Source organism: Anabrus simplex, chromosome 5 (genome assembly GCF_040414725.1).
Source record: "Anabrus simplex isolate iqAnaSimp1 chromosome 5, ASM4041472v1, whole genome shotgun sequence".
Classification (NCBI taxonomy): Eukaryota; Metazoa; Arthropoda; class Insecta; order Orthoptera; family Tettigoniidae; genus Anabrus; species Anabrus simplex.
In genome coordinates, this window is record NC_090269.1 from 452,901,143 (window position 1) to 452,973,231 (window position 72,089).

The window sequence follows — 72,089 nt, forward strand, 5'->3', positions numbered from 1 at the left end:
AGAAACTGGGGTGTAAGATAACTTTCTTCTTTAGCATGCAATTGGTCTGGTTCATACATTTTCTGATATATCTTGTACGTAATACACTGGTTCATCATAGCATTCGAGCTATTCAATCCCTACTCTGAGGCACTGGCTGGAATGAGTAGTGTGCATATTTAACGGAATAATGACAGAGGAGTGTTCATGGCAGTCTGCGACCTGGTTATTGCAGCTCTGGAACTTTGGGCTCTTAGATCGGCACCGTAGTACTGTTCGTTGAAAGTGAGAAAGTGTGCAGTTTTTCATTTGATTGAGTATTTTATATGATAACATTGCTTTCAATCGCTACATTCCTACTGACGTTTTTGTAATGACCCATGTTGAATTCAGTTAGGAAAACCACCAAGCCAGTCTTCCTGAGAATCCCGTAGCGAAGCACGGGTACATTGCTTTCAATCGCTACATTCCTACTGACGTTTTTTGTAATGACCCATGTTGAATTCAGTTAGGAAAACCACCAAGCCAGTCTTCCTGAGAATCCCGTAGCGAAGCACGGGTACATTGCTTTCAATCGCTACATTTCTACTGACATTTTTGTAATGACCCATGTTGAATTCAGTTAGGAAAACCACCAAGCCAGTCTTCCTGAGAATCCCGTAGCGAAGCACAGGTACATCAGCTAGTAAGTAAATAAATAAATAAATAAATAAATAAATAAATAAATAAATAAATAAATAAATAAATGAATGAATGAATGAATGAATGAATGAAGGGTCTCCCTCTCGGTGCCAACATTTGGTAGTGATGAGTGGAACACTATAAAACTGCACAGAAGGAAAACAGATCACCAGTATAGGCTGAGTAAATGAAACTGTCATGGATTTTGAATATCATCAGCAGTAATGGAACAGGCAGTACTCTTCCATGGTGTTGAAATCTGTTGACAAAATGAAATGAATCTTTTAAAACAGATTCTCACTACAAATTTCACACTCCATTCTGATAAACAGTGCCGGTGTATCTGTCACAGAATTGTCAGTCCAAGATAAAGCTCATACTGAGCTACATTTAATAACATTTAACGCTCAGCCAAACCACAAAGCGAATGTAAATGAGGGCACTGGGAATAAGGTTTTGTGCTCTACGAATGAGAGCTTGGGATTGGTAGGAGGTCAGCATTTTTGTCTTTGGCAATGAATTGTCCTTGAACCAGCCCCAGTTTTAGGTAATAAAATACTTCAACTTGCTGGGAATCAAACCAGGCCCATGCTTTATCTCAGTTATTTTGGCAGTTCAAGCTATCCCTAGGAAAAACTGTGTGAATAAAATGCTTCAATATCAACAACTGCTCTCAATTTTCAACAACACTGCATGACATCTAGGATGGGCATTGACAGTGACATTTTTCTTGTGAAATATTACATTGAATCCAATCAATACGGAATATGAAACTTATAAATAATAGTGACATGTTAAAACGTACAAGAGATCAGCCACACTACCACCCAGATATGTCGTGCAATGGAAGGTGAAAACAATGAAATACCTGTAGAAGTACCGTTTACAAGTTGGAGAGTTTGTTTCTTATTCTGAATCACCTAGAATAACCCTGAATGTTCACTAATTAAAAGAGTAGGATATTAAAAGATTTATTGTTAACACAGAATTGTGAACACGAATTAAATTCCAGTCACTATAAATTAATCCGAAGTGATACTTACGAATGATGTACTTGCTTTTTCTTCAAGCCAGACCGGTTCTTCCTTGAACTCGACTTTCTGGTCCATTTCACAGAGCAACTTCCACTGACTTTCCTCTGAAACACCACCATATCATCATTGTTAGGGATGTAAGTTCATTGACTAATCAAGAAAGGAAAGAAGCCTGTAGTTATGCATGACTGTCAATTTCTTCATCACAGCCACACAACCTCCAGTCATGCAAGGAACCCAAATCACACAGGTACATGGCTTTTATTTCAAACATAGTACATGTATTGGCTGGGACTGAATCATGGTGAGAAACCACTGACAATGCTAATATATTACCAGTGACCATACAAGTCTGAAGACTGGTTTGATACAGGTGTCCATGTGATCACCTCCTCAATTTCTTCTACACCCAATATAATGTGTACCAATGCCCTACTTAATCCCCACCCCACATACTTCTCTGAAGTCAGCTGTACGACTCCTGGGTTCCTTAGCATGCATCCTACCAATCTCCTTTTTCTTCTTACAAGCTGCTTTATGTCGCACTGACACACATAGATCTTATGTCGACAATGGGATAGAGAAGGGCTAGGAGTGTGAAGGAAGCTGCTGTGGCCTTAATTAAGGTACAGCTTACTCTGAAAATAGGAACCATGGAAAACATCCTCAGAGCTGCCAACAGTAGGGTTCAAACCCACCATCTCCCTAATGTAAGCTAACAGCTGCACGCCCCTAACCGCACACTTAACTTGCTTGGTACCAATTTATTTTAAGGATTTATTGCTGATATTTCTCATCTTACGAACAATACTTATTATCAACTTATTTGGCACATTTCAGAGGTTTCTTTTATCGTTCTCTCTGTATCAGTTGCTTACCATGTTTATTCCCATACAGCAAATGATGCACAATAATGTGTTCAAAACATCTTTACGAGTATCTGCATTTGAGGAGAACAAAGGTTTTATACTATTACTAGCTGATGTTCCGGTGCTTCGCTACGGGATTCTCAGGAAGACTGGCTTGGTGGTTTTCCTAACTGAATTCAACATGGGTCATTACAAAAACGTCAGTAGGAATGTAGCGATTGAAAGCAATGTACCCGTGCTTCGCTACGGGATTCTCAGGAAGACTGGCTTGGTGGTTTTCCTAACTGAATTCAACATGGGTCATTACATAAAACGTCAGTAGGAATGTAGCAATTGAAAGCAATTTACCCGTGCTTCGCTACGGGATTCTCAGGAAGACTGGCTTGGTGGTTTTCCTAACTGAATTCAACATGGGTCATTACAAAAACGTCAGTAGGAATGTAGCGATTGAAAGCAATGTTATCATATAAAATACTCAATCAAATGAAAAACTGCACACTTTCTCACTTTCAACGAACAGTACTACGGTGCCGATCTAAGAGTCCAAAGTTCCAGAGCTGGAAAAACCAGGTCGCAGACTGCCATGAACACTCCTCTGTCATTATTCCGTTAAATATGCACACTACTCATTCCAACCAGTGCCTCAGAGTAGGGATTGAATAGCTCGAATGCTATGATGAACCAGTGTATTACGTACAAGATATATCAGAAAATGTATGAACCAGACCAATTGCATGCTAAAGAAGAAAGTTATCTTACACCCCAGTTTCTTCCCACCAATATACAGGCAGGCTGTTACACTCGGTACGACCAGGCGAGTTGGCCGAGTGGTTAGAGGCGCGCAGCTGTGAGCTGGCATCCGGGAGTTAGTGGATTCGAACCCCACCGCCGGCATCCCTGAAGATGGTATTCCGTGGTTTCCCATTTCACACAAGTCACACCAGACTGTACCTTAATAAAAGCCTAGGCCGCTTCCTTCACACCCCTATTCCTTTCCTATCCCATCGTCGCCATAGGACCTACCTGTGTCGGTGCGACGTAAATCAAATTTTAAAAACCTCGGTACGCTGCAGTAATCCTATCTATCGGGAATGAGTGGAAATAGAAGACAAAAAGCACATCACAACAAACAATGGTCAATGTAATGTTATTGTTGATAAAGTTTATGAGCTTTCTATATTGCAGGCCTTCACATTACTTTTCTTTCGACTCTGTGATATTAGGGCGTTTAACAAAATTATTTATATCGTAGACTGTAGTTACTTATTCTCAGACTTTACATACCTATTTTCACTAAATTCTGTTTACCCATTTTCTCGTGACTCGGTGCTGATATGACTTAGTAACAAAAATATAAATTCATTAAATATCTCTGTGATTATATGCGGTACGGTAACAATGTATAAGACATAAGTGATCGGAAATTTAATAACTTCTTACATAACTACTACTAAATTACGACATAACTAAAATTATGTTGGTTACGTAGTATTTATCAATACCTTCCTACCAGGTATCCCTTGAGAACCTTATTTGAGAAATAAATAAATAACTTATTTGAGAATTACATTTCAGGCCTTCCCCTAAACTACCATTTCACTCAGCGTGAATAAAATAACTTATAGCCTAGATTGTAGTGGTTCATCGCCCGCCTTTACATACAGATTTTCGCTAAATTCTCTTCAGCCGTTTTCTCGTGATGCGTGTACATACACACAGACGGATAGACAGACAGACAGATATTACGGAAAAATAAAAATGCATTTCCTTGTTACTGTGGACATGACAGATACAGAAATACCATTCTTTTCAAATTCTGAGCAATGTACAGACAAAACTCTTATTTTATATATATAGATTTATCACAAGTATGGGATATTCAGGTTTTAGCCAGTGAGTATCAGCATTAGTTCTTCGTTATGAACAGTGTTGTAAGACAGTTGGTGTATTTATTTGATCAGAACGAGGCTCATGATGTCGCACCCTTGTGCTCTCACCCTCAATATGGAAAAAGGAAGCAACAAAGAAATGCATGAAGGATGTATACCACAGAAACAAAGGAACAGAGTCACTGGACTCCTGTACATTAGTTTGTAATCCCATCAGTGTACCATATGGTAGAGCATAACCATGGAATGAGAGTTTCTGTACAAGTGGTTATGTGACGAGGTCCACACAGAGATGCCTTTCCTAAGAGATTGCACGGAGTTGGTCTATACTTGTATAGGTATCATTTGTAAGTCTGCCTGCCAAGTGCAGAAATGATGTGAATTTCCAAGATGTTAGAATGACTGTAAGGAATGTAAAGTGAAGATGCTATGCTATCGAAGGTGTTCAGGTAAAGGGAGTTAAGTGATAAAAATGTGTTTTGAGAAAAATTAAGATCAAATTTCACCCTTCCACTGCAAATCAGAGAATGCTTTTTCAAACTATAAAACATATTAAATGCTAACAATGTTAATGTTTTTCACACAATGCATGTTCATACGAAGAATTAGTTGAGTTTGGACAATAATAAATTCAAAATAAACAGAAGGTACTGTCTTAACCCCTTTTAATCAAGTAGCAGTAAAGACAGATACCCTTTTGCACCTTCAAAATTTTATTTAAATATTGCAATACACTAAAATGTACAGTGTATAGAAACAAAAAAATAGAAAGAAAACACTTCATTGGTGAGAGAAAATCACAACTTAAACATACACTAGGGAAGCTGACCCACACTAACGTTTTTGTAGTGAACGTGCCCCACAGGCATGATTTGAGTAGAGACTCGTGTGTGAACATTGAAGTGGACAAGGTCAATACAGATATTGTTAAAATTTGTAAACATTTTCGGAATACTCAGGTTATTGAATGCAGCAGTTTTGAGAGATACTGTTATACAAAACATGGCCTCCATCTAAACAATTCAGGTTAACGAAAGATAGCAAATATTGTTCTAGATTTTATTAATCTTAAGATATGTACTGTAAAACAGGCAACTCCCTTGAGTTATAATACTGACCAGGAAAACTAGTAGAAAGAGCCAGCTGTACTTCAAGCTGGCTCAGTCAACTAGACAAAGAAACTCAGGATAGTAAGGAATTTCAAGTTACCCAATTGCAACAGTCAAGTTTTAGGGAGGAAGGGGGTCTGAGATTGCTCTTGGTAAACTGTCAAAGTGTAGTAAATAAACAATTAAAATTCGGTACATTGATGGAATCTTATGAGACTGATGTGGTGATAGGAGTGGAATCGTGGTTGAAAGAAGGGGTGGGTAATAGAGAAGTATTTCCAGAAGGGTACACAGTCTATCGTAGAGACCGAGGAGATAAAAAGGGAGGGGGGGGTGTTTATTCTGGTGAAGGAAACTTACTGTTCACATGAATGGTTTACCGATGAAAGGGATGAAATATTAGGGATAAAATTAGTTTGTGATAATATGAAGGAGGTGGGAATTATAGGAACATACAGGCCTGGAAGACAGGAAAGAGACATGGATATCTTTGAAAAAATAATAGATTATACTAGTAAAAACAATAATAATGATATGGTAATAATTGGGGGAGATCTAAATTTGCCTGAAGTTGAATGGAAAGGAGCTGCAAGTGAAGCCCATGAACAGAAACTGGCAAATAAGTTAATTTGGGAAGGAGGATTTACACAAGTAGTACAAAAACCGACTCGTCTCAATAACTTACTAGATGTATTCTTGGTTAAACCATGGGAAATTGTTGATAAAACTGAGGTAATTGAAGGAATAGGAGACCATAAGGCTGTAATAATGGATGTAGGACTAGTACCAAAAAGGCTTAATAAGAGGGTTACACAAGACAAGAAATTGTACAGAAAAACTAAAGTTGATGAATTTGGGACTTACCTTAAATCACAATTCAGTTGTTGGACAAGTGAAGGGAGTAACGCGGATATACTTTGCGCTAAATTTAAAGGAATTATTTGGGAAGGAGAGAAGAGATTTGTACCTGTTAAGAAGGGTAGAATGACCTCAGACCCTGTTTATTATACAAGGGAAATAAGAAAATTAAAAAGAAAATGTTGAATAGTAAACAGGAAAATCAAAGAGGGTAGGGAGAGTAGAGAAACTAGAAAACAGCTAATGAGGGAACTGAATAGAGTGAAAAAGGAAGCAAAAGAGAATTATATGAATGGCATACTTCAAGAGGGTAATGACCACAAAGGGAAATGGAAAAAGCTGTATTCATATATCTGGAATCAAAAAGGAAAAGGAATCCAAATTCCTACAATGGTGGGAGAAGGGGGTGAACACTATTTAACAGATACTGAGAAAGCAAACCTACTTAGTAGGGAATTTAGAGATTCAGTAGATGATTGTCAAGAGTTGGAAACCAAAACAGAAGACAGAGAGGGAGAGAGACAGAGGGAAACAAGAAGCTTCTCATTCACAAACGAAGATATTTTCAGAGAAATCCAACTGCATCAGCAAGGAAAAGCAGCAGGAAGTGATCAAATTACTGGGGAGGTATTAAAGACAATGGGGTGGTACATAGTGCCTTATTTAAAATTTCTCTTTGACTATGTCATAAATAATAGTGTAATACCAAAGGAATGGAAGGAATCTATAATAATACCAACTTATAAAGGAAAGGGTGATAAAAGGAAACCAGAGAACTACAGACCAATCAGCCTGACCAGTATAGTTTGTAAAATTCTGGAGAGTTTAATATCGAAGTACATCAGAGGGATATGTGATGATAAAAATTGGTTCTTGAGGAGCCAGTATGGATTTAGAAAGAAATTTTCTTGTGAGGCACAACTGGTGGGATTTCAGCAGGACATATCAGATCAGTTGGATTCAGGAGGTCAGTTAGATTGCATAGCCATAGACCTTTCCAAAGCCTTTGATAGAGTGGAACATGGAATATTATTAAAGAAATTGGAGGGAATAGGATTGGACATAAGGGTTACACGTTGGATAAAAGCATTTCTAAATTCAAGGGTTCAGAAAGTCAAAGTAGGAAATAATGTATCTCAGGAAGAGAAAGTTTGGAAGGGAATTGCACAGGGTAGTATAATCGGTCCGTTACTTTTCTTAATATACGCAAATGATTTAGGGAACAATATAACATCAAAAATAAGATTGTATGCAGATGACATAATTGTTTATAGAGAAATAACATTGAGGATTGTTCAGAATTACAAAGGGACCTTAAAAGTATCCAACAATGGGTTGAAGAAAATAATATGAAGGTTAATGGAGGCAAATCAACTGTTACAACTTTTACAAACAGGAGCTTTAAAACTGAATTTGAATATACTTTGGATGAGGTAGTTATGCCAAAAGATGGCAAGTGCAAATACTTAGGTGTGAGATTTGAAAGTAATTTGCACTGGAAGGGTCATATTGATGACATTGTTGGGAAAGCATACAGATCATTACATGTCATAATGAGGCTACTTAAAGGATGCAACAAAGAATTAAAAGAAAAAAGTTACTTGAGTATGGTTCGTCCATTATTGGAATATGCAAACAGTGTTTGGGATCCTCACCAAGAATACCTAATAAAAGAAATAGATAGTGTGCAGAGGAAAGCAGCAAGATTTGTAACAGGGGATTTCAGGAGAAAGAGTAGTGTATCAGAAATGTTAAAGGAACTTGGGTGGGAAACTTTAAGTAAGAGAAGGGAGAAAACTAGACTTATAGGATTATATAGAGCCTATACAGGAGAAGTAGCATGGGGAGATATCCGTGAGAGGCTTCAGTTGGAAAATAATTATATCGGCAGGACTGACCACAAATATAAAATTAGAAGGAATTTTAGCAGAAGCGATTGGGGTAAATTTTCATTCATTGGGAAGAGTGTGAAGGAGTGGAACAGTTTACCAGGGGTAGTGTTTGATCCGTTTTCCAAAATCTGTACAGATATTCAAGAAGAGAATAAACAGCAACAGAGAAAATAAATGAAGTGTTAGAGGGCATTCGACCAGTGCAGGTTATTGTAAATAAAAAAAATGTGTGTGAATAAATTAATTCCATCCCCTGGTCTAACGAGTTTGGACAGCCAAAGTAGGGGACTGCCTGTAGGGGTGAAGTACAGTGGGGACTTCAAGGGCCCTGGGACCGCTACGGTAGCTGTGAAGGCCCTTCAGGAACTCTGAAAAGTGGTGGCAAAAGGGGCTCTGGTTAAGACGCAGCGAGTCGTTATGCTACTTAGGATCCAGAACGGGTAAAAAAAAAAAAGTAAATATTAATGTTATACCAGTTGTATAGTATCATTTGAAGTAATTCCACATACTGTATATCAGTTGACTATATTTGTAAGTAGTACAGGAGATATTATAAGTAGAATTTTGTAAACAATATAAATTTATTAAGGATGAGCTGTGTGTTTAATAGAAAACATTGTTAGCGTAAATTGTATAATATTGTATTATAGGAAAAATTTTCTTCTCTTGTTAATTTAATATTTAGTGCTTGACAATAATGTATTTTAGTGTACCATTTGCCACCAAGGTAGACACCTCATTTGCAAATAAAGAGATTTTGATTTGATTTGAAATGAATTTCCAAAATTATCAGAGGAAATCAACTTTTTCTCATTTTACAAGAATACTGAATACTAGAGATATAAACATTTTTTTTTAATTTAGTAATGAAACAATCACAAACAATGCCTTTGTTACATTTTAATATCCTCATAACCACAAGTTTTGTCTATCTATTAATAAAGCTCATCATCACATTCCTCATCACTGCGGCTACAGTATCAGGAAGAATATTGGGAGTTATGTTGATTGGAAATGCCTTATAGAAGTTGTGAAATACTTTAGGCGTTAAAGGGAGCTGAGAAAGAAGATCTTGTTTCTTCAGCACTAAAGTCACAACAGGTCCCCTGTAAGACTACTGAGGTAACAGCAAATAGCTTAATATGATAATAGTGGAAACTCCTGCGAGAAACTGGCAACACCGCTTCTGCGTGCCATCTAGAGGTTCGAGAGGCTAACAACTCTTGCTACGGCTGTCAGCTGTGTACGCCAGAAGTTTCTTATTTGTACTTCAGATAGTTTTGTGCTTGTTATGTATCACGATTTTGGAAATGGCAGGAAGAGGAGTTATTTGTGCTGTGTATGGGTGTTTTCATTACAGAAGACAAAGTGATCGCAAGCCATTTTACAGATTTCCTAACAACAAAGTGCTGTGAGTATAGGCCTACCTGTTAATGTTTAACGTCCTGGTATTTTTTTTTTTCCTATTTATGAGAACATACTTTCTTTAAAATATTGTTATGATTAAACCTATGAATTTAATAGATTTTTAGGTGTACTCAGTGGGTGAAGAACAGAAGGGCAGATTTAGATGAAAGGTATGAGGGTATGTTTAGCCACCAGGGTCCTCAGCCATTCTGTAGCTTCTGGAATGCTAGTTCATGTGTCATTCAATTCTTTGCAATCAAGTGCTGCAAACACTGCAGAGTTTATAGAAATGTGTGATACTTTGTCTGATATTTTTAATTCTTGAAGTCTCAGTAGCCCGAAAGAGTGCAGGAGACCCTTAAACAATGACTCAGGGCATATGAAAAAGCTGGATGAAATTTGAGATTGTCTAAAACAACTCAAAGTTTTGAATAACCGCAAAGGCAACCCTCTCTGTATTCAGGGTTGGATAGATAATATTTCTACACTGAAACTATTGTGGTCTGATTAATATAGTGATTATGGTTTTCATTATTTGCTAACAAGGAGGCTCACACAGAACTGCATTGAAAACATTTTTTCCATCATCAGAGCAAGAGGAGGTAACAATGTAACTTCAGATGCAACAACATTTCGCAGTGCCATTAGGGGTGTTATGATAAATCAATTGCTCTGTGCTTCTGATGACAGCGATTGTGAATCTGATGTTGCGGACTTTCTACTGACTCATAGTGATGTGATGAAGTGCAATTTTGATGCTAATGTCACTCGACAGTGTGAGTTAAGTGATCAGGTAACTGATTATGACCATGATATAATACAGGAAAATGCAGACAATTATGTCATAGGCTGGGCATGTAGCAAATTTCCCCATGCTGAGTGTAGGGATGTATTGTCATCTTAATATAATGATTATAGCACGGGAAACTTGCACATAGAAATGAAAAAGTATGACAGTTCTAAAATTATGTTTCCGAATATTTGTGAGGGAAAGTTAGATGCTAAAATATCAAGAAAATTTGACGATAGTTTTTTTAGTTTTTGTTAAAAAGCAAAGATGGGATCAGAAGAAAATTAAATGACAGGTTTTTGTCACTGAATGAATGTAGTGTAGGCTTATATAACAGCTGTGTAAAATTACTGACTGACAAGTATTTCAAAGTCCTTATAAAGGCATATGTGAATAGAACCTATGATTCAACAGTGAAAAATATTGCCTGTAAAAATACTAAGTTTAAAAAGATATTGCATGTGTGATTTGCTCTTGAAGACTGTAGGCCCTAGTCATAACATGACGATCTAATGTTTTAATTTGATAATACATTTGTTTTATTCTTATCACTGGTTCATTCAGATCAACATCCACTTTTTTCCTTCCCTATATTATGTTACAAGAACGACGCAAACGTCTTAAAACCTGTATTTCGTTGGGTTGGAAGTCGAAATGTGTAGTGTTTGAATGGCGCGTTATGTTAGTGTACCCTGCGAGCCGCTAGATGGCAGCACTATGTGCTGTCGCCGCTACTCTGTGTGCTAAGTGAGGAGAGTTTCCACTATTATCATATTAAGCTATTTGGTTATAGTCAATTATTACCTCGACCTCGTCTAGATAGAGAAATTTTCTGAAGATTGTAGACTCATTCAACATGTCTTTTTCTCATATCTAAGCCACTTTACATCCTTCAATTAAACCTTTCCCCATCATCATTGTTCTTCTTCATTTTTGTAGAAATCAGAGTACTCTAAGAAGTGTTCCTTACTCATAGGGTATACTTTGAAAGGATGAGTCTTTCCACCGGAGCGAACAAGCTGCATCCAATCATATGGATGAAGTTTTATTCTTCTTCCTCTCAATAAGGGCATGGTCAGTATCACATGCTAAGTGTGTGTGACCAGGGATCAAGAACTTGCGGTCTATTATGTCTACAGTGGGATCATTTGTTAATGCAGACATGCACATTGCCACCATATTTTTATTTTTGTTTTGTCCTCCACGTGTATCCGAGTACATTATTGCTCTTTTGACATGAGAAGGGACACCTGTAAGATGCCGAGCCACAGAAGATGCAATCTGATTGGAGCCTCTCCACCATCTGCTTCACTGCACACGTAAAAGTGGGCCTGATTAGTTGTGCAGTCATGTACAGCGAGGTTGAAAGTCCACAGCAATCTCTTACAAAAGGCAACAGAACTATCGATGTTGGGCACTGCTGCATGTCAAAAGCCAAGACAACAATCTGAATGGGATAGTTTCTTATCATTTGATTTTGCTAAATATGGCTCATCAGCTAACCTGCACTGATCTTCTTCTCCCAAACTTATCTTCAATGCGTACTTGTCACAGTTGTGACAGGTATCCTTCTTCTGTGTTCGTGAAACAATCGCTCATAAACAGTTCGACTAACGAGCCTATTGCCACTGCAAGCTCTTTTATATTCATCATACATTTCATATAAAGTGTAATGATCTCGCCTTGAATAGTGCCTCTCATACACAGGTATGGAGAGTATATGATTCTTAGCTTCCTCGATCACTTCATCTTTTAATTTGTTTGTAGGAATGTGGTGTCCCCTACAGTCAACAGGTGTTATCCAAGTGAGTGATTTCTAGGACTTCATAATGACATTACCTACAAACTTATTCGTTTCATCAAATTTGTAAAGGAAACATTTTTTGGATATTATTTCCAGTTCTCCATTAATTCTCAGATGGTATGTGTGCATTACAGATCTGCTTAATACTTTCTCATCAGGACATTATTCTTTGAAAATTACTCTCCTATCTTCTTCCAGAAATCTATGTTTATAGTTCAACCTACAGTCTGGCAAAGATTTAGCCTTCTTTCCGAAAATAACTTTCCCTGTTTCAGTCGTATATTCTAGACCTCTGTTTCTTTTCTCCTTATGATCGCTACGAATTCTTTGGGTACGCCTTTTAATTTGTTTCCTTATATTGACTTTCCCAGCTTTCTCCGCATTTTCAGAAGCAAAGTCATTATTATTATATTTTTTTTTATTCCCTACCTCCGTTTGATTCCCAAGTTCATGCATCTGGTCTACATCACCCTCCCTAGTTTTGAACACTGGATCTTCTTCATAAAATCCCAGTGGCTGCAATGTAGTTACTTTCCTGTCATTCATGTCTTCTTTAGTGAATGAACGTCTGATGAAACAGGTGAACAGCTGCCTTCTCCATCTGGCGGATAAAGGGGGTCATCATCAGAATCTAGGTGGTCCATCAGCTGAGGATCATATCTGGCGCAGAGCTGGAATCTGAAGAGATTAAGGTAACTGAACAAATAACTGAGAAATAGTCATGTAAAGATTCTCGCAAACCAGTCTTTTTACCCATAGAATTTTCAAACTTCCTTACCTCCTGAATCATTGCTGAGATTCTTCCGCAAACAGCCATTATTGCCTTTGTTCATGAACTAAACATGATGATATGTAATGACTTGCAGATAGGAATAGGACACACTTCACAAATTTAATTCATATAACATCCTTCCTATCACAGTGGCCTATAACAGAATCTATCTCTCAGGCATTTATGTACCAATAATGCATTCATGACAGCCAGCCTACTGTAGACAGCAGATAACATTATTGTTGTCAACTTGTCTTTTATATCATCTTAACGACTGAACTTGAATTTCCTGGTTTTCAGTTCAAAACTCCTGGGTGGTTCAATATTGCCACCAAAAACTTGATAAGAATAACTTAATGATCCCTTGTTTGAACAGTACACTGGGCAAGAAGGTTTAAGTTATATGTGGTGCATAAAAGGAGATAAGCGACTTAATCCCTTTCTACTTACCGAGAGCATAGCACGCAAAAGTGGATAAGTTGACATAGACCCTTTTACCCGAACATGTATCGATCTTTTTTGATTTCAACACCTATTACACATTTACATAGCGGAGATACAACTTAGCTCCTTTTACCCAGTGTAGAATTTATCTTCTAGTCTATTCTGAGCAACTTAACTGCATTTTCACAAAAAAAATGACTTAACCCCTTTACCCGAACACCATCGATATGCACTTATGAAAGGGAATAGATATTCATGTTGAAGTAGTTCGATGAGCACTTTAGTAAGTGGTAATACAAACAAGGCAGATCTTTTTTTGGAAAAACACATTTATGTTATGACAAATGGTACTTTTAAAAAGTGGTACAATGCTGAAACGAAACAGGGACAATCATCCTGGCCTACTTCTATCCTTTGTGCCACAATAATAACAGGAACATCACAGTTATCACTTATATTTTCTAGTTACGATATTTACTTACTGCTAGTAGCATACTGTCTTCATGGAATTGAAGCTGTGGTGGTGAGTGAGTCTGGTTTGGCTACTGAACATCTGCTGAGCAAAGAGAGGAAAAGACTTCTCTTGCTATAGCAAAACCCCGATCACATACAGAGGACTTGATACTGCAAGAGCAAAAATTAAACAATTTGTCATGCGTATCACACAAGAATACAAACATGGACAGTTCACACAATGGATATTAATTACATGTATAAACACATGAATTAATTCCTTCAAGAAAACATTGCTTTAAACACAACAAATTAGTGATAAATCCACTCAGATAATAATATTTAAAATATCCGTTTTATTATTATTCTTTTCTTTTTCTTTATTTTGCTTCTTTCAAGCAGCAAAGTTATGGCTCCCAGCTGTGGGGCACTGAAACAGTAAGATCTTGGTGGCAGTAAAGTGTTGTTGATAATTTGTGCTTTAGCGTATGATCTTGTTGGTGAGGCTGAGTGACCAGCAGCGTGGAAATTGTTAGCCACTGGTATGGTTTAGCAAGAGACGGGAGCTTGGTAATGGCCGTACGGGAAAGGACAGCAGAGTAACCAGAGGGGAAGTTCTTACATCAAATACTTATTTCTATAACAATTAATGTAAATTGGGGCAGAAGGCCACTTAAAAAAATATAACATTCACATTGTTGCAAAAACATAGATGGCTAAGTTAACAATGACACTACACAGGTTTCACCTGGGACAGGTGAACCCTAAAGATCCTCTCGGTGGCTGGATCGCTCACTAATAATGTAACAGGAGTTAGGAAATCTACAATGATGTATGGTCCATGAAATCTGGAGGTAAGCTCGCCCGCGGGAACAAAACTTTTAACCATGACTTGATCTCCTACCTTTAAATTGATGGGCCTCCGTCCACGATCATATCCTTCCCTAACCTTTTCATGAGAAACTTTAAGATTGGCATTAGCCTTCTTCCAAAGATCACTAATATTATCTGGATCTATGGTCTCTGGTAGAATATTACTAAGAGACCAAAGGTTAGAGAGCGGCGTGTTGGGTACAAACTTAAACATCAACGAAGATGGAGTGAACTTATGAGATGCATGAACCGCCGAATTCAAAGCGAAGATCAACCAATGCAGGGATGTGTCCCACCTAGAATGATCATCATGATGATATGCAATAAGCGCCGATCTCAGATTACGATTGACCCGCACAGCCAGCGATGGTTGAGGATAATACGCAGAAGTAGTTACATGAGATATGGACAGATCAAAACAGAATTTACGGAAGAGATTCGAGGTAAAGGCTTTAGCATTATCAGAAACCAAGTATTGGCACGGACCAAAAGAGGCAAAGATGGTATTTAAACAAGAAATGGTGGACTGAGCGGTAGCCAGCTTAGTCAGACATAACCAGGAAACTCTAGTGAAGCCATCTACACACACAAGAATGAATTTGTTGGCAATCACCTTTGATTGGGGGAAGGGTCCTATGTAGTCGATATAGAGGTGTTCCATTGGGGCGCGACGCTTGATGAGAAGACAATAATAGCCCTTGCTTAGTGGACATGGTAGGTTTACTAAGCCAACAAGATTTACAGGCTTTTACCAATTCACAAATTTCACCGTCCATACCTTTCCAAATGAACATCTCTCGAATCTTTTCTCGGGTTTTGAAAATGCCTAAATGCCCCCCTGATGGGGTCTCATGGTAGTACTTGAAGATCATAGTTACAAGAATAGCTGGAACTACAACTTTCATCTTCTGATCATGCCCTGACGGGCAACATAAAACCCCATTCCTCAACACATAACGGACAACATGTTCCCCAGAAGAAAGGGTTTCCATAATAGGAGCCAGCACTGGATCTTCACGTTGATATTTTTCAATATCCCTAAACAACATGGGAGCATCCATTAGAATGGCATTTATACCAGGAGATATGGACTCGGGAAGTGAAGAACTGTCTTTCTGTTCAAAGGGATCGACATCATGGGAAAACATACGGCTTAGTCCGTCCGCCACAACATTTTCAGACCCTCTTATATGCCTAACATCAAACTGAAAGGCAGAAATCCTGATGGCCCACCGGGCTATTCGACCAGTACGACGTGGCCTAGCTAAGACCCAACTTAAGGCTTGGTTATCTGTCTCCAAGTCAAACTTGACATGTTCCAGATATAGCTCTTACTATTTTGTCTGAGAGGACACCAATGGAATAAGGATAAATAATTTGAAGAATTTGAGAGGAAGAGAGGGAAAACACCAGAGCATGATCTTGAAATTCAACTAAAAACCTTAGGAATGCAATGACATCATTAGTAGAGCAACATTGCTAAAGGATGGGGCAAACTGCTGAAGCCGGGTGGCATAACGGGTAAAGGCCTAGCGGGCGGAGAAGCTATTTCAGAGACTGCATTATTCAAAACGAATGGAGGGATGGATGTACAATGACCGGAACTCGGTTTCTAATGGGGCAGATGTTTGTTGGATTCATACTAATTTCCTACATTTTTCCCCCTTGGAGGAATCCTCCTGACTTACAATATTTAGAACCGTGGGCTGGTCGGTTTTAGGAATAGCAGATCCAGATAACAATTGGCTAACCTTACTAGACATTTTAGAAAGGTGTTCAACCAGAGCACTAGCCTCCTTACCCTCAACGTCACTTAACTTGAGAGACAATAGGTCCCTACCTCTGTGGTAATAATGAAACAGTCTAGCTTGCACACGTTTAAGCTGATTTGGAGAACGATCACTCACTTCAAAAAACTAACTACAGATGCTAGCTCAGTAGTGTTGTCAGTGATCGTGGAGAGAGCGTCATCAATATCCTTCTCTCCCAAAGTTGGGATACAAATAGGTAACTCTAATGACTCCTTCAGTTTGTTGGTATATACCGCAACCGTGCCTCCAGATTGAACATTTCTAATGGTTAATTCATAAATTAATTCCTCCTTGCACAAATAGCCAGGATGGAGGACTTCGCAAGGGCCGGACATGGCAGAAACTTTATAAATTTTAGAAAATTAGAAAAATTCCAGCGACTGAGAATATTGTTAGAGTTCAAAACAAAAGCAATGTTTAGCCGTCAAAACGGGTTTAAATGAGACCCATTCAACCACGCTCTGCTACCACTTGTTACGGGGTTACCCGTGGAATGCAGAGGTGAAAGAAGGTGCGGGCTGGAATGGGTCTATCCACAATATGAAACTAAACTTATAATTTAACTGAAGATAATATTTTCAATAGACAACAAGATTTAACAAATTTTGACTAGGTGAAATAACAATGGAAGATCAGGTACAAGGTATAATTTTACAAACAAGAGCACGAAAGCACAAGTTTAGGGGTCATTACAAGTTCTGGGTTTTGAGCCCCAATTTGTTTTACAATCCTTGAGCTACTAGCCCAACTTTACCAAGGCACACATTTGTTCAAAGGGCAGAAAAACCCCTTCATTCAAGGAGCATTAGCTCCAAAAACCATATCAGGCCTCCTAGAGGCACTTTTACCACGCATAAAAGAGCTGACCCGCTCTCAATTTTTCATACCTATTACAAGGCCATACCAAATTTTACACTTAATTGCCCACAAGGCACAACTTACAACAAATGAAACGGGGGTATCTCGTACCCAACCTACTGGGCCTTAGTCAAAAAATAATAGGTTAAGTAAATGGCCCAAACTGCAAAATGAATGGAGGCGTGAATTCGCACTCCTAAAAACACATTTTAAAACCTAAAAGGCACTAGGCTGAAGAAACGGGCTATTCCCAAACTTTGGAGGTGACTCGTATAAGAAAAATTTAAGACATTACAGAAGGGAAGAAAACAGTTACCAAAACGTAGTCACCTCAAACCAAAAATGAAGGGGAGCTTGAGAGGATAAGGCACTCTCTATCCCCGGTTTACAATTAAAGATATTTGAAGTTTTAGAAAAACGAGAGAAGATTACGTGCTTGAAAGATAGGTTACATCATAAAGATTTCGGAGCTTCCCCGTGGGTTGAACTGCTGAGCTAGTAAGAAATAAAGATGTTAAATGGCCATTACCTTATTGAAGGGCTGCTGACTGATGAAAGAGGCGCTTCCTGCCTCCTGCTACATGTCCATATACTAAGCTAGATGTTGATGAAGTGGCGAAGAGCTGTGAAAATCAGCCATTTTTAAACCCTCGGGGAAAGTTCGAGACCCTTCATGAATAAAACAGCCACACCCACTCAATTTTATTGGGTAGCTTTACAGTTACAAATCAAAATCGAAGAAGAAAGACATGACTGGTGAAAAATTAATTAAAGAAATTCTGGATTGGCTAAGTTCAAAACTGGCAGAAAGAAAGATTAATATTGCCAACCCACAAATGACAGAACGAAATTTAGTAAAGACAAAACTTATGAGTACAAAATTTCTTCAAGAAATTTCCTTCACTTCGCACCAGGGTGCATGATCATAGTTTTTTGTAGAGACATCTATCAAAGAATGTCCACACTTATGATCAATAGAAAACAAAACAAGTTGAAATCCACACAGTACTGACAACTTCATAATCACAAAATTTACAGTAGCGACATCTTCTGAGAAAACTTATGAGTTGATACAGTTTTTAAAGTTCAGAGTTTCTCCTGTAGAGGAGGATTTATTGGCGCAAGATTTAAAATTGCAGTGTAGGGGTGTACCGCACGGTAGAGTTTCGCAGGGAACTGTGCCCTGCGTCCTCAGAAGAAATCTCAACTGTCCATGAGAAAGGCTTCCTAAACGATGACCGTTTAAAATTTAGAGGTTATAATAGAAGTGGAAATGGTACGTTCATTTGCCACCAGATGACTCCCAGGACATGGCACAACGCTAGCGTTCGCAGCAGAAGCTGACGGAACCATCAGACTAAGCGGTTCACATAACGTGCATACCTAACATAATATGAACTTGACAGGTGTATGATGTAGACACAAGCCGGGAATGAAAAATATGGTGCCGAGGAACGTACGAATTTGGAAAACACCGAGATGAAATAACAATAGTGAAAGGACAGGACCTATGTAAATTCTTAATGGCTGGCAACCAGGTATTACTTAATTGATAGCAGGTGTCCCTGTTGAAATTGTTAGGATATCTATGTATTTCCACAGCTTCCCATATAATCCTGGACCTGTAGTGTCTAGTGTGGGTAAGAGCTCGAGCAACTTGGAACATGACAACAAGCGCCGACGATAGTAACCAAAGATGGCGACTTCTCATATTCAGGTGTCGGTAGTTCTCCGAGTATTACTTGTGTTCTCGATAGTTAAGTATGCCTACGGTCCGGTTCGTTTGTACCGATGTGATTACAGTACTCTTAAGATTGACAGTGCGTGAGATACAGTTTGGGAAAGAGTCCTGGTGATTAATAAATGCAGTTTATCTGGCCTCGTGGCTTCTCTCAATGGCTCGAGATACTTGTTGTCGCAACACCGAAGTGAAAGGTGCGCCCGCGGCCAAGGGAGGACGGCTCGTCCGCAGGTATCCAGCAATGTGCTAGTCGTCCTAATGCTAGCGCTCTCCGGAGATGTTCAACTGAACCCAGGACACAACCAAAGCAATCAAGGTATGACATTTTTCTATCAAAATGTGAGGAGTATGCATAACTCGCTTGCTGACTTTAATGCGGACTAAGTAAAGGGAACTATGACTGTATTTGTATCAGCGAAAGTTGGGTTAATTAAACTGTAGTTCATACTGAAATATTAACGGACAGTTACATTGTATTTCGTAAGGACAAAAATTCCATGAACACTTCAAAACTGGATGATGGAGGTGTTTTACTAGCTGTGAAGCCTGACCTTGGACCAGTGCCGAAGCCTGAGCTTGCTGGAATTGGAAGTGTCAAGTAGTGAAAATCAACCCTCAACCCGGTCGTGCTGTCTTCATTGTGTGTTGCTACCTGCCTCCAGGGAATAATGTGGATACACTTTGGGCTAAATTTAAAGGAATAATTTGGGAAGGAGAGAAGAGATTTGTACCTGTTAAGAAGGGTAAAATGACCTCAGACCCTGTTTATTACACAAGGGAAATAAGAAAATTAAAAAGAAAATGTAGAATAGTAAACAGGAAAATCAAAGAAGGTAGGGAGAATAGAGAAACTAGAAAACAACTAATGAGGGAACTGAATAGAGTGAAAAAGGAAGCAAAAGAGAATTATATGAATGGCATTCTTCAAGAGGGTAATGACCACAAAGGGAAATGGAGAAAGCTGTATTCATATATTAGGAATCAAAAAGGAAAAGGAATCCAAATTCCTACAATGGTGGGAGAAGGGGGTGAACACTATTTAACAGATACTGAGAAAGCAAACCTCTTTAGTAGGGAATTCCGAGATTCAGTAGAAGATTGTCAGGACTTGGAAACCGTAACAGAAGATAGAGAGGGAGAGACACAGAGGGAAACAAGAAGCTTCTCATTCACAAATGAAGATATTTTCAGAGAAATCCAACTGCTTCAGCAAGGAAAAGCAGCAGGAAGTGATCAAATTACTGGGGAGGTATTAAAGACAATGGGGTGGTATATAGTGCCTTATTTAAAATTTCTCTTTGACTATGTCATAAATAATAGTGTGATACCAAAGGAATGGAAGGAATCTATAATAATACCAATTTATAAAGGAAAGGGTGATAAAAGGAAACCAGAGAACTACAGACCAATCAGCCTGACCAGTATAGTTTGTAAAATACTGGAGAGTTTAATAGCAAAGTACATCAGAGGGATATGTGATGATAAAAATTGGTTCATGAGGAGCCAGTATGGATTTAGAAAGAAATTTTCTTGCGAGGCACAACTGGTGGGATTTCAGCAGGACATATCAGATCAGTTAGATTCAGGAGGCCAGTTAGATTGCATAGCCATAGATCTTTCCAAAGCCTTTGATAGAGTGGAACATGGAATATTATTAAAGAAATTGGAGGGAATAGGATTGGACATAAGGGTTATACGTTGGATAAGAACATTTCTAAATTCAAGGGTTCAGAAAGTCAAAGTAGGAAATAATATATCACAGGAAGAGAAAGTCTGGAAGGGAATTGCACAGGGTAGTATAATCGGTCCGTTACTTTTCTTAATATACGCAAATGACTTAGGGAACAATATAACATCGAAAATAAGATTGTATGCAGATGACATAATTGTTTATAGGGAAATAACATTGAGGATTGTTCAGAATTACAAAGGGACCTTAAAAGTATCCAACAATGGGTTGAAGAAAATAATATGAAGGTTAATGGAGGCAAATCAACTGTTACAACTTTTACAAACAGGAGCTTTAAAACTGAATTTGAATATACTTTGGATGAGGTAGTTATGCCAAAAGATGGCAAGTGCAAATACTTAGGTGTGAGATTTGAAAGTAATTTGCACTGGAAGGGTCATGTTGATGACGTTGTTGGGAAAGCATACAGATCGTTACATGTCATAATGAGGCTACTTAAAGGATGCAACAAAGAATTAAAAGAAAAATGTTACTTGAGTATGGTTCGTCCATTATTGGAATATGCAAACAGTGTTTGGGATCCTCACCAAGAATACCTAATAAAAGAACTAGATGGTGTGCAGAGGAAAGCAGCAAGGTTTGTAACAGGGGATTTCAGGAGAAAGAGTAGTGTATCAGAAATGTTAAAGGAACTTGGGTGGGAAACTTTAAGTAAGAGAAGGGAGAAAAGTAGACTTATAGGATTATATAGAGCCTATACAGGAGAAGAAGCATGGGGAGATATCCGTGAGAGGCTTCGGTTGGAAAATAATTATATTGGTAGAACTGACCACAAGTACAAAATTAGAAGGAATTTTAGCAGAAGCGATTGGGGTAAATTTTCTTTCATTGGGAAGGGCGTGAAGGAGTGGAACAGTTTACCAGGGGTAGTGTTTGATCCTTTTCCAAAATCTGTACAGATATTCAAGAAGAGAATAAACAACAACAGAGATAATAAATTAAATGTTAGAGGGCATTCGACCAGTGCAGGATATTGTAAATAATAAATGTGTGTGATTAAATTAATTCCATCCCCTGGTCTAAGGAGTTTGGACAGCCCAAGTAGGGGACTGCCTGTAGGGGTGAAGTACAGTGGGGACTTCGAGGGCCCTGGGACCGCTACGGTAGCTGTGAAGGCCCTTCAGGAACTCTGAAAAGTGGTGGCAAAAGGGGCTCTGGTTAAGACGCAGCAGGTCGTTATGCTACTTATGTTCCAAAATGGGTAAAATATAAATATGTAAATAAATGCTATGTAAATTTTAATCTTATACCAGTTGTATAGTATTATTAGAAGTAATTTCACATACCGTACTGTATATGAGTTGACTATGTTTGTAAGATATTATAAGTAGAATTTTGTAAACAATATAAATTTATTAAGGATGATGTGTGTGTTTAATAGAAAAAATTATTAGCGTAAATTGTATAATATTGTATTCTAGGAAAATTTTATTCGTCTCCTGTTAATTTAAAATTTAGTGCTTGACAATAATGTATTTTAGTGTACCATTTGCCACCGAGGTAGACACCTCATTCGCAAATAAAGAGATTTTGATTTGATTTTGAAGTGAACGACTGACTTAGCGACCTGCGTCAAACATTGGGAAACATTACATCTGTTCTCAACTCACGGGACACTGTTGTTGTGTGCGGCGATTTTAACTTGAGCCAATTAGCTTGGAAAACTGATGAGTCATCGAAAGTACAACACATTATCAAACAGAGAAGCGAGGAGATACTTTTATTTCCAGAAATTATTAATGAATTTGATCTAAGTCAGATTTGTGATTTCCCTACTAGGAATGATAATTTTCTAGACTTAATTTTAGTCTCAAATGAATTACTTTGGAGTGGAGAATGCGTCAAAACTGAAAATGTAATTCACTCTGATCACCAAGCTATCGAAATCTTCCTGTCTATGCCAAGGACATTTTGCTTCAAAGCGCAAAACAGTCATATTTGCATGGAATAAAGCTGATTTTTCTTTAATGAGGGATCTTTTATCCCTGTGCCCCTGGGATATGATTAGAGAGTCCCACTCCCTGGATGAAGCTATGAGCACTTTTTATGACTTACTATATGCGGTCATAAAAGACAGCGTACCATTTCGAAAGATTAACATCAGAAAATATCCTTCTTGGTACGACTAAGAACTAATCCGGAAACTGAAGGAAAAAGAAAGGGTGAGAAGGAAATACAAAAGATCAGGTCAAGAGTGCGAATATTGCAGTTTTCCACATTACGAAGTGAATGTAAAAAACTGCAGCGTGCTAAGTACAGGGACTACGTTAAGTCAGTAGAAGATGACATCACACGCCCTAAGCGCTTTTGGAATTTCATTAATAATAAAAGAAAATCTTCCCGTCTGCCTCCCACTATGCTAATAAACGGAAATGAAATCCATGAAAAAGATAAAATTCTAAACACATTTGCGCAAACTTTCGCGAAGAACCATTCTCCTTCCGAGCCCTGCAATGCAACTTTTTCTCCCCCATTTTCAATAGGTCCTGTGTCTATTCAAACTTCTGTGGTAGAAGTGACACAGATCCTGTCATCGGTGGATATCAACAAATCATGCGGGCCTGACGAGATACCTGGCATCGTCCTCCGTGAATGTGCTTCCCAACTGGCAATTCCACTATGTGAAATTATAAATAAATCATTTAAATGTGGGTGTTTCCCAGCTGAGTGGAAAAAGTGTTACGTAATCCCTATCATTAAGAAAGGTGATAAGTTGTTGTTCGATTATTATAAACCAGTAGTGTTGCTCTCACTTTTATCGAAGGTGGCGGAGAAAGTCGTATATAATCGCCTATATGACTCTTTTAGTCAGTACATAGACCCATCACAGCATGGATTTGTTAAAGGCATGTCACCTGTTACCAATTTGGCAGTTTATTTATCTTCAATTTCAGGTGCATTAGACAAAGGTAAACAGGTTGATGTGATATATACGGATTTCTACAAAGCCTTCGACTCTTTACAACACGAAGCCTTGTTGAGAAAGTTGTCAGCGTGGAGTGTCCGGGAGTATTTTTGAGTGGCTAAAGAGCTACTTGACAAAACGAATATGCTTTGTCAAGTCCGAGGGTATGATCTCTAACCCCTATCAACCTTCATCTGGCGTCGCACAGGGATCACTGTTAGGGCCTCCTCTGTTTGTTTTGTTTCTAAATGATATTAGTAGAGTCATTCAGAGCAGTGAATGTCTCTTGTGCGCTGATGACTTGAAACTATACAAAGTCATAGAAGAAGACAGTGATGGCCATTATCTACAGGAGGATCTGCGAGTGGTCAAGTGTGGTGTCATGTCATTTACTCGGAAATTAACACCTGTATTTTACAGATATAAAATCAGTGGAGAAAGTTTAAATCGTGTGGAGGAGTTTAATGATCTAGGTGTAATTCTTAGTAACAGGAATGGCTTATACTTTGAGAAACACATCGATGGTATTATAAGGAAATTTTTCAGACTACTGGGGTTTGCCAAAGGAATTGTAAAGCATTCAGTAATATTGCATGTGTCGAAAGGTCAGACCCTGTCTCGAGTATGGTTGTGATGTGTGGCTCCCGTATCAGAATGGCCAGATACACCATCTCGAGAGAGTACAGATAAGGTTCATGAAGTGGATTAGTTTCATATTCCTGTGCATGCCACTCTCTTTAAGCAGGTATGAAGAATTTGTAAACCTTCTTGGAATGAATACGCTGGCAACGCGCCGAAAATATGTGAACGCAATGTTAGTGATTAAATGCTTGAAGAGTAAAGTGGACTGTCCGGCTATACTGGGGTTGATCCCACTTAATGTTCTAAGCAGACGAACAAGGCAGATATGTACATTCCACCTGCCCAAATGTAGGATGGTTGCACTTGAAAATTCTTGGTTCATACAAGCCCTTAGGACCATAAATCAGCAGGAAGGGTCACTCGACACTTTTTACCACCCTTCTACTGCAGTTCGGAAAGTTCTCCTCAAGGGTGGAACGTGATAATTTTGTAAATTATGTAAATAATCTGCAGAAAACATGTGAAGATTTATATCTGTTTGTATATATATATATTGTAATGGTTATAGCGACCGCCATGCCAAGTCGCTTCGTGCCGAGCTAGTCACACATCGCCCCCACCCCCTTAGACACGAGCGCGCCAATCGCAAGCAACATTTACGTGCTGGGCGGGCCCTTCTCTCTTCCGTCCGTGGTTGCGCCGCATGGGACGACGAAAAATACTCAACGATTAATCTGGAGTCTTCCATCTCGCGAGGTTCCTGGATACATCTAGCATCCGGACTGTTCCAGAAGGGTCGGCGCAGCTATATAACAGAGGAATGACTTGCCTGCAAGGAGCGAGAATTGGTGAGTGAGAGTTAGTTAGAGAGTGAGCGAGCGGAGAGCGCAGTCAGTGGTAGCCTGGGCTGAGATGTCAGCCTGATCGAGTATCTGTTTGTCGGAGCCGAGGACGCGTTCCTGTTTTCCTGATGTCGTGTGTGTGTGTCCCTTGAGGCTGGCTGCTGAAGGAGAACCTGGAGTGTTCTGGAGTAGCGCGAAGGGAACACTGGGTACCGACGTGTGAAGACTGCGGAGTTCAACGGGTTGAGTGAACAGCGGATACTATCCCGACCTGCAACGCTGGCATGTAGGCTGTGGACTGTGACAGCGCTAACGAGTGTGACTAAGTGGCTGAGAGAGTGTACTGTACATAATCAGTGTATGTGTGTGTGTCATTGTAGATGGAACATAAGAGAAGCTAAGAGGGAGAGACCGCGAACCGTGTGAGTGAGTGTAAGTGTACTTGCCTAAGTTGTAATCTCGGCTACCGTCTGTGTGTGTGTAAATCTGTAATTGTAGTGCTTAGTTAATAAATCCTAGAAATAGGACGCTACCAGGTGCTGTACTTATTTATTTATTTATCTACCCTGCCAACACGTTACAACTGGCATCAGAAGTCGGATGGACAAGTGTGATAAACTAGTGGATAAACTCTTACGTAAAACTGGTGTCAGAATCGAGTACCTGGTAAGGAATTTTGTAGTCGACAGAAATATCTACTAGCGAAATGAATTCCGAACAGCTTTAGATTTTTCTAAGCAAGTTTAGTGAGCTTGAAAACAAAATCTTATCTTCCTATGGTGAACTCATTAGTGAACTGAGATCTGAGCGGAGGTCAAACCCGGACCAGCTGAAAACCGATTTGAGTGAAGGGAAGAGTGACCAGTTAAAGTCGGGAGATGAAGTGCGCTCTCTCGAAACCGAGGTTGACGATGACGATGTGCGGGATGTCAACGAACTGGACGAGAAGGGATCCGAAGAGATGCTCATGGTTGTGGAGTCCGGAGTTCGAGGCCCAGAGGTGGAAGCGAGTGCCCTGCGTGCGGAAACGATGGCTGTGGAGACGCAAATGAATCCTGCTAGCAGCGACGGCGGTTCCACCACCGTGAAGTTGGAAAACTTACGGGACGACAGAATTACTTCCAAGAGAACATGCCGGACCCAGTTCAAGACCGGATCGACGTCCAAGAAGAGTGCCAAATATCCAATCACCGGACTACGTGTACAACGCAGCCCCCAGCCATGTTTGACCTAAGAGGAGGTTATGGGAGTGCTCGACGTACGCTGCGGTGTCCACCAACAGAGAGCCACCTACCGAGTCCAGTCGCAGGAGAGGAGTCAGCGTACAGATATAATGCCGCAGATAATCGACGCCGACATCGAGCAACTAGGCGAAGTGACTGTGGAAGAGTTCTCGCGAGGTGACACCAAGCTCGAGGTGGCTGACGCCTGTGAGAAACTACGTGGCGCTGAGATCCGTCCAGGGAGGACGACCGGCAAGAAACAGGACTACGAAGAGGCTCTGATGATGGCGCATGAGACAGAGGCAGCGACTGCAATGGCACGGCTGGATGGACCCCCTACTAGGAGACGGAGCAGCAATGGAAGACGCCGATGAACAACGTACGAGGATGCCACCTGACTAGGACACTTGTTCTGGCACGAAGCTGCATGCCGGTACGAACATCAAATTCCGCACCCCGGAAGAAGAGGAAATCCAGCAGGGCTAAACCTGGGACGAGCAAACCAGTCCCAGACATCACACCAGAGGACTACAAAGGCGCTCAAGCCCTGAAAGTAGACGCGGGTGTGGACGAAAGGAAAACCACCGAAGTTCTGTCTGCCACGCGAGGACTTGCTGACCGTTATCACCGGAAACGAAGACACCGTCGACTGGACCCGGCGGATCCCCCATGGGAAGGTGGTGGCCAACCGAACCATCTTGCAGCGTATCGTGGAGCCGCTCGGGACAAGCAGCCTTAAGAAGGGGGCAATGTAATGGTTATAGCGATCGCCATGCCAAGTCGCTACATGTCGAGCTTGTCACCCATCGCCCCACCCCTTAGACTCGAGCGCGCCAATCGCAAGCAACATTTACGTGCTGGGCGGGCCCTTCTCTCTTCTGTCCGTGGGAAAATACTCAACGATTAATCTGGAGTCTTCCATCTCGCGAGGTTCCTGGATACATCTAGCATCCAGACTGTTCCAGAAGGGCTGGCGCAGCTATATAAGAGAGGAATGACTTGCCTGCAAGGAGCGAGAATTGGTGAGTGAGAGTTAGTTAGAAAGTGAGTGAGCGGAGAGCGCAGTCAGTGGTAGCCTGGGCTGAGATGTCAGCCTGATCGAGTATCTGTTTGTCAGAGGCGAGGACGCGTTCCTGTTTTCCTGATGTCGTATGTGTGTGTCCCTTGAGGCTGGCTGCTGGAGGAGAACATGGAGTGTTCTGGATTAGTGCGAAGGGAACACTGGGTACCGACGTGTGAAGACTGCGGAGTTCAACGCATTGAGTGAACAGCGGATACTATCCCGACCTGCGATGCTGACGTGTAGGCTGTGGACCGTGACAGCGATAATGAGTGTGACTGAGTGGCTAAGAGAGTGTACTGTAAGTAATCGGTGTGTGTGTGTGTGCGTGTCATTCTAGATGGAACATAAGAGAAACTAAGAGAGAGAGCGCGATCCATCTGAGTGAGTGTAAGTGTACTTGTATAAGTTGTAATCTCGGCTATCGTCTGCATGTGTAAATCTGTAATTGTAGTGCTTAGTTAATAAATCCTAGAAATGGGACGCTACCAGGTGCTGTACTTATTTATTTATTTATCTACCCCGCCAACACGTTACAATGTGTACATTTATATATATATTATTTTATTTAATTTTTTAATTAATTAAATTTTTAATTTAATTTTCTAATACATCATCTGTAATTGGGACATCCTGTAGGTGATAAATATATTCTATTCTATAGAGCGTGCTCAGCTATTGCCGATTTGTCTGGTTTGTTGAGACGAATATTACATTCGTGTTCTTTGATATGGGTACCAGTGGACCGGCATATTTGGCCGATGTACACCTTACCGCAAGTACTGGGAATTTTGTGTACCCCAGTATGTAAAAGTGGGGAAAATTTGTCCTTTTAGTGAGCAATTTTAGTGGCGGTGCCAAACACGGTTTTTATATTGTGTCTGTGGAGGACCTTGGTAATTCGATCTGAGGTGTTGTGAATGTAAGGCAAGTAGGCAGTTCCCTTCACTTCTTCCTTCTGTGAGCTTTGTTTGGTCGTTTCTCTGGAATGCAGGACTCTATGAATCTGCAAATCGCTGTAACCATTACCCTTGAGCGTGACTCTGAGCGTGTCCAACTCCACCTGGATATGTGATGGCTCACAAATTCGTCTCACCCTCTTGGCGAGTGTCGTGAGAATGCCTTGTATTTTGCTGGATGGTGGTGAGGATCTGCGTGAAGATAGCGATTTGTGAGGGTAGCCATACAATAGATGGTATGTCCTAAGGAGCCGTCCGAGTTATTTCTTACTAGAACATCCAAGGAAGGAAGGCATCCGCCCGACTTCATCTCCATAGTGAATTTTATTGATAGATGTTGCTGATTTCGGTGGTTTAGAAATAGATGATGTTTCTCAGGACCTTCTGTCCAGACCACAAATGCATCATCAACATACCTCCACCATATCATAGGTTTGACGCGCGCCGAAGCAATAGCGTCCTCCTCAAAATGTTCTATAAAGAAATTAGCCCCTACAGGTGAAAGAGGACTTCCCCTAGCCACTCCGTCCATCTGTTCGTAAAAATTCCCACCCCACAACAAATAGCGGGAAGTCATGCAGTGGTAAAATAGCTTAGTAATGTCCTCAGTGAACAGGTGTTCAATGAGAGACATGACTGAGTCTATCAGCACTTTAGTGAACAAGGACTCCACATCGAAACTCACCAAAAGTGCATTAGGTTGAAGGGTTATGTTTGACAGCTTGTTGACAAAATACCGAGAGTCCCTGACATATGATTCAGTATGTTCTGTGTGTGGCTGAAGCAATTTGCTTAGGTATTTAGCCAGAGCATATGTAGGAGAACCCATCGCACTAACAATAGGTCTGAGGGGAACATCTTTTTTTAATGGATATTAGGCAGTCCATACAATCCAGGTGGCAATGCATCTCCAGGGGACAGATTTTAGCCTCCTCTTTTGGAATTGACGATTGCCTTAAGAGCTTCACGGTGGCATTGGACACACGAGTGGTGGGGTCACGTGAGCTCAGTCTGTAAACAGGCTCTGACAATATAACGGAGACCTTATGCTTATACTCGTCAGTGTCCATAACCACTGTCACATTACCCATATCAGCTGAGAGAATGGTCAATTCATAATCATCTGAAAGTTCCTTCAGAGCTCTCCTTTCGCTTCTTGTCAAACTGGGCGCGGGTACAACAGCGGACCTTATGAGTCTCACACATTTCTGTCTTAACTCCTCAGCCTCATCCATAGGTGGCTGCCTCAACGGAAGTAATTAACTCCTCAGTGGGAATTTTAGAGGGAACGACAGCGAAATTAAGACCCGTAGCTAAAACTGCCGTTTGGTTCTTGTCCAAGGATTTCTTGGAAAGATTGACGACAGTTTTACTAGCATGCGGGTTCGTGCAAGAAACCGCCTGTTTCTGAGCTAGACGGAGGAACTTTGATCTGTCTGAATGACTCATGGTTAATTATTGTTCAGCCTGTATAACAGTAATGCGATCAAAAGTCAACCACAATTCCCGCGAGAGAGTGTTGCTTAACAGCAGCTGTAAACAAAACAACTCTTGGGAGACTGAATCCACTTCCCGACGAGTGTTATGCACTCTCTCGATCACAAGAGCCTTGCTAGCGCGTTGATGTATTCTCCTGGCCTTCGGTGTATTTAACGTGTGCTTCGGCTTCACACAATTGGAAATGATGTTACAATTATTTTCTTGACACAGCATAAGCCCAAAAGCCTGTACAGCATCACGTCTATAAGATTATATGCACTTAAGTGCACAGGACCAGACATTGGTGCTGAAATAGTTCGAAGAGCACTTTAGTAAGTGGTAATAAGAACAAGGCATGTTTTTCTAACAGAACAACATATCTACGTTATGATCAATGTTACCTTAAGTGAATAATTTGAAAAGTAGCACAATGAAGAAACAAAAGAGAACCCTTCATACTGGCCTACTTCTACCCTTTGTGCCACAATAAAATCAGGAAGCTAACAGTTTTGACTCATATTTTCTAGTTACAATATTTACTTACTGCTAGTAGCATACTGTCTTGATGGAATTGAAGCTGTGGTGGTGAGTGAGTCTGGTTTGGCTACTGAACATCTGCTGAGCAAAGAGAGGAAAAGACTTCTCTTGCTATAGCAAAACCCCGACCACATACAGAGGACTTGATACTGCAAGAGCAAAAATTAAACAATTTGTCATGTGTATCACACAAGAATAAAAACATGGACAGTTCACACAATGGATAAACACATGAATTAATTCCTTCAAGAAAACATTGCTTTAAACACAACATATTAGTGTTGCATTCCCTCAGATAATAATACTTAATATATGCATTTTATTATTATTATTTTCTTTTCTGTTTATTTGGCTTCTTTCAAGTGGCACAGTTATGGCTCCTTGCACTCTCTTAAACTTGACTCCTTCTACTACAGTTATCTGCAGATACATGAATGTATAATCTATCAGAGTTTCACTGTACTAACACTCCCACGTGAATAATAAAATTAAAACAGTACACTGTGCATTAACCAATATGAACTCCTCAAATACATTCACAAAATAGATACACATATTTCACAACTATCAACTCAATCTATACATACAAGAGATACACTCACACACTGAGCTGTACAGTGCACAGCTTTCAACAGGTAATCTCGGCATGAATCACTGAATGGTAGGGAATTTCAACGTCTAAAACAGTTCACAGTAAAAGAATTCTTATATATAGATGCAGGATGAGTAGGAGTAGCAAAGGCAGGGCCAGTTCGAGTGTTACAATAATGAAAGGAGAAAAAGAGAAAAATTTAAAGGAAATATACTGTACCGGAAACACCGCTACGACAGAAGTCCGAAGTATGTTTGTTGAACTTCGCGCGAGATGGAAGGTAGGCAGCCCGCCGAACGCAGTGACGTACCCAGCGAGTGATGTGGCCGCCGTAAGCCAGCTCTCCACTACCATATATGGTAATGATCCAGCTCGTCCTCAAAAGTACATTTTGAGCTAATTCATCGCTATTTTGACACTGCCAACTTGAAAGCCTTTACAATGGACACCATATCTTCAGATTTCAAGAAAATCCGCCGAGTATTATAGAAGTTATAAGGGTAGACAGTACCCGAGTTCTAGACACTTCCATGCGAACGTGTATAAAAGGAGGCCCACCCGACCTACGAATTCAGTGTCTGTCACTCCGCCGTCTCTGTGACATGGGTGACAAGAGAAGTGTTGTGCGTGTCGAACTTCTAGTCGACAATCTGCGAAATACAAGTTCGGTATTTTCTCTAAGTGTTGTATCAAGACTTCATCATATTCTTGAAGTGCCTGAATGGGACTTTACCTTTGAGAGCATCGTATTGGAACTTAGTCATATTGACACATTGGGACTTTGTTTTTTTCGTGTGTCGTGATTGGACTTTGATATTTTCTTAAAGTGCCATATAATAACTTTGTTTTTTTCTGAAGCGTCTCATTGGAACTTAGTTATTTTCGCCAAGTGTCGCGATAAGACTTTATTATTTTCTTAAGGTGACGTACTGGAACATTGTCATCAAAACTTTATTTTCTTCGAGTGTCGTGATGGGACTTTAACATTTCGACACGTTGGAACTTTATTTTCTTCGAGTGTCGTGTTGGGACTTTAACATTTCGACACGCTGGAACTTTATTTTCTTCGAGTGTCGTGTTGGGACTTTAACATTTTGGCACATTGGAACTTTGTTATTTCTATACATTGGAACTTTGTTTTTTTTGAAGTGCCACATAAGGACTTACTTATTCGACGACGATTGAATTTCACGCGTGTTGTGTATCGCATTGAACTTACGTTTCGAACTTATTCGAACTTATATTTTGAATCAATTTCTGGAACATTGAACTTAGGGGACATTAAACATTACGTTTAATTGTGAAATATGCAATGCTTTCCAAGTGCTACACAGGGACTTATGTTTTGATTCTTAAAGACTGTGACAATTCGGAATACGCATATCGCATTTCCAGAAAGCCTAGAACTTTCCAGTATTTTGAGTGATCCATAATTTATGAAGTCAGACTTTTTCTTTCAAATATTACTTTCTTTAATGGCTATTCACTTCGCTTATTAATGCAACAGGACAGTTTCCGAGTGCTACTTATTCAGTTCAGTGCCAATATGTTTTAAACCTTCAGAACTATGCATTTAGGACTGCAGTAACAGTAATCCTCTAGAACATCCTGACTTACAGTGAGCTTGCCTTATGAACTTGCATTTCTACCAGTACTTGTTCTTCGAGTGATTATTCTAGAACGTTTTTGCAGTAATCATAATTAAAAGGTCATATCTGTTCAGACAGTGCCCTGAATGTGTGGAGTGCTGTACAGGAAATTCAGGTGTGAATTACGTCTCGAATCGAACCCAGGAACGCGTACCAATCTTCGAGACATTCTAGAACGTCGGGACATTCCAGAACGTTGAGACTTCCAGAACGTCGAGACACTTCCAGAACCTCCAGACGTTCCAGAACTCCTCATCCAAGCAGGTGTGGTCCCTGCCCAGTCGATGTCCAGCACCATCCCAGGACTTGGAGGTACCAACCAGCCACGACACTTCCACGCTGCTGTATGAAGGTGATATGAACTTGCTTTTGATGATCAATAAACTCAATTTATCAAAATAATCTCTCAATTTGATAACTATACCTCTCTCTGTACCAGCTCCAATGATAAAGCCACAACCGAGATTAAGAATCATGCTCGTTCATTTAACATCAAGCGCCTTAAAGATATGAACACATTTTTACGGGTACAATACTCAGGTGTGTATTAATACATGTGATACAGTTTTTCAGGTTTTCAAGTTCTTCTTACTAAGGAGTCACATGCACATCACAGCTTAAGATAAAAAAAGATAGGGGCAACAGTTTGAAGCTTTCTGCAATTTCACTGCTCATTCATTAGTTGCATCATAGTAGTTGAGGATAGGAAGAATTAAAGACTGGATGAGTCTTTGTTACATATCCAGTGGTAAGAGAACCAGGTTTATTTTCAATGGATGAAGCAAGAAAAAACATTTCCGACATACACATTTGGTATGTTCCATCCAATTTGGAATTTATGTCATAGTCTCACGAAGGATATTCACTGATGTACTGGAAGAAATGAATTTATCATTTATTATCAGAGTTGGAAGAGGTGTACTGTTGATCACACACAGGAGGTTCTGAGAACCGACAATGATTTCTCAGGTTTATAACAAGCCTCTTTGATCATGCAAATTTGTTCAGTTGTTTCCCGTCGGCAATACTTTTTTGACCAACATCTGATAATTCATTTATTTTGCAGTGGGTATATCTTCGATGATCATCTGCTTATAAGTTGTAGCAACATGACTTTAGTGTGGAGGAGATCACACTGATGTACAACAAGTAATGAAGAGGTCCTAAATGACTTCCCTGTGGGGTACCTACTTTCCCGGGTTGCCTTTCTGAAAGGCTGTCACAAGTTAATACCCGCTGCCAAAATCTTGTAGTAAGATGTAAAATCTCAGTGTTAAAGAATCCATCTCCCTAACTAACTGCTGTAAGTCTATTGTGTCAAAAGCACCACCAGACATTTTTCCATAGTGAGTCTGATGCCTTGTGTCACATCAAGGGGAGCAAGTGCAAAACTGTACCCCTTCTTGTAACTTGATTTTATGGGATCAAGGAGGGAACAGTAATTTAAATATTGCAATATTAGTTTGAACACAAGATGCTCCAAAACTTTAGGAAGAACTGGGAGAAAGAGTTGGGCAAAAATCAATAGTTAGTTAGGGATCAAGTTTCTTAGGTATTGCAGTAACATCTGTACATTTCCAGAATGATGAAAAGGTAACTATTTAAAAAGACAGTAGTTGAAAATGTGTCACAACACAAAAAATGGCACCCATAATAGTATGGATGAAATTGTACAAGGTTGCTATCTACATTACAGTTGCAGATTTAATCAAATAAAGTACATGCATAGCATGGTTGCTAGAACAAATCGTGGGCGATTAAGCTGTGGGGTGAATTATTGGTACACATTCATGCCTGCATAGGTAATTAGGTTAGGAAGTATACTATATTCTAAAAAATATGTATTCAGATCGTTGGTTACGTCTGTTGCTGTCGACCTTTCAGGTACCCAGTGAGCTAGTATTACTTGTGTTTAGTTTACCTGAATGACAGTTAACTATTCATATTTCTGATTTCTTACGACTCGCTGGACTCAGTTTATAACCACAAGGAAATCACATCCACCGAGTTCTCTTTTACTGTCACAAACATGCATCTTAATAGCCATCATATTTTCAATTTTTGCATTTAACCATGGGCAGGGAGGGCAACTAACTTTCACAAGACATATCGTAGCATGCTTGCCCTGCAGTCTGGTAACAAGGGCATTAAATCTGTCGATATTGAGACATATCATATATAAACCCCATGAATATTTATTTGAATACTCAGTAACACTTGTGACAGTTTTAACGTGTCGAAACCCCTCAGTAACCTCTTGGACCGGGTTCTGAAGCCCCTTGAAATCCGTGTCGATGAACTTTGTGTAAGAACTCTATCCCATGACGTTTATTGTGTAATATTTTGGCTGTCTTATTTGAATTACTTAATCATACTGACTCGCGGTATGATGTGCTACACTCTGGTGGCTAGGCTTGGAACTCTCGGGCTGCCGGAAGTATTCTGAGCGCATGCAAGGAGAAGTAGATGCTACGCTTTGCTTGCAGCGAGCACGCCAGTAGTTCGTGTAATATCGCCATGGCGGGCAGACGCGTGTGTTGCACCAGCAATATGTCTGGGAAAATTAGCTTTGAGAATGGCTAAATTAGTCCCTTGATTGTTGGCCTCGAGTAATTTTTTGGTGTGGCACAAGCAGTTAAACTGCATATTTTTCGTCTGTTTGAAAACCATGTGGTGAAAGTAACAAGGCAACCTTTCAGCATCACTTCGTACTCATGGATCGAAACTGTAAGTTCTTTTAATTCATTTATAATGTGGAAAATTATCCTCAAGGAAGCTGGAAAGTCTTCAAGAAATCTCCTGGTCTTTTGGTAATAATGATAATAATAATAATAATAATAAACTGTGTAACGACTGCACGTGTGTTACTTTACAAAAGAAACTATTTATAAAATCCTCCTATCAATACAAGTCAATACAAGTCAAGTCATCTGTTAGATGAAGCAAAGTCTATACATGTTTCAGCCTAATCTCAAGGCCATCTTCAGTAGTAAAACAATGATTACATAATATACAAACAAATTAAAAATTGTAATGATGTGAAGTGACAGTGATCATGATTAGTGAGTTAAAAACACATTGAGGTACAAAGTCCTCTCGTCTAATAGATCTTGCTGACTGTTAAATAAAAACACTATGCTGAGGAGTGTAGTGAGACGGTCAATACTATGAATAAAACATGTATAACATCTGTAATGAGAAAAAAGGAATATATGAGTGGATGAAGAACAAGTTATAAATGATGTACGAAAAGAAAACTCATATGACTTACTTGTAACTAAAAGTTGTCGTCTCGAATGGAGATGACCTTGTCGGTCTCAAGTCACATTGACAACTAAGCCTGTGTGTGGCTTACTGTGTATCTGTGTCGATGTGGTTGGGAGGGGTAATGGAGGGGGAGGGAAGGACGTTGAGATTCGCGGAAGGAGGGTGTTGATGGAAGGGTGGGTCTTGTTCTTCAGCATAGTGTTTTTATTTAACAGTCAGCAAGATCTATTAGACGAGAGGACTTTGTACATCAATATGTTTGTATATTATGTAATCATTGTTTTACTACTGAAGATGGCCTTGAGATTAGGCTGAAACATGTATAGACTTTGCTTCATCTAACAGGTGACTTGACTTGTATTGATAGGAGGATTTTATAAATATTTTCTTTTGTCAAGTGATAACCGTCAATACGGAATGAGATTCATAACTTGCCATGTGTGTTACATCGCAATGTAAACAGGAAGAAGCTACAGCTTAGTGCTATAGCAGAAAAGTTCCCTGTGGACTAAAGTTATATTGTTTTAAGCTTAAACATGTTTTCGGTTGGTTAAATTTTCTACAAATTTCTGTTTCGGCAAAGCAATCGCAAGATTTTGTTTGAAATTCGATCTTGCTTACTAATTTATTTTTGGCGTTTGGTTCATGTTAATTATTGTTTCCGCTCTTTTTATTCGGTCCCTTATTATTTTCATTTTCCTGGTTTATGGGCATTTTCCTATATTAATTGTGTCCTCGTGGACATGCTTTGTTGTTGTTGCCTTAGCAACGTTTTTGTTGATGTGATTGTTGGGCGAACTTGAATTTTAAATGGAGGCATGGCCTTTTGCTTGGTACATTCTTTTGTGGATGTTTTGACTTTCGTGTGCTCTAAGTGAATAGTTACCTCATATTTTCTTGCCTTTTACATTTTTTCTTCCCTGGTAAATTTGAAACCTGTGTCGTGTGTTCGGGGTGTTTTAAAACACTAACTCTTGCAAAGGCTTGCCGTGCAGAAAAGGTTTCACGGTAGCGAATGTTACTTCAACCTTGGGTTAATTAATTAATTAATTAATTAATTAATTTTTAGTGTTTAGGTTTAATTACTAGCGTAGGCGACCACTCGGTAGGAAGTTTTATTTCTTGTGTGCCATGAATGTTTTAATCGAGGTCAGCATTTTATTTATTTTATTTTAAAACTAATCTTATTGTATTGCTCGGTTCTCCACCTGTTAACTTAAATCATTCCACTATTAAGAGTCTTGGAGTTTGGTCACAATTTATTACTGTTAACTTAAGAATTTTAAGGAAGTTAATTTCTAGTTATGTTTCTGTTTTCTTCTTTAATTTATTGCAAGTTTGTTTTCTTTAAAATGTGGATTAAAATCATCTATTTTTACAAATGGTGGGTTTTCATTCATTCAACTTTTTCAATGAGGCACTGTTACTTTTTAAAATAATTTTCTGACTGCAGCCTTTTCCTGTGTCCAACAGTTTCCTTAGGTAAGTGTATTTTTCCTCTGGTTTGATGTTGTATTGTGCTTTGGTGTTATACTTGTCCCCCTTGCCCTCCCTTGTGTTCGCTTTAACTTCCCTCCTGGGACGAACATGCTAACAACCTTCTCTCCAGGGTTCTCTTCTCTCTCTCTGTCTCCCCCTCTCTCTCCCTGGTGGGTAAGGTTATGAACCCATCATCCATAGGTTGTTTTGGGTACCTAGTGGATTGTGTTGGTTTGACACTGTGGGTTCGTTATATCAGAAAGCGTTGTGTGAGAGGTGGTTAGCCAATGGATTCATTCTGGACTGCACGGAGATAGAGAACAGTCAGTTGCAAGCCTTGAAATCATGAGTATTTTGAAAGGTTGAATGAGTCTGCAGGGTGTGTCGTAGTATTGCGTGATGTGTGGCGTGAGTCAGAAGGCACGGCTTATGGTGACAGTGAACCCTAGAACAAATTATTACGTACTACCAACTTCGGACATCTCAGTGCTGACCTGCTATTATCTAATGGGAGAAGTCTGTTATTAAACCTATGCTCCATGGTTTTGACATGTCCACTGAATTGTGGTTGAATTTACAGATACATACATTTTTAATATTACAGCTACTTTCAATCAATGCACTGAATTGATATTTTCCAACGGTCACGCGCTTTGTCTTCAGACAGCGGTTGAGCCCTCAAGCTATAGTCCCAAGGGGAATCCCCGCTTTTGAATAAGGCGAGTGAAACTATAAAGCAACGCACAGCAGGGGAAGCTCTCATACGTTTCTCAGTCATGCGGCAGTCTTCACGTAAGTTGTGACTGCCGTGCTCTTTGTTTGTAGTATATTTCAACAGTGACGCTATATTTACCTTCACTATGAGAACTGCCTGTAATGAACAGAGAGTCTATTTTTTAGAACAGTGTTAATATGCAATAACCTGGTGTGAATTAAGTCATATCAATTCGGGAGTGAACAGTCCGTTATTGTGGTGGTCACCTCTACCCATGTGACGAAATACAGTATTGCCAAGAGCGGGAGGCACAGTATATATTCAAAATACGGGAGACCATATAAGACGGTAAATTCATATAATAGCACAACTCTCGCAAACTGATCTAACATTTATTATATGCACAAACATTTATCAGGCCGCGTATCGTGATTGCAGAATAGCGTGTGCGCTCGGTATGTTTATTGCTCTTACATGTGAACTGGTGCGGGATTCATTCCATCAAATATTAACTTTTGAACGAAGCTCAATTTCTTATTTGGTGAATTATTACAATAGCGAGATATATGCATACGTAAAGTACGCGTGTACTCAGAGCAGTGAAGAGTTACTAACTACACATTCATTTTAGGAGTGTTACCTTACAAGGACCATGATGGCATCGGCCAGTGTTAATCCAGTATATTGTGACAACATCCAGTGTGCTGTAATGTAGGAGTACATCTACAGACGCAGCAGTCATGTGACTGGTGTGGTAGCAGAGATCAATAAATTTACTCATTCGGAAAACATATTTCAGATTTCCTATGGGAATCAATGATCTGTTGGCCAGGCACGCATCAATTTTTGAAAAAGAGACAAATCTCTAATAGGGCATTGGCACTGCTGGTAGCTTCAAGTAGCCTACGCAGTGGCCTCCACAATATGCACTAGCCATGCATCTTGGTAGGTGTGCTATTTACCAACTGATGAGCCCAACTTGACACACTTGGGCAAAACGCTGGCAACCAGGAATGAGTTAGCTGGAAAATGTATAATGTCCAATAGCGTACCAACTATACTGGTGTTAAAAATTTACTCATTTGGAACAAGTATTTCAGATTCTCTAAGGGAATCAACATCTATACCAGGGTCAGCCAACTGCGTGTACGTGTGATGTCAGGTAACATGTCACACACTCTGCTCGGGCAGCGAAACAAGGTACTTAGTACTGTAACTGAGAAGTGAAGGCTAGAGCGGCGAGGGGAAACACAACATCATTCGTAGGGGGAGGCCCAAGGGCTGCAGGTACAATGAGGTATGTGTAGTACATATTTCTCTCTACATATTTTATTGTAATGTAACTTTGTTATGAAGTAGCATAAAAGTTATAAAGCAACTTTAAATCTACATATACAAACTAAACTTGTTTTCTTTCGGTGCATCTTCGGAACCGATATTGAATAAAAAATTGCTGTGTTTTACAATATCGTGAACTGTAAAAAGAGTGCTAATACTAACAAACAGTACAGTTTTACAACAAAAATAGTACAATGAGTAACCTGTTAACTAAAAACATATGTTTTACCCCATGATATTGATACTCAGTTGCCACTCGTGGGTTTCCTTGATTTTTGTAGTCATTTTTCGTTGACTAGTTTTTCAATATTTGGAGTTAATTTTTGAGAACCACTAGGTTTAAGAGCACACTTCAAATTGTGATCTGACAACTGGCTTCTCTGTTTTGGATGGGTTGTTTTTAAAATAGAAATGGGTCGTTCACAGGCATATGTAGAACCAAAAATACTCAACATTCTTGCTGCAAACCCATGTAATCGGGGAAACACTTCTTTAGTGAAGAATGTCTATAAAAGTCGCACAAATCCTTCTTATTTACAAATTTATCTCTTAATTCTCTATCACACTATAAATCTATTAACTCTAATTGTAAATCTGGATCAACGTTATCTGCAACAACTGAATATGGCGTGGTTAAAAGTTGAAAATCAGTTTCCAGACACTCCAAATTGTTAAATCTAGAATCAAATTCCAAATAAAGGTTTTCTATGATTTTGACATACCTATAAACATCCTCAGCTGCAGCACATTCAAACACTGTAAGCAGTTTTGGAAAATGTGGAATAGTTCTGTTCATGAACTGACGCTCCCACAGACGCAATTTCACTCTATTAAACATTACTGTAATTGTTAAACCCTTTCCCTGGAGAGAAACATTCAGAATGTTCAAATGACCTGTTAAATCCACAAATCCACCTGCGATCTTGTAGTTCGGGGACTGGCACATTTTGTTGCTCCATAAATCCAGCTATATCTTGTTGTTGTTGTTGTTGTTGAAAAAACGCATTGAGTACTTTGCCTTGACTAAGCCAGCGAACAGCACAATGATAAGGCAAATCACGAAGTTCCCTGTCACTTTCTGCTAGGAATTCCTTGAATTGCCGGTGACGTAAAGCCCTTGATCTTATGAGTTTAGTAATTCTAACCACTGCGATCATTACATTCTTCAGTTCAATGCTTTTCACACATAGATTTTCTAATGTATGATACACAGTGAATTGGAACAAGTGTGTCCGCTATATTAAGAGTCTTCATTTTTTGTATTATGAGCCCAACTACTCCAGAATTGCGTCCTACCATAGAAGGTGCACCATCTGTTGCTATTGAAACTAGTGTGTTCCATAGCAAGGAAGCATTTTCAACAACACTTACAATGCAGTTGAAAATGTCAATGCCTTTCGTGGTATTCTTCATAGGCACTAAATCCAGTAGTTCCTCCCAAATTGTAAGATTTTCGTCAACCCCTCGTATGAAAACGGCTAGTTGGGCGGTGACATAGATGTTGATTCCCACAGGGAATCTGAAATATTTGTCCTGAATGAGTAAATTTATAATACCAATATAAATGGTCCGTTATTGGACATTATAAACTTTCCAGCTACCTCATTCTTGGTTGCCAGCGTTTCGCCCTCGTGTGCTAGGGTGGGCTCATCAGTTGGTACCTAGCACACCTACCAATACGCTGGCTAGTGCATACCGTGAAGGCCACTGCGTAGGCTAACTTGAGCCACCGGCAGTGCCAATGCACTAAGAGACTTTGTCTCATTATCAAAAATTGATGCCTGCTTGGCCATCAGATGACATAGATGTTGATTCCCACAGGGAATCTGAAATATTTGTCCTGAATGAGTAAATTTATAATACATCTATGTCATCTGATGGACTAGCAGGCATCAATTTTTGATAATGAGACAAAGTCTCTTAGTGCATTGACACTGCCGGTGGCTCAAGTTAGCCTACACAGTGGCCTTCACGGTATGCACTAGCCAGCGTATTGGTAGGTGTGCTAGGTACCAACTGATGAGCCCACCCTAGCACACGAGGGTGAAACGCTGGCAACCAAGAATGAGTTAGCTGGAAAGTTTATAATGTCCAATAACGGACCATTTATATTGGTATTATAAATTTACTCATACAGGACAAATATTTCAGATTCCCTGTGGGAATCAACATCTATGTCATCTGATGGCCAAGCAGGCATCAATTTTTGATAATGAGACAAAGTCTCTTAGTGCATTGGCACTGCCGGTGGCTCAAGTTAGCCTACGCAGTGGCCTTCACGGTATGCACTAGCCAGCGTATTGGTAGGTGTGCTAGGTACCAACTGATGAGCCCACCCTAGCACACGTGGGCGAAACGCTGGCAACCAAGAATGAGTTAGCTGGAAAGTTTATAATGTCCAATAACAGACCACTTATATTGGTATTATAGTTGGGCGGTGTCAGAAATATCTGTGCTCTCGTCACTTGCTAAGGAGTATGTCCGGAAGCTTTTCGTCAGTTCTAATAATTATAGGTTGACATCATCAGATAGGTCTTGAATTCTTCTCGACACTGTGTGCGCGGACAAGCTGGTAGCTTCGAACTCTTCAATGATATTTGGACAAAACTCCTCACCTGCCAGAATTAAACATTCCTTTACGAATTCACCAACACTGAACGGTTTAAGTTTCTTTGCAATTAAATATGAATTTTTATAACTCAGTCACACTGCTGACTCACTGATCGAATGCTCGACAGGGTTATTTAATTTACCTTTTAGTTCTGTAATTACACGTACCTTTTCCTCGCCTTGATGCCGATCATAATCTGCAGCGTGACACAAACTGTAGTGGCGTTGTACATTATATATTATTACATACTGTAGCTCTTTTCTATAAACTAAACATTTAGCTGTAGCATTCCTATCATTTTCAACAAATAAATATAGATCTTCCCATAAAGATAAAAGGATTGGAGGGGTAGGTAGCTTGTCCCACCGTGATGTGCCCGGTTCATCCATACATATGTACTGTACCACTACCACCACCACTACGTATGGCACTACACGTGTTTACTACAAAGCGAGGCTGTCTCTTCGTCTCACTCTACGACAGCTCATACGTCACATGGGCTCTCAGACATCACACAGGCCCTCTTACACCACACGCCAGCCAGTTGGCGGACCCTGGTCTATACCAAATAAATTGATAACGACAATGAATACTCACCTCTTCTTCCTGGAGAAAAAGAACACTGACTGATGTTAGCACCATAACACACACATACTCATAAACTTCAATTAATTATAAAAAACAATTAAATAGAAAAATATAAGAACAGTTAAATCAGTATAAAACAATGATTAAACAGATGGCATCATGAAATTCCTCACCCTGCAGATTCCCAGATTCCATTAGTTTATTCAATTTGGTCCCTGGTCAATCATTACCTTTGGTCTCACATTATAAAAGAGCCACAATGCGACCATACCGTATCCAGACTTCAGTAATGCCTAATGGTCCCTAACTGCATTTAATACTCCCTTTCAAGTTTTTGTAAATGATTCTGTCATCAGCCATTTAATACCCTCGCTTACCATATCAATTACATACAATGTAACAAGTAAACTTCACCATTCTGGACGTTCATTCACATGTTGACTAATGAAGCCTTCCTAATCTATGGCAGTGATCAATATTATTCAGTGTAAGATCAATACTGAAAATAAATTTAACACACTGAACACCGTACCCGAGCAGAACTTGGCTTTGGTTTTCTTAACTAACAAATCATCACAAGCTGGAAATATATCCATGTCTTCTGGTAAACATGAGGGATAGTGTTACAGTTCCTTATACTGCTGCTAGATGGGACCACTGAACCTTGCCAAATAGAAAAAGAATGCTTGCTTTGAGCATAAGTTCCATGTGCTTTGTTTTACTGCCCATTTGTACAAATGATATCACAGTGTTTTGATTCTCTGAGCAATAGTGTGATGGAGACCCTGATAAATAGAACATAAGGTAAGACCTACAAGAGTGTGCAAACTTTGCTCAGAAAAGCCATTAAAAGAGACTCAAAACTATAGAGGAAGTAGTTCAAATTTTATTGCAATAACTGCAACACCATGCACTGTTTACCTAAATATTTATACCTTATCACAGGCAGTCAAAATTATCTTGAACTTTTCTCTCCAGCAAAGTGGAAACATATGCCTTGGGGACGGTTGCCTAACGAAGGATGGTTATACCCGCTGAATGGGATACTTTCTACTCTCTACTATCTCGTGCTTACGTTACTGAGACATAGGTTGATGAACTTCTTTTAAAATACCTACAGCTCTGTCAAATATATTTGTGCATGTATTTCATTCAATCAAAGCTTCCTGTAGTTCTTTCAGATCCATAACTTTGGATACAGATTTGGCTGTCTTAATTTTCTTGAAAGTCACTACCTGACATGAGCACAAAGCTTCACCGACAGTACATAGGTTTTCACGCATTATGAATTATTTTGCAATGTGTTGAATCTACCAATAGAAGCGCTAATATGTTGGCCATGAACAAGAATTACATGGGACATGATAAGCATGAACGTCCCTCTAACCCTCACCTTCTGATAGTCCCCGTCATCTAGTAGGTACCTCTGTTAGTCATTATGGGCTCTTGGAACAACCACTAGATCTCATAAAGGTCACATTTCTACAACAGTCCACCAAACAACACAACTCTTACAGCAGGCCACCAGAGTGAAAAGATTAACTGGGACTGTAGAAAAGGATTATTTTTACCAATCACTTTTTTTCTGGTAGACAACACATTAATGCTGATGTTAAATATGAATATGCAGAAAATAATACAGAAATGATTTGAAACAAATGTAAAAAAGTTTCAAATATGAAATATATATTGGCCTCTTTTCATCCGACCAAATGAGGTCTGTGCTGAGATAAATAACTGTATTCAAAAAGAATGACTTATTTACTTCAGTAAGTGTTGATGTTATAAAGACTCGAAATATAACTAAAATATGCCAGAAATCAGTGTATTAAATACATCTGTCACTTTGAAATACACATCCTGTTTGCAATCCTGTGTCTCACCCACTGAATTAGAAGAAATTTCTTGGGTTGTTTTACTCGGCTTCATCCAGCAGATCACCTTAATAATCAATTCGGTATTCCAATTCTTCTTTTAGTTCTTCCTGATCAGACAAGATGACAATATCACATTCGGAGAAATCCACAGGTGAGTGAGACGACTCTAGCGGTAGGTTGGCTGTACTGGTAACACTGGGTGCCTGCTGCAGCCACATTTCGAAAGTTCTGAAGATAACTTCCTAAGCAGCTATTCTGTTGTTGTTGTTGTTGTTGTTTTTTGCTTCATTATGCATATATGAGTTAAGAGACTTACTATATATGGTATAAGTCCAGAATCCTCCGGCACGGGCGAGCACGGGCTCCGCGGCTGCTGCTGGTGCGTCTATATGACGTCATGTATGACGTGTTTAGCGAGTTGATGTTTACAAACATGGCGGATAATTCGAAGGAACGTGTAGCAGCCGCTAAATGTACGAATTAATGGTCTGGTATATGTAGCTGTTTGAGACTGCGTAACACAATTCACAGCCACTAGATTGGGTTAAAAATTGACTAGTTGGATAGTGAAATAGATATTAACGGCGCGATATGATGGGGCTGACTTGATTTCGCGAAAACTTTACGAATATTAAGTACGTCCGGCAAGTAGGAAAAGCACTGATCTGGTTTGGTTGAGTCCGGCTAGTGGCAAAACCATTGGTCTAGAGACAAGCAAAAGGGGGTCGGTGGGCATAAGCCCCCATGTTAGGGCCGCGAAGCGGCCAACAGCCTCTAGCATCCTTTACGAAAGCAATTGTGATTCACCGAAAACCACTTTTATTTGCTAGTTGCTTTACGTCGCACTGTCACAGATAGGTGGGAATGGGAAGGAAGTGGCCGTGGCCTTAATTAAGGTACAGCCCCAGCATTTGCCTGGTGTGAAAATGGGAAACCACGGAAAACCATCTTCAGGGCTGCCGACAGCATTGCTAATTTAGCGCGGTGATGCACCGAAAACCACTGACAGTGACAGGTTAGGTTGTGATCCACCGAAAACCACTGGTAGTGACACGTTAGGTTAGGTTTGGTTAGGTGCGACAGCATTACTAATTTAGCGCGGTGATCCATCGAAATCCACTGATAGTGACAGGTTAGGTTGTGATCCACCGAAAACCACTGATAGTGACAGGTTAGGTTGTGATCCACCAAAAACCACTGGTAGTGACACGTTAGGTTAGGTTTGGTTAGGTGCGACAGCATTACTAATTTAGCGCAGTGATCCACCGAAATCCACTGATAGTGACAGGTTAGGTTGTGATCCACCGAAAACCACTGATAGTGACAGGTTAGGTTGTGATCCACCAAAAACCACTGGTAGTGACACGTTAGGTTAGGTTTGGTTAGGTGCGACAGCATTACTAATTTAGCTGGGTGATCCACCGAAATCCACTGATTGTGACAGGTTAGGTTGTGATCCACCGAAAACCACTGATAATGGCAGGTTAGGTTGTGATCCACCGAAAAGCACTGGTAGTGACACGTTAGGTTAGGTTTGGTTAGGTGCGACAGCATTACTAATTTAGCGGGGTGGTCCACCGAAAACCACTGATAGTGACAGGTTAGGTTGTGATCCACCAAAAACCACTGGTAGTGACACGTTAGGTTAGGTTTGGTTAGGTGCGACAGCATTACTAATTTAGCCGGGTGATCCACCGAAAACCACTGATAGTGACAGGTTCGGTTGTGATCCACCGAAAACCAAAGCTAGTGACAGGTTAGGTTGTGATCCACCGAAAAGCACTGGTAGTGACACGTTAGGTTAGGTTTGGTTAGGTGCGACAGCATTACTAATTTAGCGGGGTGGTCCACCGAAAACCACTGATAGTGACATGTTAGGTTGTGATCCACCGAAAACCACTGATAATGGCAGGTTAGGTTGTGATCCACCGAAAAGCACTGGTAGTGACACGTTAGGTTAGGTTTGGTTAGGTGCGACAGCATTACTAATTTAGCGGGGTGGTCCACCGAAAACCACTGATAGTGACAGGTTAGGTTGTGATCCACCAAAAACCACTGGTAGTGACACGTTAGGTTAGGTTTGGTTAGGTGCGACAGCATTACTAATTTAGCCGGGTGATCCACCGAAAACCACTGATAGTGACAGGTTCGGTTGTGATCCACCGAAAACCAAAGCTAGTGACAGGTTAGGTTGTGATCCACCGAAAAGCACTGGTAGTGACACGTTAGGTTAGGTTTGGTTAGGTGCGACAGCATTACTAATTTAGCGGGGTGGTCCACCGAAAACCACTGATAGTGACATGTTAGGTTAGGTTTGGTTAGGTGCGACAGCACTAATAATTTAGCGGGGTGATCCACCGAAAACCACTGGTAGTGTCAGGTTAGGTTGTGATCCACCGAAAACCACTGATAGTGACAGGTTAGGTTGTGATCCACCGAAAACCACTGGTAGTGACACGTTAGGTTAGGTGCGACAGCATTGCTAATTGAGCGACTGTTGTTGGAAGTACACTTTTGGTGATGACATCAGGAATAGGAAAGCAACACTATACACACGAGTATATTGCAACCACTGAGACAGGATATGAATTTATGAGTACTCGCCAAAAGTTGGCAAAGGAGTAGACAGAAGATGGACTTCCCTATATATAGGCAATATATTACTCAAATGCACGGCTAAATAGGGGATTGGATCTGCGGGATAAGCGGGAACAAGGCCAGAATTTGCCGGCACAGCTATGACGACATACTTACGGGACCTCCTGGGTAGGAGGGGTTTCGGGTGGGGAGTATTTAAAAGATACTGAAGAACTTTCACCTTGTATTTCCTATCCCTTCACTTTGTTTCAGCTCCCGACTGTACTTCACTGGCATCCATTTAACCTATTTTATACTTAGTTACTCCACTTATATATTCGCACACTAATTTAAGTTTACTTACCTGTTATAAATTCCTGGCGGCAGGCCGTCTTGAACCAGCGATCTTCAACCCCGTAGTCCATCAGCTTATCCACTCAGCTAACACGTTACTTGATTATTTGAGGTGCAAACGATGTATATGTAGATATATATAGTACATTACCAATAATAGAGATGGCATTGCAAATGCAAAGTAATTTATATTTACCCCAAAAGATGACTCAGTCGTCTCTCTCTCTTAACTGTTGCCAACTTAACTTTTACGAGGAACAAAAACACGTCAAACTCAAATCACGAGTGTCATTACCAGCAGTGTGATTATTGTTTGAAGAGGGAGTACAACTAGACGTAAACAAACCAGTCGTGTGTCCAGCTCTGTGATAGTCGCGATTATTGTTTTAAGAGGAAGTATAACTAGACGAAAACAATCGAGTCGTGTGTCCAGCTATGTTATAGTCTTGATTATTGTTTTAAGAGGAAGTATAACTAGAGAGAAACAGTCGAGTCGTGCGTCAACCTCTGTGATAGTCGTGATGATTGCTTTAAGACGAAGTACAACTAGCCAAAACAATTAAAACTCCTGTTCAGTGCTGCATCCGTACTTGTAATTATTATTTTCAGAGGGAGTACAGCCACACAAACACAAGAAGTCCATCTTATGTCCACTCCTGTGCCAACTTATGGTGAGTACCCATTATCCTGTCTCAGTGATTGCAATATACTCGTATGCATAGTGTTGCTTTCCCATTCGTGATGTCATTACCAAAAGTGTACTTCCAACAACAGTAGCTCAATTAGCAATGCTGTCGCACCTAACCGAACCTAACCTAACGTGTCACTACCAGTGGTTTTCGGTGGACCACAACCTAACCTGTCACTATCAGTGGTTTTCGGTGGATCATCTCGCTAAATTAGTAATGCTGTCGCACCTAACCAAACCTAACCTAACATGTCACCACCAGTGGTTTTCGGTGGATCACAACCTAACCTGTCACTATCAGTGGTTTTCGGTGGATCACAACCTAACCTGTCACTACCAGTGGTTTTCGGTGGATCACAACCTAACCTGACACTATCAGTGGTTTTCGGTGGATCACAACCTAACCTGTCACTATCAGTGGTTTTAGGTGGATCACCCCGCTCAATTAGCAATGCTGTCGCACCTAACCGAACCTAACCTAACGTGTCAATACCAGTGGTTTTCGGTGGATCACAACCAAACCTGTCACTGTCAGTGATTTTCGGTGGATCACAACCAAACCTGTCACTATCAGTGGTTTTCGGTGGATAACCCCGCTAAATTAGTAATGCTGTCGCACCTAACCAAACCTAACCTAACATGTCAACACCAGTGGTTTTCGGTGGCTCACAACCTAACCTGTCACTATCAGTGCTTTTCGGTGGATCACAACCTAATCTGTCACTACCAGTGGTTTTTGGTGGATCAAAACCTAACCTGTCACTATCAGTGGTTTTCGGTGGATCACAACCTAACCTGTCACTATCAGTGGATTTCGGTGGATCACCCCGCTAAATTAGTAATGCTGTCGCAACTAACCAAACCTAACCTAACGTGTCACTGCCAGTGGTTTTCAGTGGATCAAACCTAATCTGTCACTATCAGTGGTTTTCGGTGGATCACAACCTAACCTGTCACTATCAGTGGTTTTTGGTGGATCACCCGGCTAAATTAGTAATGCTGTCGCACCTAACCAAACCTAACCTAACGTGTCACTAACAGTGGTTTTCGGTGGATCACAACCTAACCTGTCACTATCAGTGGTTTTCGAACCGGGTAAGTTGGCCGTGCGGTTAGGAGCGCGCAGCTGCGAGCTCGCATCCGGGAGATAGTGGGTTCGAACCCCACTGTCGGCAGTCCTGAAGATGGTTTTCCGTGGTTTCCCATTTTCACACCAGGCGAATACTGGGGCTGTACCTTCATTAAGGCCAAGGCCACTTCCTTCCCATTCCTAGGCCTTTCTTGTCCCACCTGTCTGTGTCGATGCGACGTAAAGCAACTAGCAAAAAAAGTTGTTTTCGGTGAATCACAATTGCTTTCGTAAGGGATGCTAGAGGCTGTTGGCCGCTTCGCAGCCATAACCTGGGGGCTTACGCCCCCAGACCCAGTTTTGCTTGTCTCCAGACCAATGTTTTTGCCACTAGCTGGACCTAACCAAACCAGACCAATGCTTTTCCTACTTGCCAGACGTACTTAATTTTCGTAAAGTTTTCGCGAAATCAAGTGAGCCCCATCATATTGCGCTGTTAATATCTATTTTGCGAACCAACTAGTCAAGTTGTAACCCGATCTAGTGCCTGTGAATTGTGTTACGCAGTCTCAAACAGCTAAATATACCAGACCATTAATTCATACATTTAGCGGCTGCTACACGTTCCTTCGAATTATCCGCCATGTTTGTAAACATCAACTCGCTAAACACGTCATACATGACGTCATATAGAGGCACCAACATAAGCCGCGGAGCGCGTGCTCGCCTGTGCCGGCGGATCCTGGACTTATACCGATAAGCGGAGATCGCATGCTACGCATAGCCACGTTGACTTGCTTATTAGGCTGTATCGAGTACATCTGGTATATAAAAATTATAGTAGAGCTACTGTACTATACACCTCATGTCATATGATGTTGGCATTCAGGCAACCTAAACTGTGCTCACTTAAAATTCCTGCACATGGTAACTAAGGTGGTCTGGCACATTAGCGGTTATGTTCGTAGGGAAAATAGTAAAAGACACCACAATTCCTTAATGTATCAAACCATTCAGAAATAACATATTTAACGCAATAAACTTCAAAAAGTATAGTGATAAGTCCCAAAAAAATCCATATCAATATTAAACAGGGTCGATGACCTAGATGTTAGACCATTATGAATGATATACAACAAACCGACCACTTCGAAAATGAACCTTTTGTAGGTTGGACATTTGTAACTACAGCATTACAGTACTCTTCATGCATAAGAATATGCCCTCGCTACGCATGAATTCGTTTAATAATAATAATAATAATAATAATAATAATAATAATAATAATAATAATAATAACCAGCATAAAGTTAGGTTTGCTGAAGAAAACAAAAGTCCAAATACCGCACATTAGAGTACCACGAAAAACAAAGCAACACGTGTAAATCAAAGCAGGAACAATGAATGACGATCAGCAAATAACGGAGACGAATATCGCTAATAAATATTCTACACAAACAAACAAACAAACAAAGATTGCTGTTAGGCTACCCAGAGAGGAAGTTACGCATACACGCTATTTCACTGAAATAGTGGTGAGCTATACAGTTAATTTCGCAGGAAACCTCTGACTTTCTGATAGTAATAAATCATTACCGGTATGTTATTTGCTTTGCGTGCCACCAACTACTCTTGCGGTTTTCGGAGACACCAAGGTGCTGGAATTTAGACCCACAATCTTTTCACGTGCCAGTAAATCTACCGACACAAGGCTGGCGCATCTGGTCGCCTTCAAATAGCACCGATCGCGTTGTTAATTAGGTTCGAACATTTATTGCACTATAATTACCATTCGTGTATTAATTTTCAGCTTACTTACATGTGCAAAGAAATGCTACCGGTACCATTCTTCTTCTTCTTGGTTAGTTGTTGGAAATCGTCGTAAAACGCTACGTCTTGTCTTGTCTTGTCTTGCGGATATTTATTTGGGATTCAACAAATTCTTTCCCTCACGAGACAATTAATATATTACACTTATATCACAAAAGCACACGGTTACATCACTAATGCCCGATTTTAGCATGATCACACGTAGATAGATGCACTTTTATATCGGGTATGAGGAGGTTCGTGGAGGTACTACATTCGATACTGAGCAGGGACACAAAGAACTTAGTAAGCTGGAATAGGAGTAACGTGTTACACTGTACTAGATCGGAAAGTAATAAAAACCCTGATGCAGTATCTACTCACCAGGAACATATAGAAGTGCCACCTCACAAAACTCGACGTTAGCCCCTGACGGGACGTACTACGGCTCCACTCTGAAGCTTTACCGAAGCCTTACGGAGCAAGCCGAAGCTTTCCGAATGGCGTACGCCGCCATCATGAATCGAGTAGTTCAGATAACTAACTGATCTGAACTGAACTATTCTGAAGAACATTGCTGTATGTTTATTTTCACCTACTGCAGCTTGACATGGTCAGCACTGTTTCTATTATTCTATGCTCAGAGTATTAGCATATGTGTATATAAACGTGACTCGTGTGTTGAGAAGATATTGGATAGTGCTTTCCGTCTCTGGAGCTCAATGATTTTTACTGTTTGTTGTTATATCTCCGAGTGGTACATGTGATCTACTGCCCGTTGCTTGTGAGAAGATATTGGATAATGCTTTCGGTCTCTGGAGCTCAATGATTGTCACTGTTCTTATATATGCGAGTGGTACATGTGATCTACAACCCGTTTAATGCAAGCCCAGTCTTTTAAAATGTACAGACTTTATATAAATAAATGTGTAAAAAATATTTGTGTATTTTTTAATATTATATTTGACGTTTATATTGTATATTTCAGCTCAATATTGCATCGAGTATTATAACCTCATATATTGGAATGAATGCCCTATTTTACCTACTTTACCTCAGATACCGATATACAGTTTGATTAATCAATAAGAATTGCACTAATAATCAGTGATCTGCATTAGGTGCTGTTGCCCAGGTGGCAGATTGTACTTTCACTTTAAGTCTCAACTAATACAGTATAGACCTACGGGACTGATAAAATTAGCCAAAAGATAATTAATTATAGTACAAGGTAGTGAAACTAAGGCTCTGCTTTTATTCCAGTATTGCTGATCTTGATGGGTATATCCATCAGTGGTTGGTGAATTTGCTTGAATCTGTATCAGAAAGTCAGAAGAAAGTGACAATGAGAAGGATGAATATAATCCCATCAAACTCAGTACCTCTAGGTTATAGAAGAGGTTATGTAATTCCATAGGCAGAACTGACAGTAACCTGATAATGAAGGGTATTTTTTTTTCTGCCAAGCATGAGATAATAAGATTCAAGCAAATTCGCCAACCACTACCGTAATGGATATAGGCTATCCTTCAAGATCAACAATACCAAAATACAAGTACAGCCTCAGTTCCACTACCTTGTATTGTAATTAATTAATCTTTTGGCCAATGTTATCAATACCATATACTGTATTAATTGAGACTTATAACAGTATTTCTAGTGAAAGTATAATCTGCCATCTGGGCGACAGCACTAAATATAATCTCTCATCCTAAAGGGACAGTGGTACACTCCTGCTTCTATTGTAAAAAAAGGTCAAATCACATGAAATTTTCAAGCATGCTGTACTATGGTATGATTTTTTTTATCACACTCCATGAACTGTGTGACTGATATATGATAATTACCTTCCTGAAAGCTGCAGGCAACAGCTAAATCTGCTCTCAAGATTGTTGATTTGCAGCTTCCCTCTTGGTACATAGTAGTACTGCTGAAAGTGTCAGTCATTAGTGGCTCAAATTAAGAGTTCTGCAACTGTTAAGCCATGATCAGAAATTTGAAAGAAAAGCGAGGTGTCATTTGCATAACTGAAATTTGCTTCCAGAGGATTCCTGTGCAAAGTAAATTTTACAAATTTCTTACAACCATACATCATCATCTTCAAGCTCCAGTTTCCCAGGTGTGGAGTACAAGCGCTTGCTACTTCATCCTGTTAAAGTTTAGTTTCTGTTCCTCTATACCTTCCCACTTGGCATTCCTCTTGCTGACCTCCAATTTCACTGCCTCTATCCATAAATTCCTTGGCCTCCCCCTTTCACTTCTCTGTCAAAATGATTCCTTGCTGTTCTCGTTCTGTCCATTGTCATAACATGTCTAAACCATTGTAGCCTGCCTCTTCCTAAAAGCTCGGTAACAGGCATTTTGATGCCAGCCTCCTTTCTATTTGCTTCATTTCTAATCTTGTCCTTCCTGGTCTTTTGGTTCATTGTTCTGGTGAATTTCATTTCTGTTGACTGGATTTACTATTTGCCTTGTTATGCAGGGTACATGTTTCAAGTCCATGTGTGAGAAATGGAATGAAGTAGGTATGAAACATGGTCAGTTTTGCTTTCTGGGGTATTTTATCATCCCAGAGTAGGTTTCTCACTTGAAAATGAAATTGAGAAAATTTCTGAGTCCTGTTAAGTATTTCTTTTAATGTGTTATCTTTTGAAGTGATTCTTCCAAGGTAGCCTATTTGAAGTTAGAACCAGACTGCAATAGACTTCCCTCCAGGAAATTGTTTGAATATGTACCTTTACTGTTGATAGTCATTTAAAGAGCTTTTGTTTTATTGATTTTTAGTCCATATTCTTTAAATTGCTGTTCCAATATTTGGACACAGGTTAAGCACTTTTGATAGAGCATCTTTACTTTATCAATCTGGATGTCTGGCAGACCTATACCTTCTAGGTATTCCCAGATTATCTCTCTAGGCACACTGTCGTAGGCCTTCTCGATGTCCATACCAACCATTACTAAGTTCTTAACATAGCCTATTCCCAGTGCTTCTCTGTTATCATTCTGATGGCAAATATCAGGTTTGTAGTGCTTCAGTTGTTCCTGAACCCGCATTGCTCCTCCTCCAATAACGGTTCAACTACATTCCTAATTCATTTTCAAATGATCTCCAAAAGTTTGATTGAGAAAGTTGAGTGATGCCCCTATAATTTCTGCATTTCTCCCCCATCTTCCTTTTTATACAGGGCAGTAGCGGCGATAGTGGGGGCGGGGGGGGAGGGAGGACAGTTGCCCCCTCACTTTGTGGATAAAAGATCACATTTTTATTCCATTTTTAGCCAGCTGAAACTAGGAATTATAGAAATTATTTTTAAGCAAAGTAATTTGTACAAGCCCTGTTGTCTTATCGGCGAATTTTTCCCTCATCTTATTTCATTATTAACAAAATTATTAGAGGAAATACACACAGAATGTCGTTCATCCCGCATAACCGATTTGTATACCGCCACAGCAAGTAGTGTACACTGCATGTGCTATGAGGAAGGGTAGCAAGGGTACATTTTTTGCCAAGGTCATGGGCACTGAGGTATGGTTCACCTGCTTGCCACGTGCATTCTTCAGTCTGGCAGTCTCTTTAGTATCTGTTAGTTTCTTAGTGTGTAGTCAAATACTAAATGATTTTAATTGTATAATCACACCGTACTTTATTTAACTGTACTAAATGCGTAATATTGTTCCTTTGGTGAAAGTTTTATTGTATGGTATAGTATTGAATCGACCACCTCTGTGGTGTAGTGGTTAGTGTGATTAGCTGCCACGGTTCACGCAGACAGTTCTCATCCTAATTCCTCCAACGGCTAAATCTACCCAAGTCATCTCCTCATTTACGAGCCTAACCAAAATGATGTTGTGTGCAATAGAACTCCTGATTAACAGTCCTTCCCATTTTAACACCTGTTAAGAACACTTTCTAATCTATCTCTTCCTCATTATCTCCACTTACCTGAATATCTTTAACTCCTAGCACACCCGGATGCAGACTCTTTGCTGACTCTGCCAGTTCTATTTTCTTTCTTGCATAAGCCTCATTGATAGTGATGGATCCGCATTGAATTCCATTTTATTTGCCGTTTCCAAGGTAAATGCCCAGAAAACAAAAGCAATGAATATCAATGTGAAGAGCAAACAGAAATTCATTGTCAGTGATGAAGACATTCAAGAAGTCGAAGAATTTACATATCTTGGCAGTATGGTTACGCAGGATGGAGGAGCAGCTGCTGATGTTAAAATGAGAATCCACAAAGCAAATGTGGCATTCATACAACTCTATCCGATATGGAGGGCCAGAGAAATCTCAATGAAAACCAAAATTCGCATTTTTCGAACAAAAGTAAAAACAGTACTGTTACATGGTTGAGAAACCGGGAAAGTTACCTCAGAGATCAGGAGAATTAAATGCATTTTTGGCCAAAAGTACTTTCAAAGGAAGATCTCTGGAAACAAATAGAAGAAGAGCCCATTGGCATACAAATAAAGCGGAGGAAATTGAAATGGTTCGGCCACATGCTGCAGAAGCAGCAGGATGCAGTGGAGAGAAGGGCTCTGTTTTGGAACCCCCAAGGATAACGGAAGAGAGGTAGACCCAGAAAGTCATGGAGAGACAGTGTGATGGAGGAGGCAAAACAAGAAGGGAAGACCTTTGGAGAACTGAAAACCCTAGCTCAAAATAGGATACTTTGGCACTCCGTCGTCAAAGCCCTATGCTCTCCAAAAGAGTAAAAGGACATAACTAAGTACGTAAGTTTAAAAGGCGTGTTTAAAATATTCTGAGCTTGGTACATTCTGTGAAGCAGGATGCTGCCTTACTTACACATACTCACAGTGAGAATCTCTCCTATAGGAGGCAGGGACCACCGGTTGATTGTATAGTTCTAGCTGCCAGAACAACAGGAGGGTCCTGGCTTGGAACATGTCAAAAATGTCCACCCCAATTCCATAGCAATGGGTATCCCAACTCTGAGGACGATTAACTTTGCCACTCAGCCGTTGCCCATGGTTCACACACTAGGATATGTCTACAGAAACACTCACCATAAACCACACATTTGGACTTAACAGTTGAGGGTTATTCAAACATTTGTGTAATGTAATACTGTTATGTAACAAAATGTGTGATATTATGTTAGCTGGCGACATTACCTTGAGAGCTGCACGAACCATGGTCTTAATGTCATGGTCCATTCTCCATCAATATTTCAGATTACAGCCTGCATGGTTGCTAGGCAACATAGCATCACACATTTTATTGAAAGGCATTTATGCCCATTTGATTTTCCCAGAGGGAAATGCAATAACTTTTTTAAATATTCATTATTTTCCATTACCGAGACACAGTTTGCAGAAAATGTGCAATTCTTTACTCCGTTCTACACTCTTGTTTGATCACAGGAAATGTAGTTTTATAGAAGTTATTAACTGCACAAGAGTTGTTCAAGAGTACCTATGTGGAAAAACTATTCTGAAGTTTAGTTTGGGAGCCATTCTCAGCTAACAGCCACTTTCTTTGGGTACATGTTTCTGATATCTGAGAACTTGGCAGCTGTTAATTGTCATGGTAATAAAATGATGGAAATATTAAAGCTTTTTGCAGAGTCTGTTTGGTTAAGCTCAGCTGATTATGATAATTTTTAAAATATACACACTGTCAAAAATGAAAGTTTTGAAATTGTTTGAGAGATGACACTCATAACTTGCAGATATTGACAAGTCCTTAAACATTACATGGTTCACTCTGTTATTGTCTGCTATTATCACACAAATTTTAAGCCCTCGTGTTACAACAGGCTTCACTTGCATAGGATGTTAGGTCCTTACCGGTGATATTTACAGGAGTAAGGGATAAAGTTTGTTTCTGTCTGTTAGGTCATCAGCCCAGAGGCTGGTTGGATCCTCAATTAGGACCACCAAAGGCTATGCAGTTATATGGAAAGTGCAAAAAATAATGGCAGAGCCCAAATGAGGCATACTAGGCAAGACGAGGAGTGAGGTAGTTTGCCATTGCTTTCCTCACTGGACCAGAAGGTGCTACTGTAGCACGATTGATCCTATGACCAACACCTTTCATAACACTCAAACACTAGTTGTGCTCCAAATGTAATTACTCAGCACGACCCATACCCCAGCAGCTTCCATATTGTCACAGCCATGGATGAGATTGGGACTTCGGTAGAAGCTACACTTTGCTCTGGCCTGTGCCAAGAGACAGATACAAAAAAAAGTGAAATAAATAAAGAGGCACGAAAGATGCCACAACAGTTTTGCTGCTGCTGATAATTTAAGCAAACCCATTGAGCACACCTCCAGTGTAGACTGTACTCTCCTGTACATACACAAACTTCCCATTAATTAAGCCACATATTTTTAACTTAAATGTGGTACCATTAATGGTGGACTTTAAATAAGGTAAGTTTTCGCTGGAATTGTCAACAGCCACATTCAATGGGAAGTGTAAGTGCTGAAATTTTCTGAAAATTATTTTGCTTTTGAACTTTGGTAACTACTAACTCAAAAATTATAAAAAATGCATACAGCATCATGAGAACTGAATAATTTCTACCATGTTCTAACAGAGAGAACTAAGTATCGCTCTTCAGAAATATTTTGAGAGTTTTACCACAAACATACCAGTACAGTTTGTAGATCCGTAACTACAAATTAATCGATACTTTCTTTTTTTTTTTTACAAGTTGCTTTACGCTGCACCGACACAGATAGGTCTTACAGCGATGATGTGACGGGAAAGGATTAGGAATGGGAAGGAAGCGGCTGTGGCCTTAGCCCCAGTATTTGCCTGGTATGAAAATGGGAAACCACAGAAAACCATCTTCAGGGCTGCCGACAGTGGGGTTCGAACCCAATATCTCCTGAATACTGGCCGCACTTAAGCGACTGCAGGTGTCAAGCTTGGTGTTTAGATTACTCTCTGAGACTTTCCAAAAAAGAGATAATGTTTATTCAAGTTTCTGTATGATGAGCTGAAGAATCTTGGCTACTACCCGATATATCATTTGTAGGTTTGCAAGACTGATATATTATGGAGGCTGAATACAGCATGGATTAAGGAGGAGATATTTCAGTTATGCAACCTTCTTTAATGCTAAGTAGTATTTTTTACTACTTTGTGAAAGACTTGCCGGAAAAAGAAGCCATTTTTTCTTCTGAAAAGTGTACAGGAACACTAAATCACCAGTTGCAAACATCTTGTGGGGGAGGGGGGGAGAATCTACTTCTGCATATTTTCTAATACATACCTGCTTTTACAACCTAAGGAGAAAAATTCACATCACTGCTGTGTAGATATGGTGAAAGTTGCAAAGGTTCTTCCCATTGATATTTCAACTTATATTCTTCACAATAATAATATTTCCATTTATTTAGGAACAATGTCCTGTATTTACAGGCTGCCACTAAGGACAAGATAAAACAAACCAAATTTCTGTACAGATCTATTAATTGAAGAAAACTCTAAATTTTAAAGGAACAGTATAATTAAGAGTGGCATTCCAGAGCCGTAGCTGTAGAGGTGGTGTCTCAGGATTTTGATGGAGCCTCTGAGGACGAGGGTCGCAATTTCAGGGATGAGCTTCATTGGAAGCGCTTCCATATGGCGACGAAATGACGAGGTACGGTACCGCGAACTCGACCATTATTTCTATTTCCTGAAGGTGGTATTTAGATGTGTAGTCCATATAGGGTTAATTATCAATGTTGCAAACAAGAGTTTTACAGTGATGCTCATAACTTGCTACTTTTTGCATTAAAATCCTGAAAAGTGATTGATTAATTCTGTGTATTATTTACCTACATAATGACTATATATTTCAAAACATTCTAAACCCTTTTCTTTACAACAGGCCACAAACACATATCTCATCTAACACTGATATCACAACATTTTGGGCTGATGACCTAGATGTTAGGGCCCTTTAAACAAGCATCATCATCATCATATCACAACATTCCAAACTACTCATTACTAACTGAATTAACAACTGCTTTTGATCTGAAACACTCAAAGCACAATGTTCATAGTCACTTTAAATCAAATGTTGCATGATACTATACACTCACTGACATAGCTACTAGGTGTGCAAGACTACCCCTATTTAATTCACAAAAATCTAAATATTGTTGCATTATTGTTCTCAGAATTTTATAAACATTTCCTTGTTTTTCCTTCCCATTTACTTTGGTCTGAATATTCTTCCTCCATGCTCTGTCAATATGCCATGAGCAAAATAATCTCATGGTTGCAGGTCCCATGACTGCATTCCAAGCATTGTAGAAGGCTTCTGCCAAATTGGACATGAAGACCTTTGGGGATACACAACCAACCTCATTGTTAATGTAGGTGAAAAATAGAGACAATATTTCCTGGTCACTTCTATTGGAAATCAGAAATGCACAAGGAAAGCCCTGTCTTAAGTCATCCAGAACTAAAAGCGTTATTAACTCAAACCCATAGCTATTAAGCCCATGCATTCCATCAGTGCATATACAGTCACTACCATATTTCTTTAATATTTCACTTTGAGCACTGTTCATAATAATTAAAATAAAGTTATCACTAATGAGGTTTGGATGCTTTTCACTGGTGGTCCCCTGAGGTTTATAGAATAATACACAGGGACTGTCACCTGAATTAACTTCACTGACCCAGGCCTCAACACTTGTACCATCCTCCTGATGTCTGACAGATTTAGAGCTCAAGTTAAAACTACGCTCAATATTATACAAATCCTGTTTTGTGATTAAATGAATTCTTTCAAGCTTTGAGTCTGTCACAGATTCGCAAATTTTGTCCAGAATAGCTTGAAAGGGAATCTGGTTGGCAATATCTGTTGCTAATGTTTTCCTAATGTTTACTTCACACATTCCATTTTCATGTTCAATTAGTCAAATACTTGCTGGACAGATCTCATCAACTTGAGCTTGAGAAAGAAGGAATTTTTTTTATCCTCTGTCTCAGGTCCTCCAATTAAGTTTGTGTGGCACTGACGCTCGTGCCGTTTTAAATTATAACTGTGCGTGAACTGTTTATCACAAAATTTACAGTGGTGCGGAAGAGATGACCGCCCTTTAAATAATGCGCAATTTCATCTAGTTTCTATGGATGGGTCTTAGAAACATGTTTCCTAAGGTTTTTATTATACTCATAGCTTTTACCACATTCAGAACACGAGTATTGCTCAACGTTGCTCATTATAACGCTATGTAAGTAGGCCTACCTAAACTGAAGAAAAACTAAATAAACACGCGGCACGTAACTAAATACACACTATAGCTGGGCACACCAAACGAAATACACTAATCCCACAGGTACAGTAACGAACACTATGCACAAGTAGATATTCGAAAATATACACACGTAATTTTATTCTCAAACCACTCGTACAATAAATACACTTTCCTGGTGTCAACACGAAATCGTCACTGCCCGGTTCTCTTCGTATCTATTCGTAGTGTAGCCTACATTATAAACACTACAATAGTTCGTTCGTTCGTTCGTTCGTTCGTTCGTTCGTTCGTTCAGCAGATCTCCTACAGTTCGTTCTTTTGCACTGTCAACTCAAAGCCAGTGCGCCGTTCGGAAATCTTCGGCGTGTTCCGTAAGGGTTCGGCCGTGGTATCCAGGTGGAGCCCGAGTACGTCCCGTCAGGGGCTAACGTCGAGTCCTCACAAACATGTCGGAACAAAAACAACTGAAAAACTAGATCATAATTACAATTTTATGTGAGTGTTATCAAGGTATTCGTTTAAAATAGTAATAATCGTAGGCGAAGGTTGGTGCAACAAAACTGAAAGTCGTGTAGGGAAAGATACTTGAACTTTAAGTAATTTCTGGATTAAAATGGCCTGGTGATGTGCATAGTGGGGGCAATGAAAGAACAAGTGGTCACTATCGCCCTCAGATTCTCCGCAGGAACAAGTTGGGTCGTTCGTAATGTGAAATCGAGTTAAATATACTGGGGTTAAGGCATGATTAAAACGTAGTCGGATGACATTGGTAATGTGACATCGTGTACGTATCATTTGCAAACCACGGCAGTGTGGGAATACTCGGTTGAATTTGATAGTAATGTTGGCCTTTCGTACGAGCAGATAATCGCCATTGTGTGCACCATGTGAGTTGTGCTGCAGTTTTCATATGTGGAAAAAAGTCGGGAATCGGAATTTTGATTTGTAATATATTCGCGGTATCTGCACTGGCGTCTTTCGCTGCTATATCGGCCATATCGTTGCCTACGTGCCGATTGTGTCCTTTAATCCATATTAGCGTTATAACAAAACCGGATGTTTGAAGTCGAAATAGAAGAGACTTAACTTCGTAGACATGTATTTGTATGAGGGGCGAGTGATTGCAGAGTTTGTAAAACACTTTGAGAATCGCTGAATATATTTATTTTTTTGGAGTGCAACTGTTGAACATATACGAGGGCTTGGTATATGGCATATAATTCTGCTGTAAAGATAGTTAAATTATTAGGTAACGGATATTTAAAGCTAATGAGTAATTGTGGATCGTAAAATGCTGCTCCGACTCCAGTATTTGATTTTGACCCATCGGTAAATAGGTGGTAATCTGGTGAGGTTACGGGACTTTTAAATTTCTTATGAGCGTATAATGTGGGATAAGGTGCAGACATTGCTTGGTTTGATGCATCAGAAGGGGCAATGATAATAGAAGGACGGAATGTTTGAATGTCATAGTGGTATGAATACGTATTAACTCGTGGTGTACGAAGTATAGTCTCAGTAAGATAGTGGATTTCAGCATAAGCCATATATATGGCGGGATACCGATGATTGGGAGGAGGACGCTGTTGATAATATTCATATAATAATTGTAATTTAGGGACAATAGGAGAGTTCGTTCTACTAATATGTTTAAGTAGGAATTTTTTGGAAAGTTTTATCCTGCGAATATACAGTGGTTCTTCCGTAGTTTCTACTAATAAAGCGTTAGTTGGTGTTGTGCGGAGGGCACCCACACTGATACGTAGTGCGGAAAATTGGAGACGATCCAAAGTTAATAAACTATGTTTAGAGGTTAAATCAATAATGTGGGCGCTGTAATCAAGTATAGACCGAATGGTTGCATGATATAGCTGTAGTGCTGACAAGGGGTCAGCACCCCATGCACGTTTCGTTACCGTTCGTAGGATGGTGATATAACGATCAGATTTCCTAATAAGATGTCGTATATGAGTTTGCCATGTGAGTTTTTGATCGATATATATTCCTAAATATAAGTATTGTGAAACCAAGGGAATGTTATAGGTGTCAAAGTAAATAGGGCTTTTATCAAAGGTTCGTTTATGTGTAAAGATCATCGCTGCACATTTAGGTATAGAAAGGGAAAGTCCATGGGCTGTTAGCCACTGAAAGACTAAACTTAAAACCGGAGATATTGTGGCTCTACAAAGATCAATGTGGGAGTTAGCACAATAAATAACATAATCATCCGCGTAAGCTAGAATACGAGCGTGTGGTAGCACAAGAGATTCGAGCTCTTTCATGTAAAGGGCAAACAAAATTCCACTGAGTATCGAACCCTGTGGTAAACCTTGTGATGTATAACGACTATCAATTGTGTGTTGGGGAGATTTAATAGTTAACCGGCGGTTAGTAAATAGTTGATTTAAGATAGAAAGGAATTGGATGGGGAATCCAGCACTAAATAATTTCTCCCAGAGGATATGCAATAACACAGCATCATAAGCCCCTTTAATATCCAAAAAAACTGCCACGATAGATTGTTTCCGCCATTTTGCTAACAAGATGTCGAGTAAGAAAATAATGATAGGGGCTTGTGTACTATTACCCCGTCGAAAGGCAAACTGATACTTGGGTAATAACGAGTGATGTTCCAATACCCACGCCATTCGTTTCATAAGGATTTTACAAAAAACTTTGCGTATACACGATCCCAGAACTATGCCGCGGAAATTGTCAGGTTCAGTAGGTCGTTTTGTTGGTTTCAGGATGGGTGTGATGAAAAACTCGTTCCATGATGCTGGTACATGTAATGTCTCGAAAATACTATTATAATATTTGAGTAAATAAATTTGGACATGGGGGGTAAGGCCTTGAGCATTTGATATGTAATTGCATCTGGTCCTGGTGATGAGCTATTGACGGTACATAATACAGAGTGTAATTCGTTATATGTAATTGGATTCAAAAGAGAAATAAAAGAACAAGAATTATTCTGTGAGGTGGGTAGAAAGAGTGGATTTACGGTAACAGGGGCAAGGGTGTATAAAAAATCTTCTAGAACTTGTCGCGGATAAGCAGAAGAAGTTTGGTATTTGAAAGTTCTCGTGATCATGCGGATCGCGTTCCAAAATTTCGTTGCTGGAAGCTGTGGAGTTAATTGAGAAATAAAAGATTGCCAAGCTTTTCGCTTTTTTGCATTAAAGACGAGCTTTGTTTTCGCAATATGATTTCGCAATTGAAAATAAAGCTGCTGCGTCATTGATTGGCGATATTGTTTGAATAATTGTTTGCGTTTATGAATAAGATCGTGACATTCTTTGTCCCACCATTTTAGTTCATATTCCTGTGGGTGGGACGTCACTTTTAATGGTCGGCACGGATGAAACATATTTAAATATTGGGTTAAATAAGGGAGTAAGAGGGAAAAGGAAATGGGGGACTTGTGTTTCTGCTGCAAGATAGAATTGAGGTATGATTGATAGTTAGAAACATTGAAATTTTTATAAGATCGGACGTTACTTATACAGGAGGATGTCTGAAAGTGGGAATGTGGTGGGTGAATACTATATGTGATGAGAATTGGGAAGTGGTCACTAGTGTGAGTATCAGATAATGTATGCCAGGTGGTGACAGGGGCCATAGTTGTGCGGCAGAAAGTAAGGTCTACTGCGCTGGGTGGAGATCCAGGCGGAGTTAAACGGGTCGGGGAGCCGTCATTTAAAAGAAACAAATTCTGATGAGTTGAAGTAGTGAGTAAATTGGAACCTTTGATTGTATCCACCATACATCCCCATTCAGTGTGGTGGCAATTAAAATTACCGAGAAGAAAAAGATGTGGAAATGTGTCAAATTGTTGAATAAAATGCATCCATTGATTCTGAGTAATGTAAATGTGGGGAGGGCAATAGATGTTTAAGAAACAAGTGTTATGGTGTACTATTCCTACAGCATAAGTGTGCGGGATGATATATTGTAAAGAGAAATGTGTAACGGATAAGGAAGTATGAACACATGTGGCAACTCCATCAAAGCCGTTACCATCATGTCGGAAAACTTGATAACCTCGTAATCTAAAAATGAAATGTGGTTGAAACCACGTTTCTTGTAAGCAGATAAAATGAGCTCGTGTTTCATTCAGCAATATTTGTAACTCGTGTCTTTTAGAGGCGGCACTTCGACAATTCCATTGGAGTAAAGTAATCATGCTAGTATGTTCATGATAGAGTCTCGTAGTTTATATAATACATGGTGAAGTTGAGGTTCGTGACCCATACTTTGGATTAACATTACCAGCAATTGCTGGATTTCTTGTTGAAGGTGTTCCTTGGAAGGAGGATAATGTATATCTTGAGGGGTTGCGGACGGTTGCTGCCTAGCAGATGTGGGCGCACTTGAGGGATATGCTAGTTGCAGAGGTTGTTGCATGGCACTCGTTGACGGGATCGAATGTTCTGGAACCGAAGGTTCGTTTCGCAGAATGGCCATGTATCCTTGTCGGTCGAAACCGGGTTCGGGTGTAGGAGGGGGAGATTGCATGATCACTTGGGTGAACTTACGCTTACGCGGGTTGGGAGTCGCAGGGGGTGGGGGATTCGACGATAGAAGAGGGAACTGCAGTTCTTGTTGCTCGGAATGATAAATTGGAAGGGCGATTCGGGCTTTGGCTTCGGGAAAAGATATGTGTTCAGTACTCATTAATTTTTTAATGGTGACCGGATACTTATGTTCAGGAAAAATTGAGGAACCTGTGACATGGTTTTTCTTACAGTACGCACATTGTGTAAATTGCTCCGTACACGCCTGGGTTTCATGTTGCGCACATTTCCCACAACGAGCGTTTTTCGCTTGACAGTGCCGAATTGTATGCCCATAGCGCTGGCATTTGCGACAGCGAATGGGTGAAAAGATGTAAGGTTCAACTTCCATGTACACCTTGTATAAGGCGACATGGGAGGGTAATGTTTGTGATCTGAATACAATTTTTACTGAACTCGTAGGAAGGTATTGGGTTTCTCCATCTTGAATTGCACGGCGATTAAGTCGTTGCACGCTTTTAACTGGTGCCTCTGATTCCAAGTACTGTAATATGTCATCATTTGATAAACCTTTTTCAACTCCACGAATTATGCCTACTCTTAACACTTTAAGCTTTAATTTTGAGGGTTTCAAGCATAGGATTACTCAAAAATGCGTTGGCTTGAGAAGCCGTATAGAAGGTAACTTGTAGTCGGTTACGCCCTTTACGTTGGATCGATTTGACATTGAGTTTAGTTTCGTAAAATCGGCGACCAAGTGCCATTGGGTGTAAATTGCCGATGTTTTGCTCGTTTATGGATTCAACAAATACAAAGAAAAGTCCATGATGAAAACGATTATAATATTCCGGGGTAGAAGCCACTTGGGACTCCTCGGACTGATTGTTAGATTGTTCGGAATTAGAACGGTCTGCCATTTCCGTATTACGCCTCTGTTCATCAGATTCAGTTGACTGAGAACCTTGTTGTCGTGTCGAATTACTGGATGAATTGGTTATGGGTTCCTCTTCCATAGGTACTACTATTTCACGCTCCACTCGTAAGGAATTCCCGGTTACCGCCGACGTTCCTCCACTGTTGGTCTCCATTGCTTGTCACTCCCGCACCACACTTGAACGAAAACACAAGTGGTTACCACTACCGCGCACCTCTGACTCGCACAAGTAGAGTAGTGTACCGTACCGCTATCACTGCGTGACTGAAACGCTGCGTCCAGTCACTGGTTTGAAGGTTAAGTATTGTCTAAGAGAGGTGCCAACTTACAAATTAGTGCACTACAGAAGAGTAGGGATAGTTATGTAATGTGGCTAATTCACAGCGGTTAATGATAAAACCTAGCAATGTACAAATTTATTTTAGGGTGACTTATCAGGACATGACATATAAACACTGGGACACAAGGTTCTAATTCTTCACGTCTGTGTGATCCGTCACGACGTCTTACTACAAACGAACTAGACCGGACCACAAATAAGGGTTGGGATGAGAAAGGATATACCTGATGGAAAGGAAAAGGTTACAAATGAATGTTACAGGCAATTAAAATATTGAGAATTAAGTCTACAATACGAAACGTCGGTTGGTACACTAAACAGGAAACATTTAAGGGCAGTTGGTAACCCGCGTTAAGAAGTTTAATGAACTCGCGTCGTTGATGGTCATATCAAATACAGTAGAGACAATACGCGACACTGAGCGAGATATCGAGGGACAGCTACTGGAGCTCACTCTAGCGGATAGACCTGAACAGTACTGATTCTCTCATAAGAGCACGTGTATTTTTGTGTGAAGTTTTTGGTGCTATTTATGCGTTTTCAATGAGTTGACATAATTGAATAGTAGCGTGTGTCATTCCTTGATATCTCCTCTCAACATGAGGGGAAAAGTATGTGCTGTGTTTGGCTGTAGTAATTACGAAGTAGAGAAAAATGCGCGGTCGTTCTTCAGGTTCCCTCGTGACAAGAAAATGTAAGTAATATTGTGTTTGCATATATATTCTTCCAGTGACAGAGATTTTTATAGTACTTCATAATCTTCTGACCTGCTCGACCCATATTTTAACTGGCTTAAAATGTAATACGCATATTTTATTGTATAGTGCAGCAGTTAACCTTCAATACCGACGTGTTGTTGTAGGTGTTATCTGTGGGTTTTGAAATGTCACAGAAGCGATTTGGATAAAGTGTACAAGAAAGAAGGGACGTTACGCTTGTATAAGAATTATAAGATCTGTTCAGATCATATCCAGGCCAGCGACTTTAAAAATTCTCGACTATACAGCCAAGGGCATGTTACGTTTTTACTCTAATTGTACGTAAATATTCCTCAAAGCATCACTATCGACAACATTTTCAAACTTTTCTTTCTTTTATCCCTCTTCTCAGATTAAAGCCGGGATTTTATAGATTTTCTTTCTGTTAGTAGGCTTCATGTTAAGAGGAAAATTGTCCAGCTATTAAATGTTAATTCATTGCATCATATGTGTAAGGAATGTGCCGATATTTTTATTGACAAATGACTTAATGTGATGATACAATGTTTTTAAATGAGGAAAAAAGACAAATCCAACCGTAAGATTTCAGGCAGGTATGCTAAAGCTAAAAAATTAATGCATAAATGAAAGATCAAGCCATTTCATAGCAGTCCATTTTGCACCTTGTTTATGTCTAATTTCAGTCTTTGAATAATAACCTTTTAAATAATTCTTCATTCATTTATCCAGAATTGCTTTAGCAACTTCGAAGTTAATATCTCAATACCACTGTCATTCTAGACGTAATTTATTTATCCATTTCCGTATATACATTTCCATTGATATTTGAATTTAGCGCGATTTGTTCTGGTCAAGTCACTAGGAGCGCCACCGTCGAATTGTCTCCCATTTTATCAAGGCGAAATCCGTAAGTGTCGTGTATTGTCTCTACTGTATTTGGTCATATGTCTGACACTGAAAAAAGATGTGGTGATTTATAGTCCCGTGTGCTTGTCCACATGGACATAATTTACTTTCGATAATATTAAAGCGATAGAGATATGCAGGTGTACAGACATGATTTAAACGGAGCCGTATGGTTGTAGTAATATGACGGCGAGTGTATTTACCAAAAGCGAATCATGGTTTGTTAGGAATGTCAGGCAGAAGCGTAAATAAATGCTTACCTTTCGTCTGTGATGTTCGTCGCCATTCTGCATTCCACTGGTCTTTGATGAAGTGACGACAGTGTTCCCATAAATCTGTGTGTGGAACTGCGATGTAATAATCGAACCAGTGCTGCCTGGTTTGCTAGAGTATCGACTTTCATGTTCCCCTGGATTCCAGAATGGTCCGGAATCCACGCGAAGAGTACTTCAACATTAGGGAGCGACAAGTCATAACGTAATTTGAGTAAATTCTGAATATACCGATTATTTGTATGTTGGGGATTGTCTAAGGCCATCAGTACAAATTAGAGCTTTTAATATTCTGGAATATTTTACATTCAAACCGGTCTTAATCAGATTCAGCATCATCGTCGCCACATTATCTGCACACTTTTTCTGGATCGGTCGACCTTGGCAATCTTCGACCTTTGAAACACATACTATGACTCGCGTATGCATCGCAGTGCGACATCTGGCGTTCACTTTTCGTACTAGTACTGTTGTTGTTTACACAGCAAAGCCATGCTATAGAATTCATGCTAGGAACAAGATTCGTATCGAGAAATGTTATTTAATGTTATGTAATGTGTGTGTGACACAGTTCTTGGCTTAAGATAATAACGGTTTAGAAACTTCATATTGGTAGATCATATTATCGATTCAGTTCAGATTTCATTTCTATTAGGTTGGCAGCACTACCGGAACCGGGAGAGCCCCCTCCTTACTCCAGAAAAAGTGTGGCGATAATACGTCCGTTGCCTACGAGATAGACAAGGACTGACGTGTGCGCTAGTTCTCAGCAGTCCAGATACACAGTATGTCTCCACATCGTGCTATAGTTGTCATGTTCTCTAGTGTATTAACATACGAAGAAAACTGTTTTTAATACGTTTACATATAGATTTCAAATGAACTCCAAGTAAGTTTCATTTACATAAAATATTGTTGTGTACCGTATTGTAAGTCCGATTCGTCAAAGAAAGAAGAACATTGGAGTTTTCATTCGTTTCCCGCCGATCCAGTTTTAAAGGAGAAGTGAATAATTGCTATATCTAGACTGGGGGGCATATTAGGTTCCGTTTGGTCGCGTATGACGTCATCCAAAGTCTGTAATTTACATTTTAAAGATTGTGACTTCAGTTTAAGTACAGTAAAAAGACAGCTTCTTCCGAATAGAGTCCCTTCAGTATTCATAGCTTACCCCGCCTACAAACAGGAAGGTGTCAAATCTGCAGTCGAGCGTAGAGAAAGATTTTTCCCGAAACCGGAAGCTACACGTACAACTTCAAATAAAATAAGAAAACAGTGTTCTATAGATGATTGTGAAAATGTAATTACTCCGCCGGATTATGCAAGACAAATGAAAAAGGAATTCAAGTCTCTTGCTGACCATAACACTAGTACTACCGACTGAGACAAACAAGAAGTGAAGTCCTCGAAGAAAGTTGAAAATTCTGCATTTGATGAACAAGTCAATAAAATCAGGAAAGATGGTGGAAATGGAGAAATGAAAGCATTATTCCTATTAGAACAAATAGACGCTTATGGGAAGACGTATGTAAGATATGGAGAAACAGCTTTAAAAATTTCTGTTCTTTGGCAAAGAAAATCGCCATTAGGCCACAGATTCATTAGATTACTTCATTGCCTCCGACTTCCGCATCAAAAGACACTTAAGAATTGTGTTTGCTTTTCGAATGCAGAAACAGGAATAATATCCCTCATTACGAGGTCATGAATTTGAGATGCGTGGAGGACAAGTTAGGATCCCTTATCATAGATGAAATGGCAATCAAGCCCAGAGTACACTATCATCGTAATCTTGACCAAATTCTAGGATACTCCGAAGCTGAACTTGAAGAATCTAGCGTTAGCGACAGGATTGCAAAAAAGGCTTCTGTGCTTTTTGTTTCGAGGAATCTCTGCATTTTTTCGGATTCTTGTGGCGTTCTATTTCACTCGCCAATTAACGGGCACACAACTGCGCAAATTAATTTTGAAGGTGTTGTCTGAAGTGGAAAACACAGGTTTTCAAATTTTGGGGTTAGTTACTGACAACTGTACAGTTAATGTAAATATGATGATAAACTTCTGCAATGGGACCATCTCGCCTCAAATTCAGCATCCAAATGACCAAAATCGTCCTCTCTTTCTGAGTTTTGACTCTAGTCATGTGCTAAAGAACATTCGCTCCCAGTTTTTACAGAAATACTTTTTCCATGAGAAAAAATGATATCAAGCATCCAAATTAAGAATCTATATAATATATAACGGCATCAAACAGTGAAGCCTATTTTTGGCTTAACAAGGAAGGTAGTTTTCCATCTAACGTGGAAGAAATGAATGTCCGAGAGGCTAAATTTTTCTTTTGGACATGGGTTACAGGAGCTCTAAAAGCACTACCTGTTTTTCCTCCAGAATCAGTCAGATATGGGTTCTCTTAATAAGACCGTAGAATTTATGAAACATATCAGGAAATGACATGGTATTGATGACGTATGAAACATGAAGCACTCTTACATGTCAAGAAATGCTGATAAAATGATATTTATGGAGTCGGATGATGAAAGACTAAAATGGCTGGAAGACAACACGTTTCTTCCTTATTTGGAATAAATTCAGAAATATGTTATGAAGAGTCACCGGATTAGTCAAGAAACTGGTTCTTACCACCAAGTCAACTGTGCGGTGCATTAAGTATTTATTATCAGTTGGGTTCCATTATATCCTAAGTCGGAACTTGAATAGTGACGGGTTTAGTCATCTAAGAAGAAGCGGAGGATTTAATGATATGAGTTCCTGCATTTATGGCATGGAAACGACTTTAATTACGGGTATGATAAATCCATCTGACTCTTGGAACGTAGAAAACAGGCTTTCAGGACATCAGCTGCAATCCGTCTGAAAGAATCAAAAGATCAGCGCAGTCTTGATGGGACGCTCCAAGGTGAGCAATTATAGGCATCAAATATCTGCAAGTTTTATATTATCATAGACGCTATTGATATTAACAATGATACCATGTCTTTTTCAGAGAAACCTGTCACTCTGAAGTTGTCTTCCTTAGTCGTGATAGGTGGTTATCTTGTTCGAGTTGCAGAAGAAAATTCCAATTACGAATCGTCTTGGGACAGATATCTTCGGCCACTAATGACAGTCCACTGATGTGCCTCATTAGGATGCAAGATCGTGGAGCATTCGAAGTGTTCTGGACCAGCGCTGCCTGAGAAGAGTTCTGGACCAGCCGCAGCCGCAGCCACTGCGCATGCCCGTGCGCTTCCCTCCGTGAAGGGGCCTCTCACTTGCTAAGGCGTGTGTAGAATGTTAACTACACATACTCGGAGGTCTTTATGTAAGAGGTAATTAGGTGTGGGGCAAGGTGCTGTGACTGGATTTGCTTTAAAAGGTAACTTGCTGGAGTGGCTTTCACTGGCTAAGGGGGTCAACTACATGTGGAATGAGAACACCACACTCAGAGGTCATTATGTCAGAGGTAATTAATTTTCTTGAAAGGTTATTGTTCTGGGCAAGGTACAGGATTTGCTTTAATGGGTCACTTGCTGGTGAAAGCTAAACAGGATGTTAGTTTATGTAAAAAATGATCCCTCCCTCCTCTCTTACTGTGGGTGAGGGGGAAACACTAAGGAGTGCTACAGTGCAGCTCTTACTATGCAAGATCCGCTTTCTAACTTGTTGAAGGTTATCTCCATCACGAGCAGGATGTTTATTGTAGGTTGTAATTTCGGGTGAAGGTGAACTAGAGACAAGTCCAGCCCACTGGTGAGGAGTGAAGGTGGTGGCAGGGAGTATTTAAGGAGCAGAGCACGACATGAAAACTATCATCTAGTTGGAAGAGTTCTCTACTACTACTACTTTTCTTTCCTCTTCAGTAAGTGTAAGTTTATTTAGTTTCTTAATTTTAAAAAGATATAGCAGCTTCAACAGAATGGATATGTTAATAAAATTAAACAAAATTGCGA

At 39.9% G+C, this 72,089-nt stretch overlaps 1 long non-coding RNA gene across 1 annotated transcript; it reads right to left on the minus strand.

Annotated features, from left to right (window-relative positions):
• Positions 1-14,023: 14,023 nt before the first annotated feature.
• LOC136875115 (uncharacterized) lies at positions 14,024-51,669 on the minus strand. Its single transcript, XR_010860373.2, has 3 exons — positions 51,599-51,669; positions 30,609-30,750; positions 14,024-14,152 (listed from the first exon to the last, which is right to left on the minus strand). It is a non-coding gene; the product is annotated as an uncharacterized lncRNA (long non-coding RNA).
• Between the last annotated feature and the right edge of the window lie 20,420 nt (positions 51,670-72,089).